Source organism: Artemia sp. Qi Xiang Cuo, chromosome 1, assembly GCF_049724085.1.
Source record: "Artemia sp. Qi Xiang Cuo chromosome 1, ASM4972408v1, whole genome shotgun sequence".
Classification (NCBI taxonomy): domain Eukaryota; kingdom Metazoa; phylum Arthropoda; class Branchiopoda; order Anostraca; family Artemiidae; genus Artemia; species Artemia sp. Qi Xiang Cuo.
Window position 1 is genome coordinate 2,202,528 of NC_142794.1, and position 72,089 is coordinate 2,274,616.

At 35.5% G+C, this 72,089-nt stretch overlaps 1 protein-coding gene across 1 annotated transcript; it reads right to left on the bottom strand.

Annotated features, from left to right (window-relative positions):
* Window positions 1-7,019: 7,019 nt before the first annotated feature.
* Window positions 7,020-44,258, bottom strand: LOC148955901 (uncharacterized). Its single transcript, XM_089093033.1, has 4 exons — window positions 44,144-44,258; window positions 28,830-29,078; window positions 19,301-19,419; window positions 7,020-7,174 (listed from the first exon to the last, which is right to left on the bottom strand). Exons 2-4 carry the CDS (start codon window positions 29,072-29,074, stop codon window positions 7,020-7,022), a joined length of 519 nt encoding a protein of 172 aa, XP_088949159.1. The 5' UTR covers window positions 29,075-29,078; window positions 44,144-44,258.
* Between the last annotated feature and the right edge of the window lie 27,831 nt (window positions 44,259-72,089).

Genomic DNA, 72,089 nt, shown 5'->3' on the forward strand with positions numbered 1-72,089 from the left:
ACTGGCATTTATCAAACAGTCAATGAATCAAATAATACCAAAGACGAAAAGCATATTGAGCCTGTTCATGAGACACCAGTAAAAATTGTGTATGATTCAAAATGAAATAATGATTATTCTACTGATTACGAACTAAGAGAAGACAATAACTCCATTATCAAGAGAGAACATGGTGAACTATTTTATGGAACAGATTCAAAATTTCCAAAGTTAATCATTGATTCTAATAATGTATCATAGTATATTTTTATATTAGTATTCTACATAGCATTATTTAATTAAAAATATTACATTTTTGTTTGTTAATTATTTTTTAGAGTAAGCTAGCATATCAAGCGTTTAGAATGTCCATTAAAATATCGGATATGTAAGAAAATGAATTTGCGTACATGTATTGTCAGACACACAATTCTTTTAAAATCTGAGCCATTAAGGGTTTTTGACCTTTAAATCTAGTTTTTTGTAAGAAAATTATGGAAAATAAAATTCTCTGGTTCAAATGTGTAACTTAAGTCTTTTTTTGGATTGAAAAATAAAACTATTTCCTTAAAATCTGAGCTAATAATGGTTTTTTGACCGTAAACTCTAGTTTCTTGTAAGAAAATTATGTAAAATACAATTCTATAGTTCAAATGTGAAACTTAAGTCCAGTTTTGGATACTCATAATGATGAGGACTGATTGTTCTAATTCAATTATTTTTTTTTCCCAGTAAAAACTATTTTCTTCTGATAAATTTGAAATTGTTCAACTTTATTTATTTTTATATTATTCTTTGGTATGCATATCAAAATGACAAAATATCATCTTTTTTTTAACCAATTTTATAACCACAACAGAAATTATAAAAACAAGAATGAAATTTAAAGACTTCATTTGCATGCAAGAGATACCGAGAGTTCTATGACTCCTCCCAACAATGAATTCTAAGGGTTTTATGACTCCTCCTCAAAATGAATTCATATGCTTTTAGGAGTCATCCCAGTTAGCCATAACTCCATTCGACCTTGAGCGAAAGTATAAAAGTTTGATGATGTATTTCTCTTCTTCTTAACAAGTACATTAATATCTTCCAAGATGATAGGACTCTATGACACAGAATTTATCGGTTTGAAAATATCATCTTGTGGTGTTATATTTGAATGTGCATTTTTATTATTGTCAATGGAACTTGAAGAAATTGACTGTTATCATTGGATAGTGAACTACAACATGTATGAGTATGATAAAAGCTTGTGGAGTACTATATTACATCGTATAAACAGACTGGGATTCTATGATAAAGTGATTACATCACTTAATAATAGTGGTCTGGAACTGAGAAATGTCCAGGAGGAAGTCAGGGAAATTTGCAGCTTTTTCGGGGTTGAAGTACTCTATGTAAAGGGTAATGTACCAACAGATAAAGTTTTAATTCAAAAGTGTGACCCTAGGACTCCACTTTTCAATCTAGAAGAATTTAAGTGTCCTAAATTTGAAGGGGTTTATCATCGTCCTGAAAGAAGAGGTCAGGTTCTTCGCGCACTGGATACCTAAGATCTTACCTGATCGTGATAAATGCATTAGATATGGTAAAAGCTATTCTATATCATGGGACCATCGTTTCTGGATGTTTAAGAGTGAACGTGTGTATGACTATGTGTCATAATATAATTTTTTATTAATATTCTACATAGCATTATTTCATTAAAAATATATTATGCCTTACATTGTTATATTTTCATTATTTTTATAGTAAGCTAGCATATTAACAGTTTAGAATGTATATTAAAATATCGGAGATTTGAGAAAAGGAATTTGCATACATCTATTGTCAGACACATGAGGTAACATTGACAAAATCTAGGTATCAGAATGAATTAATTCTTTATCAACATCCGTTGTTGGATATGTCATTATTTCATTATCAAAAAATTGTAAGTAGGTAAGTAAGTAAGTAACAAACTCTTTCTTGAATTCACCTCTTGGATACACAAAGAAGACATTTCATTCAAGAAAATATGAAAATATTTGTAAGTAAGTAACACACTCTTTCTTGAAGTCACCCCCTGGATACACAATATATATACTTTATTCAAGAAATTATGAAGAAATCGCAAGTAAGTAAAAAACTCGTTCTCGAATTCCCCATTTGGATGCACAATACAGAAATTTAATTCAAGAAACTATGAAAAAAAATTTACGTAAGTAAATAACAAACTCTATGCTTTTTATGCATCAATTGTCGGATATGTTGAATAAAATATGCAAAGTCGACAAAGCTCTATTTCATTTTTTAAGGTTAATTTAGACGAGGTTACGTGCGCGCACGTAACCTCGTCTAAATTAACCTTAAAAAATGAAATAAAGCTTTATTCATTAACTTTAGTGTTGCCAGTCAAAAGCTATGAGTTTGAGAAAATTGCCTGATTATCGAAAAATGAAGAAAAACCTTCCAAAAGTCAACAGGAATGGTATTGTCTTGAGGGGGGAATTTTCCATGGAGGAGGTGGAGGGTATTTTTACGTGAAAACAACTTCAACCATGCCCAGCCCCCCGCGATCAGAAATTAAATTATAAAAAAAGTTTTTTCAACTGAAAGTAAGGAGCAACATCAAAATTTAAAGAACGGACAGAAAATCGAGGCTGTTTCCAAAAGATTTAGGATTCATTAACATCAACACTAAAGTTTTGATGTTGCTCCTTACTTTCAGTTGAAGAAACGATATTCCAATTCTTGAATTTCACGAAAGAAATTCAAAATGCACTTTGAAAAACTAAGAGAATGTAACTGTGACAAAGTAAAGCACAACAAAACATTACTGAAATATTCCAACTCTTGCATTTCAATGAAAGAAATTCAAAATGAACTATGAAGCTCAACAGAATGTAACTGTGACAAGGTAAAGCACAACAAAACACTACTGAAATATTCCAACTCTTGCATTTCACGACAGCAATTCAAAATGAACTTCGAAAAATCAAGAGAATGTAACTGTGACAAGGTAGCACAACAAGTCACTACTGAAATATTCCAACTCTTGCATTTCAACGAAAGAAATCCGAAATGAACTTTGAAAAATCATGAGAATGTAGCTGTGACAAGGTAAACCACGACAAGGCACTACTGAATTATTCCAATTCTTGCATTTCAATAAATAAATTCAAAATAAACATTTAAAAATTAAGAGAATTTATCTGTGACAAGGTAAAGAACAACAAAACACTACTGAAATATTCCAACTCTTGCATTTCAATGAAAGAAATTCAAAATGAACTATGAAAATCAACAGAATGTAACTGTGATAAGGTAAAGCACAACATAACACTACTGAAATATTCCAACTCTTGCATTTCACGACAGAAATTCAAAATGAACTTCGAAAAATGAAGAGAATGTAACTGTGACAAGGTAAAGCACAACAAGTCATTACTGAAATATTCCAATTCTTGCATTTCAACAAAAGAAATCCAAAATGAACTTTGAAAAATCATGAGAATGTAGCTGTGACAAGTTAAACCACGACAAAACACTACTGAAATATTCCAACTCTTGCATTTCGCTAAATAAATTCAAAATTAACTTTTAAAAATTAAGAGAATGTAACTGTGACAAGGTAAAGCACAACAAAACACTACTGAAATATTCCAACTCTTGCATTTCAATGAAAGAAATTCAAAATGAACTATGAAAATCAACAGAATGTAACTGTGACAAGGTAAAGCACAAAAAACACTACTGAAATATTCCAACTCTTGCATTTCACGACAGAAATTCAAAATGAACTTATAAAAATTAAGAGAATGTAACTGTGATAAGGTAAAGCACAACAAGTCACTACTAAAATAGTCCAACTCTTGCATTTCAACGAAAGAAGTCTTAAATGAACTTTGAAAAATCATTAGAATTTAACTGTTAAAAGGTAAAGCACAACAAAAAACAACTGAAATATTCCAACTCTTTCATTTCAAGGAAAAAATCAAAAATGAACTTTGAAAAATAAAGAGAATGTAACTCTGACAAGGTAAAGCACAACAAAACACTACTGAAATATTCCAACTCTTGCATTTCAACGAAAGAAATCCAAAATGAACTTTGAGAAATCAAGAGAATGTAACTGTGACAAGGTAAACCACGACAAAACACTACTGAAATCCAAAATTGACCCCCCCTCCCCTGCCCTCAGAAATGGGGGAACGAAGGGCCTCTGAGCCTTCCCCTTGAGGCAGATCCCATTTATTTTCGATTCTGAGCATTTTTATTGTTCCCTCCAAAATTGACCCCCCCTCCCCTGCCCTCAGAAATAGAGGAAGGAGGGGCCTCTGAGCCTTGCCCTTGAGGCGGATCACGCTTTATTTTCGATTCTGAGCATTTTTGATTTCCCCTCCAAAATTGACCCCCCCCCTCCCCAGCCCGCAGAAATGGGGGAAGGAGGGGCCTCTGAGCCGTCCCCTTGAGGCCGCTCCCGGTTATTTTCGTTTCTGAGTATTTTTTGTTTTCTCTCCAAAATTGACCCCCCTCCCTTGCTCTCAGAAATGGGGGAACGAAGGGCCTCTGAGACTTCCCCTTGAGGCAGATCCCATTTATGTTCGATTCTGAGTATTTTTGATTTTCCCTCCAAAATTGACCCCCCCCTCCCTTGCCCTCAGAAATGGGGGAAGGAGGGGCCTCTGAGCCTTCCCCTTGAGGCAGATCTCTTTTATTTTCTAATCTGAGTATTTTCGGTTTTCTTACCACAATTGACCACCCCCCTCCCCTGCCCGCAGAAATGGTGGAACGAAGGGCCTCTGAGCCTTCCCCTTGACGCAGATCCCATTTATTTTGGATTCTGAGTATTTTTGGTTTTCCCTCCAAAATTGACCCCTACCCTGCTCTCAGAAATGGGGGAAGGAGGGGCAACTGAACCGTGACCGTGAGGCTGATCCCAAATATTTTCTATTTTTTGTATGTTTGGTTTTACCTATCAAATTGACCCCCCCCCTCCCCAGCTCACAGAAATTGGGGAAGGAGGGAACGTTAAACTATTTTAAATTTACAACACAGTCCAAAAATAACATGTGTATTATACAGTACACAATCACCCCATCTCCCCCAAAACACTTTTCAGCCATTTCTAGTTAAAAATTTTTATTTCTAAACTATTTTAAATTGACAACACATTGAAGTATTTGCAAATGCTAAACTCTTTTCTTTTTTTCTCCACCTTAATAGGATCAATTTCGGGAATCCTACACTCCAATTCGCAAATCTCATTACCTTTTTTTAAATGTACCAGTTTCTTAAGAATGTATACGTGAACTCATGACGTACATTCATTGTGCAATTGGCAACAAAAACAGAAACAAACCTGTTTGACCACATTATATCATTACGACCAAACTCTCAAAAGAAAAACTTGGAGTTGAAACAAACTTGTGTGGGGAATCCCCGTTTTAGCCCAGAAACCTGTCTGATTGGCCAAGAAACCTGCCTGGTTGGCCAATAAAGCTGTCTGGTAGGTTTTGTTTAATTCCATATTCAATTGACAACAATAGCAATAATCCGCCATGGAAAGGTGCCATGGAACGTAAAGGCCCAGAAACTTAGAGTTGGCCCAGAAACCTGTCTGATTGGCCCAGAAACCTGTCTGGTTGGCCAAGAAAGCTGTCAGGTAGGTTTTGTATAATTCGATATTCAATTGACAACAATAGCAATAATCAGTCTGGTAATCTGCCATGGAAAGGAGCCATGGAACGTAGAATAACATGGAGATTGCTATATGTCTACGCAAATCCAGACGAGGCACCCTACTTTTATACGTCCATAATATAGAGGGTTTGGTCGTTTCATGCAATCTCGTCCCTAATCTCGTCCTGGACTGTGTATATAGTTACTACTGGGGAGGTACCTAGGTTAGGTTAGGTTACATATTTAATATATGGTATGTTTAACCCCCCCCCCCTTATTTGCAAATATATAGCCCAAATGTGTTTGTAAACTATATATTCATCCTGTTTTATTTTATTTCATTACCATTAACCAAACTTGACTTGTTTAGCAGTATACAAACGAGTACGTTTAATACGCAAGTACCAATACCCCCCCCCCCCGGAAAATACCCCCCACGGAAAATACCCCCGCGGAAAATGATGATCGCTGATCAAAGTTTATGTTATTTGTGCCTTTCATTTATGTTATTTTACTGTGTACATGGCCGTAAATAGTGATCGCTGATCAAAGTTTATGTTATTTGTGCCTTTCATTTATATTATTTTACTGTGTTCTCGCCATATATTTGGCTTTAAAATACACTTATCTATCTATCTATCTAATACGCAGAGTAATTGTACCAAACACATTTTGCATGCAGACCCGCTATACCTCATCCCCTCCCCCCCTTAATGTGTAAATCTATAGCCGAAATTTATTTTTAAAGTAACGAAGAAACTAACGAAAAAACCGGTGTTTTCTTGAATTTTACACAGCGTAAACTTGAGTAAGTGACACATAATACAATTTTCATAGAGATTTCTTTATATAGAGGTAAATAATATGACATTGGGCTTCACAGTGTCTGCCAGCGGTGCTGATATCTGTTTCTTGGCCCTTCAGCCAGGAAGAGAGAGGGGGTACATGGGGGCCATTTTGTGCTTTCACACATCCTTCCTTTTTAACTTCCCCAGGATCTCCAGGTACCCATCTAGAGCTGGGTTGATTCTTGCTGATCTTAGAGTCACGCTACTGACCCCCGTTCCATACCAAATAACCAGCAACGCCAGGACTCGAACCGTTCAAAGGACTCGAACTCGAACTCAATAGTTCAAAGGACTCGAACTCGAACGCCAGGTCCTCGCTGACAGAGGATTCATGTCTATCGTGCCAACCTCTCGGCTAGGATGGCTAATATAAAGGCATTTCTTTTAAATATTTCTTTAGATAAAGGAAAATTATATGATATGAGGTAAAAAAAAAGAAGATAAGGTACTTTTCTATGGCAGATAGATAACAAGCGTGTCACATCTAACCGTTAGAAAAGCATAATTACGGCCAGTATTCAAAACTTAAACATTTTTATCCTTTATTTTTGATACCTTTTTAAAATCAATAAAAATTTCAGGCGACATCTTCTTTCTTAATGCTTTTTCAATAAGCTCTTCTCCATTGACCTGTATCCGTAAGTGAGGCTGAATAATGAAAATTCCGTAAAGTGATATTCCTGAAAAAAAAAATAGAGTGAACACAAAGATAAACATTGACTAATAAGCAAAGTTGTGACTCAAAAAACATTTCGTTCTTTTTACTCGCTTAGAATCAGAGGCAACGCTATAGCGTGGCCTATAGTAAAAGCCATACGTCTCCAATGTTTCATTATTATTGCTTTTTTTCCCAGAGGTACTTTATATGGAAGGAGTCATCATATAGACTTCAGAGAGGGCTCATTCGATTGTGTATCGGAAGTTCTAGTGCCTTTTTTAAGAGTCAAAAGTGGTCGGAGGGCACCTAGCCTCCCCTCCCCCCACACGCCTGTTTTTCCCCAAAAATTATTTTAAAAAACTTTTTCCACAAAATAAGTTTTTCAAAGAAAGGTAAAGTAAACTGAAAAAAATATACATGTTTTTACTTTTATAACTTTAATAAATCAAATAATATTAACATTCTGATTGCTAAATATCAATATATGTATAAATAAACTGACTATGCTCATTCATTTGTATTTTTGCAGTAAAGTGCAAATTATGTTCTGGCCTTGGGAAAGCATAGGGGTTATGAGCCCAACTTATGTTAATTTCTGCTCGTTTTGAGTTTGACTCGGTTATTTATTGTAATTTCTGTTGTTTCGGGTGCCATTTATTTATCGATGCTGATTTGTGGTAGTTTCACGCTTGGTAGATTATTTGATTTTATTTTTGCTCATTTTTTGTTTAATGGAGTTTGTTTTATATTGACATAGTCTTTTCAGGGAAAAGGGAAATAATACTTTAAATCTGTTCGTTTTCTTAAGAATTTATAGTTTGGCCTGCTATTTGTATACTGGACAAAAATTTTCAACAATTTTTAACAACAAACACCCTTTTAAAAATCTGGACTCAAATAATAGTGTTTAATTTATTTTCATAACTCCTCCAGTTGACCTGAAATGGAAAACTGGATACTATTCGCAAAAAAAAAGATCTCTTTACTATCCTTGATAGCTGGGATACACTTACGCGCTTTTGATTTGGTTAAATTTTAAGAGCAGAAATATCCCCTAAAGTTTGAACATAATACCCTCAGTCTTTCTTGGGATACTGCTGAGATGCCTAATTGGGAATTAGCATTAACACAGTGCATTTTGATTTAATCTTATGGCAACATTTAGTTTTTAAACATAAAGGCAAATGGGAGGGTGGGTGTGGGATTAGTTTTCCTCCAATCACTTTCGACAATTAAAAAGGGTATCAGCCCTTTCTATTTTCAATCGAATAAGCCCTTTTAAAAGTTCCTACGACAACTCCTTCGATACAAAGTGCCCTGGTCTAAACAACAACAACAACAAAATAATACATTATACCCACATCAATCTTTGCTATAAAAATGTCAAGCCTTCCAATCAATTTCGACCATTAAAAAGAGCACTAGGCCTTTCGGTTTCTAATCGAATGACCCCTTTTTGAGTTTCTACGACAACACTATCTATAAACGCCTTATATGCCCCCAGGGCATAAATTACGACCCTTGCCTTGAGGGCTCTGAGGGTAGTTGTCATCCTCTAAGACCTAATTTCCAGAACTTTCAACTACTTTAAACAAAATGGCTTTCTCAAAATTTTAATTGGATGTGTTTGGGGAAATTGTGGGTGCGAGAGAGGCGTTAGTCGCTCTCCAATCACTTTCAACTATTAAAAAAGTTACTAGCCCTTTCAATTTCCAATCAAATGAGCTCTTTTGAAGCTTCTAGGACAACGCTTTCAATAAAAACCTTATTTGCCTCAAGGGCACAACTTACAACCCATGCCCTGAGGGATAGGGGGGGGGGGGGTTGTCATCCTCAGAGACCTAATTTGCAGAACTTTCTGCAACGCTGATCAAAATGGCTATCTGCAAAATTTTATTGGATGTGTTTGGGGGAATGGTAGGTGTGAGAGGGGGGTTAGTCACGCTAAAATCACCTTCGACTATTATAAAGGGCGCTAGCCATCTCAATTTCGAATTCAATGAGCCCCTTTTGAAATTTTTACGACAACTCTATCTATAAAAACAACCTTTGCCCTGGGGGCTCTGGGGGAATTTCCTCCTCAAAAACATAATTTCTATTTGGAAATCAACTACGATGAACAAAATGACTATCTCAAAATTTTTATTGGAAGTGGAGGGGAAATGGTGGGCGTGGAAGGGGTGTTAGTTGCCTTCCAATCGCTTTCGACCACAGTTTATATAATTATCCAGTATGAGCTTTCCCTATCTCACCCATTATAAAAACCCGGACCAAGGTGCGAGTGCTCCAGAGAATGTTTTTGCGGATAGAAACATAAGTGGCATCAGATCTTTTGACGGGTAGACAAGTCAGACGCGAAACAATCGGAAACAAGTGGAAACCCGCCATTACGAATAATGCACTTTGTAACCCTCTTGGACGCGAAACTTACAGTTATAATAGAAATAATCGGAAACAAGTAACCCGCTAATGCAGAAAGAAGTGGGAGGAGCTTTTTGTTCGTACCGAGAATGAAGACCAGAAATGATCTGCGATAAACTTACTGTATAATTCAATAAACTGTGCTTTCGACTAATAAAAAGGGCACAGGCCACTCGAATTTCCAATTGAATGAGCCCTTTCCGAAGTGTCTGCGACAACTCCTTCGATACGAAGTGCCCTGGTTTAAAGGAAAAAACTAATATATAATACATTGTGCCAAAATCTTTCTTATATGCCCCCAGGGCATAACTTAAAACCCTTGCCCTGAGGGTTGTGGGGGAGTGACCTCCTCAAAAATATATTTTCTATCTGGAAATCAACTACACTAAACAAAATGGCTATCTCAAAATTTTAATTGGATGTGTTTGGGGAAAAGGTGGGCGTGAGAGGGGGGCTAGTTGCCCTCAAATCACTTTCGAGACTATTAAAAAGGGCACTAGCTACTAAAATTTCCAATCGAATGAGCCCTTTTCGAAGTTTCTACGCCAACTCCTTCGATGCGAAGTGCCCTGGTCTAAGACCAAGAACCAAAAAAGACAATACATTGTGCCAACATCGTTCTTTACTTAGGCAGCGCTATTGCGCTGTCTATGATACATCAGATAAAAATTTAAACATAGCAATTTTGTTAAGTTTAGTTCAAAGATCATATATCAAGAAATCCGTGGTCAACACAACCCCCAAGGGCCCGGGGACAGGCGTTGTAAATTATACCCTGGGGTAATATATGGTCCTTATATGGCTCGTATAAACTACAGAGAGGGCTCATTTGATTGGAAATTCAAAGTTCTAGTTCAGTTTTTAAGAGTCAAAAGTGATCAGAGGCCAACTAACCTCCCCCTCCCATGCCCTTTTTTACCAAACCCATCCACTAAAAATTTTGAGATAGGCATTTTGTTAAAAATAGATCACACATCTTTTAAAAAAAACTCCGGGGTTGACAAAACCCCCCAGGGCCCGGAGACAGGCGATGTAATTTATGCCCCGGGGGCATATAAGGCTCTTATAGAAGGGATGCTCGTATAATATTCAGAGAGAGCTCATTTGATAGGAAATTGAAAGTTCTACTTCACTTTTTAAGAGTCAGAAGAGATCAGAGGGCAACGGCCCCCCCCTCCTACACACATTTTCTCCGAATACATCCAATAAAAATTTTGAGATAGCCATTTTGTTAAAAATAGTTCAAACTTTATATAACAAAACTCCAGAGTTCAACACAACCCCCCAAGGCCTGGGGATATGTTTTGTAAGTTATGCCCTGGGGGCATATATGGTTCTTAAAGAAGGAATGCTCGTATAAACCTCAAAGAGGGCTCATTTGATTGGAAATTGAAAGTTTTAGTTCACTTTTAAGAGTCAAAAGAGATCAGATGTCAACTAGCCCCCCCCCCTAGAGCCCATCATTTGACTGTAATTCGGAATTTTTAGTGCCCACTTTAAGAGTCAAAAGTGACTGGAGGGCAACTAGCCCCCCACTCACGCCCACCTTTTCCCCAAACACATCCAATCAAAATTTTAAGATAGCTATTTTGTTCAACGAAAGGTATAATTTCCTGAACTTTAAACTGCACGGAACAAAAAGGCTATCTCAAAATTTTGATTGGACGAGTTTGGGGAAACGTGGGCGTGGAAGGCCCCCTTTTCCCTAAATGCATCTGATCAGAATTTTGAGACAGAAATTTTGTTCAAAATAGTTTAAATATCAAATAAAAAAAACTCAGGGGTCAACAAATCCCCCCAGAGCCTGGGGCAAGTGTTGTAAGTTATGCCCCAGGGGCAGATAAGGTTTTATGTAAGTCGTGGTCGTATAAACATCAGAGGTGACTCAGTCTATGGGAAATTGAAATTTCTACTTACCTTTTTATGCCTCATCAAAAGTAATCGGCGGGCATATACCACCCATCCTCTTTTCTCCAAATGCACCGATCAAAATCTTAAGATAGCATTTTTTTTTAAATTTACCAACGATCAGATGACAAAAATTCAAAGTCCACACACCCTCCCCCCCCCCCCACCAAAAATGGGGAAGGGTTGTAACTTATGCCCTGGGGGTATATAAAATTTTTACGTAAAAGGTGGTCGTATAAACTTCGGAGGGGACCCAAATGATTAGAAATTGAAAGTTTCTTGTTCCCTTTTTAAGTTCCCTTTAATGCGCGAGAACTGAAAAAGAGTTGATCCGTGCAGTCGAACATAATGTAAGTTTGATAGAAAAGTGGATTAGGTTGAATAAGATGAAAAAAATTTTAAGAAGTGTAATTTGGTGTTGTTTGCTCGTTCTAAAAAGTATTATCTTTGGGTAGATAAGTTGAGGCGCGGGAATTCATTTATTAATAGAGTACGCTCGACTAGGTATTTAGGGATTATTGTAGATGAGACGCTTAGTTTTTCAGATCATATAAATTGTAAACATCTAAAATTGCCCGTAGTGTTGGAATTATTAGTAAATTGAAGCCCATTTGTCCGAAAATTGTCCTTAGACTTTTGTATTTTTCACTTGTCCAAAGTTATCTTTTATATTGTTGTTCGGTATGGTCTTCAACTTTTCAATCCCATCTGAAACCCCTTAGAACTGTGCAAAATTCTGCCATCAGGATTTTAGAAAACTATGGACCAAGGGATTCCGTGAGAAATGTGTATTTAAAATTGAATATTCTTCCTCTAGCAGGTATATTCCTTTTTTATCGATCTATGTTAATGTTTGATATTATTAATAACCTTACCTCAAAATGTTTTAATGGCATGCTTATAACAGGTGTGGATTTTCACAATTGTAATAGAAGAAAATATGCAGATGAATTTCGGCGGCCGCAGTGTGAAACAACCCGGTCACAGTTCTCTCCTCGGCATGTTTTGCCGAGCTCCTGGAGTCATTTACCAATTGGGGTTGTGCGTGAGTCTGTGTTGCCACAGTCACAGGTTTCCTGTGAAACTTCACAGGTTTTTTTATGGTCACTGGTTCACAGGTTTTTGCCACTGAATGGTAGAAAGTCACAGGTTTTTGCGCTAAAGGCTCCTAATATCACCTAATATTCTGCTAAATGTTGAATTTTGTAGAGCTCACATTTTCAAATTATTTTTAGTGGTTTTGAGACGACATCTATGTATCATAAATCTAAAGCTTCATCACATTAATCACAAGTGACAACCATGGCCATTTTGAAAAAAACATTTTGAATTGAATTGAAAAAGACAATAGGTCGGAGTGAAAAGGCTTTTATATTATTGAATTCTTTCCCTGTATAAACCAATTTGCAGAAATTATCTGTCTGTTATTATATTGTAAAAAGTGTCTTTTAAGCTTCTTTTATAAGTCTTTTAAACCTTGCTATACTGGTTAGAGTCTTTTGTGCATGATACAATAAAGTACATTACCCATATTCCAAAGAGGATTGGAGAACTTCATGGCCACCAGAAGTTCGCTAAAATTGAAGTGAAACAGTTGCTATTGGTGGTTTCTACGAGATGGCTCAGCTTTGAAGCACCCATCAGACGGCTATTAGAAACCTGGAAGGCCTTGTTATTATTTTACGGCGGTCACGCGTTAGACGAGGGCACTGCAGACAAGGCGAGCAAGGAGAAGGCACTCAAAATATACAACGCTTTAAACCATCCTGTCACGAAGGCCTCTCTCTATTTTCTTGCCCACGTTCTTGGGATTACCAACTCCCTAAACACTAACTTTCAGAGTAGTGACACAAGAATCCGTAGGCTGGTGAGCAGCTTCATTGCGACGTATGCGATATTACTCCAAATGTTCATAAGAAAACGCCTGATACTGGTAGCAAAATCACCTTTCTCCATAGATCTGGTTCCCACGAACTATTTTGAACTGGATGACATGAAATTAGGCACCAATACCGAATGTTATCTGGAGGAACGTGGATCAAGGATTGCTGAGGACTCACTCAAAGCCTTATGGTCAACTGTCTGAGGTTCTGCAAGCAGATGAGACAAAGAATAAGCTGGGAAGATCCAATTTTGTCCGATCTTAAGATTTTGGATCCCTGCGTTGCACTCGGATCTGAAAAGGTGTTCATTATTCGCATTCTCGTGCCCTTTTCTACGCTTCTGGGAAGCGATGCAACGATTGTAGAACGCAAGAGAGAAAGCATTGGCCGTCAGCTGCAAGAGCTCAGGTTGAGCCGAGCTGATCTTGGTCAAGATCTTGTGGACCAACCATCTGGTTTCTCGAAGAGTATTTTGCATCTAAAGAACAGTATTGGCGAAAAAAAGTTTGCTGATCTGTCGACCTTTATGTTGCACCTCTGTTGTCTTCCCAATACAAGCACTGCTGCAAAGCGACTGTTCTCTATCCTGTCGCATATGAAAACGAGACTGCGTAACAAGCTGAACACCGGGACAGTTAGTGCGTTGATGATGACCAAACAGTTAGTTGGTAAAGCCGCTTCCTGGACTATTCCAAGCAATCTACTTGATAAGGCTATCAAATTGGGAGAGGCAGTTTGTAATAAGGAAGATCCTCGTTGTGCTGAGCCTGACAGCTCACACTCCGACACTGAATAGACTACTGACTTTGATGGGGTGAGTATTTCGTTGCTTCTATGCATTCCAGCTCCAATGAAATGGTTCAGCTCAAAATTATTCCTCGTACCAACGATAATTCATCCTTTTTTCCTTTCGAAGAGAACAATTGTCTTTTCTCATTAAATCGTAAAGACATGAGAGGGAATGGTTACTGATTGATAAAAATAAATCAATGACTTATCTTACGGTAGATACTCGGCCAAAACGATGGAATGAGCTTCAAAAACAGATTAAATAAAGATAATTTGATCACAAGTGAGGTTTGAAGATGTACTTTAAGGAGTTAAAGGATTCCAATAAGCTTTTCTTTAAAGCGCGAGAGGATTTCGAGTTGTTTTTTTTCAATTCGATCTTATAAGGTTGATAGAATTTTCAATATTACGAAAGAAAAAACTTAATATTTATTCAAGAAGAATCAGATTGTAAACAGATTATTAAAAAATTATTAGATTATTAAGATTTCAGAAAGTTTCCCGTTTATTTTCTAAAATGGGTCTTTTTCTTAATGTTGAGAATTGTGAGTTTCTAGCTTTTAATGGTTCAACTTCCTCTAATGTTCCCTTAGTTCGTCGTGGTTTTTCTATACCCTCTGTTCCTGTTTTTCGACGGTTGGGTATCACTGTTACTAAATCAATTTCTAGCCTTCGCCAGTACACTGTTCGTGATGTTAAAAAGGAAATTCAAATTAGTTTTTCTAAGATTGCTGCCGATCGAGGGAAGTATAACCGACGAGAACTCGGTAGGCTACATTCTACTTTTTGTGATCATTCTATCCTTTATCTTTTTGGTATTTCCCCTTTTAAAGAAGAAAGACGTTAAACATATCCGGTCTTTTTATTTCAGATATTGCAAATTCTACTTTATCTCCCCCCCCCCCTTGGCATAGTAGTGGTAAAATAATTTGTAAGTTTGAAGTTCTCAATATAACAGGAAAGTTGGCTGTGCTGCAAGGAAGGCATTCGGATTCATCTTTTTGTCGTTTTTCGCCTTATCATCCTTTGGTCCGTCTGTTCGGTTAATTTCATTGTAGTGTTTCTTACTTCATTTTTTCTCTTTTTTTTCCTTGTCTTACTTACAACTATGTTTATGACATGGGTTATAAGGTCATTATTATTAATATTAGGGATATAACTGAGAAAAACCATGTAACTAGAACAGATCTACACAATACAGCGTAAGTTGATTTAATTGTTTTGGTCCAGAATCAGCATTGCCTGAGGACATGTTTTAGGTTTTCAAACTTCTTGCTGTAGGATTTGCTATAGTATTTAGATAAAAAAATCTCTTTACATTCGAACAAATTTCTCTCCAGCCTCTAAATATTTTCTTTCAACCTTCAAGGAAAATTTTATACATCTGAACCTAGCATTAGGTAACTGTTGATAGTATCTGTCTCTTTTGCAGGGTTTGAGCTACAGGTGGAATTTATAATACCATGACTCGGATCAGTTGTGACTTATCAGCCAATAGCATTATATCAACCAATGAAATCAACCAATTATGACTCGGATCAGTTGTGACTTATCAATCAATATCATTATATCAACCAATCAAATTTTTGTGTTTTTGTGCCAATCTTGTTTTCCAAGACCCGAAGAACCTTAGTAGTGACAATTGTTTTTTTTTCATTCGAAAACGTCGCAACATTTACTTGAGAATCATAAGCAAGCGGTCTAGTTTAAACCTTGTGTGCAAGACGAACGTGGCTGGCTAATTTTCAGTACCTATTGCTTTAGAGTAGATTCCAAGTAATCTACTGGATAAGGCTATCAAATTGGGAGAGGCAGTTTGTAATAAGGAAGATCCTCGTTGTGCTGAGCCGGACAGCTCACACTCCGACACTGAATAGACTACTGACTTTGATGGGGTGAGTATTTCGTTGCTTCTATGCATTCCAGCTCCAATGAAATGGTTCAGCTCGTAATTTTTCCTCGTACCAACGATAATTCATCCTTTTTTCCTTTCGAAGAGAACAATTGTCTTTTCTCATTAAATCGTAAAGACATGAGAGGGAATTGTTACTGATTGATAAAAATAAATCAATGACTTATCTTACGGTAGATACTAGGCCAAAACGTTGGAATGAGCTTCAAAAACAGATTAAATAAAGACAGTTTTAATCAGAAGTGAGGTTTGAAGATGTACTTTAAGGAGTTAAAGGATTCCAATAAGCTTTTCTTTAAAGCGCGAGAGGATTTCGAGTTGTTTTTTTCAACTCGATAAATAATTTCTTAGACCACACTGTTTTTCCATTTACAAAAAATTAAACAAGAAAAACGGGTTTTAATTTATATAAAGCATTGAATACAAACACTTAATTAAACAAAAATACTCCAAATATTTCCGCCCAACATCCAGGAGCCTTTCTCAACGGAAAAAAAATGAAACAAAAAAAAGTTTTTTTTTTAAAAACCTTAACTTACATCAGCATAAAAAAATACTAAACAAACAAAAGAAAAATTATAAATAAATAGGAAAACAAAACTCACATTAAATAAACACTTCCATTCACTGGAGTAAAAACAAAATCAAATGTTTATATTGATTGGAACACGCCTTCTCACAGTATATAAATGGAAATCTATCAAAAAATGAAAATATATTTATACTTAATATTTATACCAGAATACATAGCAATGAACTAATTTTTATTAAGGATATTCTAGTAGGTAATGGCTATCCGGAAAATATTATTTCTCAAATAATTGAAAAAAGGAAAAAAAGTCGACGGAAACAAAAATATTATAAGAAGATGGGTCAAATCAAGAAACAAATTACATAACTTTGCCTTTTATCCTAATTTTGCCAAAAAAATTAAGAAGAGAATTAAAAAAACACAATATAAATACGGCATTTAAATCAGGACAAACTTTAAGCTCTTTGTTAAATAAAGGGAAAGACAAGGTACCGAGAAATTTGCAAAAGGGAGTATACAAAATTCCATGCTCTTGTGGTAAATTTTATGTGGGAAGAACACAACAGATTTTAGAAAATAGGCTACAGCAACACAAGAATGCCATAGATTGCTCTCTAAAAGAAAACAAAACACCAGAAAAGTTTGAGTCAGCTGTTGCAGAACATCTTTATAATTTTCCTCATCACATTATTTTATTTGATCAAACAAAAATAGTAGATACGTCTGTAGGACTTTTACAAAGCTTCAGGGAAATTATAGAAATAAAAAAGATAAACTATGGGGGTATTAGTAACAATAGAGATAAAGGGGATTTTAGGATCAATTCGATTTATAATAGTTTAATTAAAAAGCAGGTAAGATTTTCAACCAGTACTGATTTTAATGATAGTTCTGATACGAAAGATGACCTTGCGGACAAAGGTCAGACTGGGTTAAATGCTGGGAAAGGTAAACGAACTGCAGCTAAGCTTGCAAGCAAAAGAATCCGTTCAATTTATAATTCAAACAATGGGTGATAAACTTGTGAGATCTAATTAGGGGTTATGGGCCGGGGGTTAGCTGAACTTTATTGTTTTAGTTTAAGTATAAATATATTTTCATTTTTTGATAGATTTCCATTTATATACTGTAAGAAGGCCTGTTCCAATCAATATAAACATTCAATTTTGTTTATACGCCAGTGAATGGAAGTGTTTATTTAATATGTGAGTTTTGTTTTCCTATTTATTTATATTTTTTCTTTTGTTTGTTTAGTATGTTTTTATGTTGATGTAAGTTAAGGTTTTTTAAAAAAGAACTTTATTTTTGTTTCATTTTTTTTCCGTTGAGAAAGGCTCCCGGATGTGGGGCCGGAATATTCGGACTATTTTTGTTTAATTAAGTGTTTGTATTCACTGCTTTATAGAAATTATAACCTGTTTTTCTTGTTTAATTTTTTCAACTCGATCTTATAAGGTTGATAGAATTTTCAATATACGAAAGAAAAAACTTAATATTTCTTCAAGAAAAATCAGATTGTAAACAGATTATTAAAAAATTATTAGATTATTAAGATTTCAGAAAGTTTCCCGTTTATTTTCTAAAATTGGTCTTTTTCTTAATGTTTAGAATTGTAAGTTTCTAGTTTTAAATGCTTCAACTTCCTCTAGTTTTACCTTAGTTCTTCTTAGTTTCTCTATATCCTCTACTCCTGTTTTCCAATGGTTGGGTATCACCTTTACAAAATCAATTTCCAGCCTGCACCAGTACACTGTTCGTGATGTTAAAAAGGAAATTCAAATTTTTTTTTCTAAGATTGCTAGCCGATCGAGGAACACATCACCGACGAGAAGTGGGTAGGCTACATTCTACCTTTTGTAATAATACTATCCTTTACCTTTTTGGTCTTTCCCCTTTTAAAGAAGAAAGACGTTAAATATATCCGGTCTTTTTATTTCAGATATTGCAAATTCTACTTTATCTCCCCCTCCCCCTTGGCATAGTAGTGGTAAAATAATTTGTAAGTTTGAAGTTCTCAATATAACAGCAAAGTTGGCTATGCTGCAAGGAAGGCATTCGGATTCATCTTTTTGTCGTTTTTCGCCTTATCATCCTTCGGTCGGTCTGTTCGGTTAATTTCATTGTAGTGTATTTTACTTCATTTTTTCTCTTTTTTTTCCTTGTCTTTTATTAGCACTATTCATTTTGCATCAGACCAGTCATTGAATATTCATCTTCTCGTTTTGCTTGTGCTCCAATTGGCCAAATAGCTCGTTTTCAACGTGTCCAAAACAGAACAGTTTGTGCAGAACTTTCTAGCAATTCTGATGTCAAACCCCTGCAGTTACTCCAAGATGGTTTCAAAATCGTGTCCATGTCAGTGTTCTACAAATACATGCATTTCCTTCCATCTTATGAGGCATTGAAACTTGTTCCGGACAGAGCAAAGCCTTTGCGATCAACCCGCCAACTTGACAGGACTACCTTGTGCAGGGTACAGCCTTGCAGGAAAACAAGTTTAGACCGACGATCCACCACCACGTGGAATTGCCTCGTTGCAGAGTTAATGCCAGAAAAGCCTTCTCTTGAGGCGTTCAAGAGAAGGTATAATAAATACCTAAAAAATTAAAACGATGTACCTGGGACTTGCGGCATATCATCACGTGCTATGGATTCGTAAAGCCTGTAATAAAAAAGACTGGGATGTACAAAAAGACAGCTTACCATTTACAATTGCCGGGAACAAAATATGAAAAGAAAAACTTGTTGTCCTCCAAAATAAGGCCTCTGAAAGCCAATATAAGGTTTTCACTACTATTGAAAGTGCTGTCATTATAGTCAAGCTGAAAAGTAAAAGCAATAGAGTCGAGTATTAAATAATCACTAACTTTTCCATGGTCAACATACACGGAAAGACGTTAAGCACCACCATTATCAGATATCAAACTGTTCGCGGTATCAAACTGTAAGTAAGGTGGGACCTGGCTCAATAGTAACCGAAAGTCTAAAAACGGAATTTTGATACCAATAGATACATCAAGAGAATTGTATTTTTATGCTGATTTTAAATATAGAAGTTTCATCAAGTTTAGTCTTACCCATCAAAAGTTACGAGCATGATTTTCGAAAAAGGTAACACACCCTAAAATTCTATCGAAAAACACACCATCAGATTCAGAGTATCAGATAACCCTACTGAAGAGGTTTCAAGCTCCTATTTGCAAAAATGTGGAATTTTGTAATTTTTTGCCAGAAGAAAGATCATAGATGTTTTTTTTTATTTTTTATTATTATTATTTTTTTTTCTTCTGGGGGGGGGGGTGATTGTATCGACCCAATGGTCCTAGAATTTTGCGAGAGGGCTTATTCAATCGGAAATACAAAGTTCTAGTGTCTTTTTCAAGTGACCAAAAAATTGGAGGGCAACTAGGCCCCCTCCCACGCTCATTTTTCATCAAAGTCACCGTATAAAAATTTTGAGACAGCCATTTAGTTCAGCATAGTCGAAAAATCTAATAACTATATCTTTGAGGACGACTTAATCCCCTACAGTCCCCGGGGGAAGGGCTGCAAGTTATGAACTTTGCCCATAGTTACATATAGTATTTGTTATGGGGAAGTATATAGACGTTTTCAGAGGGGAGTTCTGGTGGGGGTCAGAAGGAGGGGATTACGTGGTAGGATCTTTCCTTGGAGAAATTCTTCATGGGGAAGAGAATTTCCATGTAGAATTTCCATGTTTTAAATAATGCTGGATTTCCCAGCATTATTTAAAAAACAATCAGAAATTAAATAAAAAATAAGTTTTTCAACTGAAAGTAAGGAGCAACATTAAAATTTAAAACGAACAGAAAATATTCCGCATATAAGGGGGCTGCCTCTCCTCAATAGCTCGCTCTTACGCTAAAGTTTTTTTTAATTTTAAAATAGGTTATTATTCTAATTAAATGAGCTTTTGTCATTCAGGAGTCATTCTTAAATAACTGGAAGAAAAAAATAATCAAACTTAGGTTATCATAAGGTTGTTATTAGTTAAAAAAAGTAAAATTAATATGCAAGTTTCGTTTTTATTATTCATGAATGGTGAGCCAAATTCAAAACCTGCATTAATTCAAAAACGTTCAGAAATTAAATTAAAATTTTTTTTTTTTTAACTGAAAGTAAGGAGCGACAATAAAACTTAAAACGAACAGAAACTATTCCGTATATGAAAGGGGCTGTCCCCTCCTCAACGCCTCGCTCTTTACGCTAAAGTTTGACTTTTTCTCAGAACTCTACTTTTTAAAACAAAAAAAAACTTTAGCGTTAAGAGCGAGGCGTTGAGGAGGGGACATCCCCTTTCATATACGGAATAATTTCTGTTCGTTTTAAGGTTAAATGTCATTCCTTACTTTTAGTTAAAAAAAAGTTTTTTTATTTAAATAATTAAGCATCGCATTCTAAAAGCTTTGGTTTGGAATATTTTGGTCAGTAAAGAATGTAGATGTCACTAAGATCGTTTTTTTTACTTTTTTTTGAGGCTCTAAAACTGATAGTTTTCTTAACATGTGTTATCGGTCGCTAATACCACCTTGGCATTGTCAGGTGAAACAAAAGAAAAATTCACCCCTAATATCTGTCCTCGGAAATCGTCTATCAAAAGTCAATTGCTGGCTGTCTACATTCTCAATTGTCTCAAAACTGTTCACTAGCCATTTAAACTATTGGATAAAAGTATCATCTGATAGGGTTGTATCGGGGACACTAAACAATCCCCTTGGCTTAGACGGAGTGTACTTTTGTGTAGCTCTCATTTACATTTATATGAATCTGTCAAGCAAAAAACATTCTTGGGACGCTGCATGGCAAATTTTGCTCTGTGATACATATTTTATTAAAAATAAGTTTTCGTTTTATGGAAACACGGTAAATTTTACTTTTACTGATACCTGATTTTGATATATGTATGATAAATAATAAAATCATTAAGAATAAACAAATATAGGTTCGACTTACGATTTTTTTTTCATTAAAACTAAACGGATAATGTTCGACACCATACAGATTAATAACTATGCGAAAGAATTATGCGTCATCTTATGCAAAAGCAGAGCAAATAATTGCTTACTATAACTCATGCAGATTTCGGATTTATGTGCAGCAAATCAGAGGCAACGCTATAGCGTTGCCTATAGTAAAGGCCATACGGCTCCAGTGTTTTATTATTACTATTTATTATTTTTTTTTCCCCAGAGGCAGTTCATATGAAAGGGGTCGTTGTAGAAACTTCAATGGGGGCTCATTCAAATGGAAATCGAGAGTTCTAGTGCCCTTTTTAAGGGTCAAAAGTGATTGGAGGGCAACAAGCCCCCCACGCGCCCATCATTCCCCCAAATACATCCAATCAAAATTTTGAGATAGCCATTTTGTTCAGCGTAGGTGATTTCCAGATAGAAAATATGTTTTTGAGGAGGACGCTCCCCCATAACCCTCAGGGCAAGGGTTTTAAATTATGCCCAGGGGCCATATAAGAACGATGTTGGCACAATGTATTATTTATTATTTTTTTCCTTTAGAGCAGGGCACTTCGTTTCCAAGAAGTTTATTATGTTTTTCGAAGAAGAAAGAAGAAACTAGAAATTATGAAGAAATTAGAAATTACGAAGAAGAAGCAATTATGTTGCTGAGGAGGACACTCCACCACAGCCTTCAGAGCAAGGGTGGCAAGTTCTGCCCTGGGGGCTTATGAGGTTTTTATAGAAGGCGTTGTCGTAGAAACTAAAAAAAAGGCTGATTTGATTGGAAATTCAAAGAGCTAGTGCCTTTTTTAATTGTTGGAAGTGATTGGAGGGCAACTAACCCCCCTCTCGCGCCCACCTTTCCCCCAAACACGTCCAAGCAAAATTTTGATATAACCATTTTATTCAACGTAGTTTTAAGTTCTGGAAATTAGGTCTTTGAGGATGAAAACCCCCTCCCCCCACAGCCCTTAGGGCAAGGGTTGTAATTTATGCCCTGAAGGCATATAAGGTTTCGTACAGACAGCATTGTCGTAGAAACTTCAGAAAGGGCTCATTACATTGGAAATTTAAATGGCTATTTCCCTTTTTATTAGTCGAAAGTGATTCTAAGGCAACTGACACCCTTTCCACGCCCACTATTTCCCCAAACTCATCCAATCAAAATTTTGATATAGCCATTTTGCTCAACGTAGTTGAAAGTTCTGAAAATTATACGTTTGAGCAGGACACTCCCCCGCAGTCTTTAGGGGCAAGGGTTATAAGTAATGCCTTGGGGACATATATGGTTCTTATGGAAGAAATGCCCATATAAACTTCAGAGAGGGCTCATTTGATTGGAAATTGAAAGTTCCAGTTCGCTTTTTAAGCGTAAAAAGTTATTGGAGGGTAGCCAGCTTCCCCCCCCCCCAAACCTCTTTTTCCCAAATGCATCCAATAAAAATTTTAAGATAATCATTTTGTTAAAAATAGTTCAAATATTATATAACAAAAATTACGGTGTCAACACAACCCCCCAGGGCCTGGGGGCAGGCGTTGTAAGTTATGCCCTTGGGCATATATGGGTCTTATGGAAGGGATACTCGTATAAACTTCAAAGAGGGCTCATTTGATTGGAAATTGAAAGTTCTAGTTCACTTTTTAAGTGTGAAAAGTAATTGTAGGGGAACTAGTCCCCCCCCCCGCCCCGCCCCTCCACGCCCTTGTTTCCTCAAACCCATCCGATAAGAACTTTAAGATATTTTTCTGTTTAAATAGTTCAAAGACCATATAACGAAAACTCCGGGGTCGACGCAGCCTCCCAGGGCCCGAGGGCAGGTGTTGTAAGTTATGCCCGGGGTTAATATATGATTCTTATTGAAGGGACATTCGTAAAAACTTCAGAGATCGCTCAATGATTGAGATGAAATTGAAAGTTCTAGTTCAGTTTTTTAGAGTCAAAAGAGATTGGAAGGCAACTAGTCCTCCCTCCCCGCCCACGTCCCTTTTTCCCCAAATGCATCCAATAAAATTTTGAGATAGCCATTAAGTTAAAAATTGCTCAAAAGTCAGATAGCAAAAGCTCAGATGTCGTTACAACCCCCAGGGCCCGGGGCAGGCGTTGTAAATGCTCTGGGGCATATATGAATCGTATGAAAGGGATGATCGTATTAACTTCAGGGCTCATTTGATTGTAAATTGAAAGTTCGAGCTCACATTTTAATAATCAAAAGAGATCTGAGGGCAGCTAGCCCCCCCCCCCCATGCCTTCTTTTTCCAAGCCCGTCTAAATGAAAATTTTGAGATAGAACTTTTCTTAAAAATAGTTCAAAGGTCGTATAAGAAACGATTCCGGTGTCAATACAACCCCCCAGAGAAGGGGTTCTAAGTTATGCCCTAAGGGCATGTATGGTTCTTATGAAAGGGATGCTCGTATAAAATTAATAGAGGGCTCATTTGATTGGAGATTGAAAGTTCTATTTCACTTTTCGAGAATCAAAAGATTTAAAGGAAACACCCCTCCGCCCACACCGTTTTTTCCCCAAACCTATTAACTACCAATTTTGAGATAGTCAGTTTTTTGAAAATTTTTCAAAAATTAGAAAAAAAAATCTCCACCCAGGGCCCTAGAGAAAGGCTTTGTAAGTTTTGTCCTGGGGGCGTATATGGTTCTTATGAAAGGGATGCTCGTATAAACTTCAAAGGGGGCTCATTTGATTTGGAAATTGAAAGTTCTAGTTCAATTTTTAAGAGTCAAAAGATATCCGAGAGCAACTAGTCCCCCCAACACACACCCTTTTTTCCTCAAGCCCATCTGATAGAATTTTTATTGTAGCCATTTCATTAAAAATAGTTAAAAAGTCAGATAAAAAAATTCCTGTGTCAACGGAACTCGCCAGGGCCCAGAGGCAGGCGTTATGAGTAATGCTCTAGAGGTATATATAGTTCTTATGAAAGGGATGCTCGTATAACTTCGGAGAGGGCTCATTTGATTGGAAATTGAATGTTCTTGTTCACTTTTTAAGAGTCAAAAGAGATCAGAGGGCAACTAGCCCCCCCAACCTCCACACCCTAAATGCATCAGATAAAAATTTTGAGATAGACAATTTGTTAAAAATAGTTAAAAGTTCTGATAACAAAAAACTCCGGTGTCGACACAACCCTCCAGGGCCCGGGGGTAGGAGTTGTAAGTTATGCCCTGGGGGCATATATGGTTGTAATGGAAGGGATGCTCGTATAAACTTCCTAGAGGGCTCATTTGATTGGAAATTGAAAGTCGTAATTCACTTTTTTAAGAGTCAAAAGTGGTTGGAGGGCAGCTAGCCTCCCTCCACATTCCATTTATTTTTTTCCCAGGGGCACTTCATATACAAGGGTTCGTCGTATAAACTTCGAAGGGGGCTCATTCGATTGGAAATTGAGAGTTCTAGTGCCCTTTTTACGAGTCAAAAGTGATCGGAGGACAACTGGCCTCCCAAGCCCTTTTCTCCAAATACATCTGATAAAAAATTTGAGGTAGCCATTTTGTTAATAATAGTTCAAAGATCATATAACAAAAACTCCTTTGCGTATGGTGATTTCGTTAAAAATAGTACAAAGGTCAGATAAGAAAAACTTCTGTGTCGACACAACCCCACCAGGGCCCGGGGAAGACGTTTTAAGTATTGCTCGGTGGGCATATATGGTTCTTATGGAAGGTATGCTCGTATAAAGTTTGGAAGGCTCATATGATTGGAAATTGAAAGTTCTCGTTCGTTTTTTAAGAGTCAAAAGAGATCGGAGGGCAACTAGCCCCCTCTCCAGGCCCTTATTTTCCTCAAACACATCCGATAACAACTTTGAGAGAGCCATGTTTCAAAATAGTTCAAAGGCGAGATAACAAAAACTCCGGTGTCAACACATCCCCCAGGGCCCGGGGAGAAGGCATTGTAAGCTATGTCCTGGGGTCGTATGTGGTTCTTATGAAAGGGATACTCGTATAAACCTCAGAGAGGGTTCATTTGAATGGAAATTAAAAGTTGTAGTTCATTTTCTCAGAGTGAAAAAAGATCGGAGGGCAACTAGCCCCTCCCGCCCTTTACGCCTTTCGGTTTATCGGATGGATAAATCCATCCAATAAAATATGAGGTGACCATTTTTTAAACATAGTTCAACCATCAGATATTAAAACTCCAGGGTCGACCCAATCCCCCCAGGGACAGGCGTTGTAAGTTATACTCTGGGGATATATATGGTTCTTCTAGAAGGGATACTCGTATAAACTTCAGAGAGGGCACATTTGATTGAAAATAGAAAGTTCTAGTTCACTTTTAAAGAGTCAAAAGAGACCGAAGCTCAATTAGTCCCCACATGCCCTTTTACCCAAAACCCATCCGATAAAAATTTTGAGATTGCAATTTTGTTAAAAATAGTTCAAACATCAGATAATAAAAACTTCAAGGTTGACACAAGCCCATTTTTTCACTTTGATATTGTTACTTTGATACCAGTTTTGATACTTTGATGAATATTTGATTTTTTTTTAAGTTTTCAATAAGGAATTTTTAAAAACTTTCCGAAAAATAAGTGTCTCAAAGAAAAGTAAAGGCAATTTTAAACTTAAACTCAGCAGATACAAATACCGTTTAAAATTCAGACTCAAAACGACAAGAAATAACTACTAAAGAATAAACGAAACCCAAAACGAACAGAAATTAAATAGACAATCATAGCAAAAACTTACAGCAAGTAATAATATAAATGAATAAATAGATCTTAAAGCTACTAAAGCGTAGAGTTAATAGGAAAGTCAAGTTTGAAACGAAAGAAAATATTTTCCTTTAGAAGTATAGGTTAAAGAACACTTAAAACAAACTGAAATTAAATATACATTAAATACGAAAATACACACAATAGATATTAATGTAAATTAATAAATAAATCTTAAAACGAGTGAAACTTAAATTGAATATTTAAATCAAGCTTGAAACAAAAAGAATCACTACAAACAAGAGTTTGGGTATGACCTCCTTCTCTCGCTGTAAAAGTCTAAAACCTACTGCGTCATTGGCGCTTTACTGGAAACTATATGCGTCTTTAACAGTCTTGGCAAGTATAAACAACATCAAATTGAATATTTGATGCATAATGATATTAATTGTTGAAAGATCCATCACTTCAAGAATTTATTTCAATGTAACTTTATTTTTATTTTCAATGCTGTAAGAACTGGAAAAGAAAATATATAAGAGCTATAAATTATACTAAATATTTGATGTATAATGATATTAATTGCTGAAAGCTCATCAGTTCAAAATGTTACGATAATTTTAATGTTTATTTTCAATATTAAGCACAAAAGAAAATATTTGTCATAAAATTGGTTTTTTGGGTTGTTCGTTTTGGGTTTCATTAATTCTTTAGTAGTAATTTCTGGTCGTTTTGAGTTTGAATTTTAAAATGGCCTGTGCTTTTCTTTGAAAAACTTATTTTTCGGAAAGTTTTTTTTTGATGAATAGCCAGAAAAACTATAATCACGCTTAATACTTTCAATACACTAATACTAAATATTTTCACGACTAGGCCCATTGTGCCTGAAAAATATCACTGCTGCTGCCACAAGTAACACACTCCCGCACTAAAGCGCCTTAGACCAACTAAGCTGTACATGCTTTCCTTTCACCGTGATGAATTTAGAGCTTCACTCTTTTTTCCCTTCAATGTAGTTCTAACCTCCTTTAAATCCTCCCTTATAACCACTTCCTACCATTCCATTCGGAGACGACCTGCATTTTGGAGACTAACTCTTCTCCGAATGGAGAACTTCGGAGACATGAATTTCGGAGACTACCTCTTCCGTCTCCATTCGGAAACAACCTGTATTTCAGAGACTACCCCTTCCGTCTCCATTTGGAGACAACCTGCATTTCGAAGACTACCTCTTTCGTCTCCATTCGGAGACGACCTACATTTCGGAGACTAACTCTTCCGTCTCCATTCGGAGACGACCTGCATTTCGGAGACTACCCCTTCCGTCTCCATTCGGAGACAACCTGTATTTTGGAGACTACCTCTTCTGTCTCCATTCGGAGACGACCTGCATTTCGGAGACTACCTCTTCCGTCTCCATTCAGAGACAGCCTGCATTCCGGGGGCTACTACTTCCGTCTCTTTTTGGAGGCAACCTGTATTTCGGAGACTACCTCTTCCGTCTCCGTTCGGAGACGACCTGCATTTCGTTTTGCCTTAGACTGATGGCCAAAAAGCATAGTCTTTGGCAATCTGACAATCTGGACCAGGAAAATACAGAGAAGAAACGTTAAAAAGCTGAAAAAAATAGGTCCTTTCAGTCTTTGGTAAAAGGAAATAGCATGGTTTCACACATCGAGTATGGTAATATAGAAGACTTCAATTTTAGAAAAACGAACTGCTTCAACCTGTTGTCCCATGTCATATTTGGTAATCCATTTTTAAACCATACTTTTACGTTGCCAGGGGTACCAACGTGGGGGGGGGTGAATTTTTCTTGCTAGATTTTGGAAAATACCAATTTAGGTATTTTCGCAGACAAAAAAATTAAAAGAGCCACAAACCCCACCCCCCTCCTCTTTGATTTTAAAATATTTAATTTTTGTAGCATCGTTAGAAGGAAATCGGACCTCTCACATTTTTGTGAATTGTCACCACCGAATGCTTCCTTTTGTCATTATAGAGGTAATTCAAACTGAAGCTTAGTGTAGTAAAATCTTGTTTGACCTTTCTCTCATGGTGAAAAAGCCTTTTTTCTAGAAGCAGGTACTTGTTAATGACAGCCAAAAAACTTGAAGCAATTGCCCTTCTTCGCTCTCCTTCAACAATGTACCCACGCTAACTACAAACAACATAAACGCTTTAGAGTTGCTGTAGCAGATCTAACTATGACTCATCTAACTGACTATGACTCATTCATGCATTTTCATCGGAGATCATTAGATGAACAAAATTTCAGCTCAGTAGTACTTTCAAAAAGTGGGTGAAACATAAAGATTAAAGCTTAAAAATAATCAAACGAAGTCTGGGAGGTCTTGTACCAGTTGATTCAATAATTACTACTTACCAGATTTACCATTGATAGCACAGCCCTAACAGCGTGAACACGTCGAAAACAAAAGTTGACGGAAAAAAATGTACCGACTGTGCAAATAATAATTAAAATACGCTTTAAGAAAATACCCTAATTTCAATAGCCAAATACGCAATCACGCCCAAAAGGCGCCTAAATTGCTCTTTATGTCCCGTTGGTTAGTAGTACTACTTACGGGAAAGAATGAATCGCAAAAGTACAAGCAGCCATGGTCAATCCCGTGTGAATATGCAAGCAGGAAACAGCTCTTGCTGTTGTCAGTGGCACGTTAGAATTCTTCAGCTCTGTTCCAAAAAACGTTGTAAGATCCACATAGCTTCTCAGGGCTATTGCGAAGTCCACAAATGCCGCAAAGGCAAGCCATCCTCTTAAGATATATGTTCTTCTCTCAGATTCTGACATAGTGTTACAGGAAACCATTCTTCTGAAAAATTAATCAAGCATTATCTCCAATTCGATTCGAACTCGAGCTCCAAACTATCAAATTCGGTCAAACTCTGATTATTTAATAATCATTACAAAGATTATGGGTTCAGCAGAGTGGAAAACGGCGTTAACGTCAAAAAAAGATCACCTATACCACCTAGCATTTGGTATTTCTTGACATTTTTCAAGCTTCGCAATTGTATTTTTTCTTAGAAAATAAGAATTACTGCACTAGTTTTGGCAAATACAGTGTAATTACACTAATTTTACCTTGTAATTACTCTGGAAAAATGATAAACGTTACACGACATTGGCGGCTTTTGTTGACAATAGCATCAGTTGCCGCTCTTCTAATTTACCCACGGTTTTTGGATCGTTATTCGATTATCATTAATGTTCTTAGTTTAGGTTCTCGTTAGGGTAACTGTATAACTAGCAATGCTGAAACAGGAAAAAAAAAATCAAAACACTTTTTCAGCTGATAAAAAAGAAACACGACTCTTTGGTTTGAATTTTAAAGCAGAATTAGGCATTAGCTGAAAAAGGGAATTTTTGACTAATTTTATTTTAATCCTAACATAAATGCTACTGTTGGTAATTTTATTGAATACTATTCTGAAACTAAGGTTGATTAGTGCTCAACTTAACCCAGTTATATTCGTCAAGCAGTTGCATCTGAAGTGTTTACCCCTTTCTGTGGGGATTTTTAGATTTATGGGGTTTTTTTTATAAGGCCTAAATTCGGAAAAGAAAAACTAGCGAATACAAAAATTAAAAAAATTATGAGAAAAATCATAAAATGCTTGAACCCCCCTCCAGCCTACATGCCTGCTTGAAATACTGTCAAATATTTGTATTTGTATATCCGGAAGACATACTGACTAAGAATTCTTCTCTAAGTCTAAGCAGCGCAAATTAACAAGAAACAAATTGAGATGCCCAAACTGGCAAATATTTTAGCAGCTATGGCTAAGCATTCTTCTCGAAGACCAAGCAGAGGATTTAATAAGAAAAAGCTAACGACAGTTCTAATTTCTCAATTAATTATTAAGTAGAAAAAATATATATAACGCCCTATTAATAATCGATTTGCTGATTAAAATTAGAGACCCTGAATACAATACATCTTATACAATAAAAAATATTAAGCAGGCAAGAACTACTCAGGGGTTTGGGTTGTCATTACTCATGAACATGACCCTTTTGGGAACTTGTATACCCTCATTCCCACGGCCAAGACGGTCGTAATGTTTTTGTAACGTTCAAATTTCAAATTCAATTATTTTGAGTTATTTTTATCTAGAGCCAAACTGGCCTACAATGACAAAACAAAGAATGAAATTTCGAGAAAAAAAAACAGGTCCATGGCCATAGACCCGTTTTATAGGAAGAAAAGACAAGACTCGCGACAAAAATTTTGTCTGTATGAAACTAGGTGTCATCAGCGTTAAGGCCAGAAATAATCTATAACACAACCATTTTAAAGAAAAAAGGGGTAAAATCTAAAACAACTAAAATAAAAATATCAAGCCAATATATGTACAAATACTAGCATTGTAAGTACTAACAAGTGTTTGCATTTATTTTTGTCTAGTAGGAACACCTTCCCATTGGCCATACACCCGTTGTTTCTTGTAGCTTAAATCTTTCTCATCAGATTACATCTTTATCAGCATAATTTCTAAAAGGGTATGCTCAAGGTTATACGGAACATGCTCATGCACAGGGACATGCGCAGGGGATGGGGCCTCGGGACCGGCCCCAACAAAAATTTAATTTTTTTTAATTTCTGGGCTTTCTTATTTAACTTTCTTAACTTATCTTAACTTTCAAATAAAATTTGGCTTATTATCTGGATCCCCCTCCTCCTCCTCCCCCACAAAAAAGCACTGCGTATGTTCTAAGTATTCAGTTTAGTTTATTAATACTGATAACTTGTGTGCTATGTTTCCCAAAATGTTTAAGATAGTTTATTTTTCCGGACATCTAAAGAGAGGAAGGCCTGATTACTGACCACCCCTGAATAACTTAAAGAACTATAATATAAATGACCATTCACGTTATACGGACTCGCAAGTAAATTTTATATTTGGTAATTCCCTTTCTACTTCTAAGACTATAAATGAAATTCAGAACCTTACGAAAACCTTATGTAAAAACTTATATATGAAATGGTATGAGTTATTTTGCCAAGCTGTTATAGCCCTGGACCCTTCAGTTTTTTACTGATCATACTGACCTTCTTCAAGTCACAAAAATTACTCCTAATTATAAACTGATACAAAATTTAACTGGTAACTGTAAATCAAATCCATTTTGATGTAGGTTAATAAAAGTAATTGTTCTAATTGTGATTGTGGTGACGAGGAGACTTTATATCATTATCTTTTTGAGTGTAAATTTTTTGAAAATGAAAGAACTGAAATGCAATTTAGATTACAAGGGTTTTCCTACACTAATACTTTTAATATTAATGTTATCTGGCTCATTAAAGAGGTTCGGTATGCCGTTTTGGAATACTTGAACCGAACAAAGAGACTAGATATTATATATTTTTTTTTTATTCTTCTTCCTTTTCCCCTTCATTTACTTACTATTAAGTGCTAATAAATGTTGTCAACTCATTGTTTTTCCTTTTTTCCTTGTTTCTTTGTGGTGTTTAGTATTATGATTGTGTTTTTCAGTTTTTGATATTTTATGGTGTATTTTGTATACTAGATAGTGAAATATTCTGTACGGGTTTAATCACTGAATAAAATCATTCATTCATAGTGTATTTTTATAAAATAAAAAAAGTTTTCTTGGTTCCAATGTAGTGGCTTGCCCTCCTGAACGAAAAACTGAAATCCGCAAAAATAATAAGTTTAAAGTACATTCTTATATAATTTCTAAGAGCAGGTGAATTTACTTTACCCCCCCCCCCCCCTAACGTTTAAACAAATGGTTTAAACTATATACTCTCCACGAATTTCAGACATAGTAGATAATAAGGAATCCAATGGTACTATTTTATTTGTATATCATGTTCAGAAAAGGCATGAATATATATAATTCGGGCTATCATTAGGTAGGGGATAAATTAAGTCAAGAGGTTTTAGGAATTATAGGCGTAAGAATCTGTTTTAGAATTTTTATGGTAGTCTTCAGAATTTTATTGTATTTCCTTCTGGGATGAACAAATAATAGACTAGAACTGTTTTCTGAAATGAAAATAAAGAGCGACATTAAAAATTGAAAGTAACATAAATGACTCCTGGTAAATTTGGGACAGTTTTTATTACTGACCCACGAATAAGGCAAACATACCACTCGCATTACGGACCCTCAAAGATGATACCTTTTTCTCTTTATTTTTTCAATATAAAAGGGTTAAAACAACAATTCTTACTTATTTGTATGCAAAATAGTTGTAGCTAACACATTTCATCTGCAGCTCCACAATACTTTACCCACCCACCTCCTCCTCTCTCATGCACAATTATATAGCCCAGATTATATATTTCCTATGTTTACAGGTTCTCGCTTTCGTCACAGTTGATTCAATTTACCCGTAAACCGGTTGAAATGAGTGATGCTAACAGGAGTATATAACTGGTATCTAAAATATGAGAAAAAATTATCATCTTTGAAGGTCCTTAAGCCTTAAAGGTCTTAAAATTGAATTTTTGAATAAAGCGATTATTATACTAGGAGAGAGCATAAGAAACGGCATCGAGTGGTATGTTCACCTCATTCGTAGGTCAGTGATATAAACTGCCCCATAATGTATACTAAACTGTCAGTTTATTTTCTTTAGTTTAATCCAGTCATCTCAGTTGTTATACAGAGTTTATTTTCTTATTATGGTTAGTTTACTCCCAATACCTCGGTTAGAGTTGCTTGAAAAAAATTCGCTCTTAGTTGATGATGTTTTATCACAACATAAAGTTCTAAATTTGCAATATAGAGTTGATGAATGCCCCAAGCCACTCCGTCTTAGCCGCTACGTTCGTTTTGAAGAGTTTGGTCAAATTAAAAAAGAGTTGTATAGTTTGTGTGTTGCTCAATGGAATTGCCACATAACGTCGGCTTTTGAAGAAATTGTTCAGTTTTTAAGTAATATTAATAGTGTGATTGATGTTTTGGGAATTTGTGAATCATTCTTGAGTTTGTATAGTCTTCTCTCTTCCTACGCTTTTCCAGGTTACCAACTGATATCGAAGTCGCGGCATTCAATGGGGCGCGGGGGGCTTGCATTTTTGGTGAGAGAGGGATTGAATTTTGAGGAAAGGGAGGACCTTTATTTATGGAATGAAGGAAAGATTGAAATTTTTTCTATTGAGATTGAAATAAATAATGGTAAAAAGTGAATTGTTTGCCTGGTTTATAGACCCCTTGGTGCTCATCCGGAGGAATTTTTTTAGGAGTTTGATATGTTTTTAAGCAGGGCCCAGTCTAATCGATCAAAGTGTGTTATTCTGGGTGATTTTACTTTTGATTTATTGAATTTAAATAGTGTTAATTTAGAATTTTTAAATCTTGCATTATCTCATGATTTGTACCCAGTGAATCTGATTCCTTCCGTATCACTGCTCAGTCGGCAACATTAATTGATAACATATTTCTTTCTTCAAATCTATTGAGGCAAGCATTCTGTGATGTTCTCCTTCAACCTGCTTCTGACCACCTCCTGATTGTTTGTATGATAAATAGTATAAAAACTTCGACTAAAAACCTAAGTAAAAGAGTTTATAGAGATATGAGAAATAATAACTTGAGAAAGCTGAAAGAGCAAGTTAGTACTATAGCATGGGATGAAGTTAGCGAAGAGCAGAATGCAACTACAGCATTTGACAGGTTTATGAATATTCTCTTACCGGTGTATGAGGCGTCTTGTCCTCTGAGGAAAATGAGGAAAAAGAAAAATGAGCCAAGAAAGCCATGGGTGACCACAGAATTGCTTGAAATGATGGAAATGCGAAACCAGCTTTTTGAAAAACATTTACAGAGCCCAGAAAATGCGAGTTTATTTGAAGAATTTAAGCGAGTCAGAAACAAAGTTAACCATAAGCGTCGCAGTGACAAAAAAGCATATCATGCTTCTGCTTCTAATAGTAAAAGTAGTGAAGCAAAAGGAACCTGGTGACTAATAAATGAGGTATTAAAAGGGAGACTAATGATAATGATTGAGTAAAGAATCTGATGGTGAATGGAAGTGAAATCACTGATAAACAGGAAATGGCTGATGAATTCGCAAAATATTTCACGAACATAGGCGCGAGTATTAAGGAAGACGTAGCTAAAAAGTCTAGAAGACATCTGCTGAAGTCCTTTATTGATAATCGAGGCATAGGGTGCATTTTTTCGTTCGAGAAGTGCACAACAAAGGAGATCGAGAGCACAGTGAAAGGACTGAAGTCCAACTCGGCCGGAATAGATGGATTTAATCTTAGAGCTATAAATGCTATCCTAGCTTATATATTACCTTGTCTAACTGACTTCATAAATCTATCACTCCAGACCGGCGAATTCCCTAGTGGTCTTAAACTGGCAAAGGTAATACCATTGTATAAAGGGGGGGAAGAAACAAGAGCTACCGAATTGGCGACCGATTTCGTTATTACCTATTTTTTCTAAAATCTATGAAAAGATAATTCACAGGAGACTTTATGAATATTTGGATAAACTAGGAATATTGTGTGACAGCCAATTTGGATTCCGCAGTAAACATTCTACTAGCCATGCTGTTCATCATCTTCTGGATGTAATCAATGGAGATCTAGAAAAAGGTCTTATTCCTTTAACGATCTTTGTTGACTTCAAAAAAGCTTTCGACACTGTGGATTTTGAGTTGCTGCTGTGTCGCCTATCTAGTCTGGGGATAAAAGATGTATGCTTGGATTGGTTTAAATCATACTTGTATGGAAGGTCAACTAAAGTAATGATAGATGACATAGTTAGCGGAGTCTATCCTGTAAAATGTGGAGTTCCTCAGGGCTCAGTCCTTGGTCCATTACTCTTTCTCGTATACATAGATACTCTGAGGTTTTACATGCCTGAAGCAACTGTTAAAGCATTTGCAGATGATACTACTTTAACGATTTCCACACAGTCACTAGAAGAACTAGTGGATAAACCAAACCGAATACTGGAAAACCTTTTGGGGTTTACCTCCTTGAGTTACCTTGCTGTTAATACTTCTAAGACACATTGTATGATTTTTAGTCGGGTAGCAAAAATTGTAAATAGTGCTTCCGTAGTATTTGAAAATTTTTCGCTTTCACAGGTTTTTGAAAATAAATATTTAGAATTTTATGTTGATAATAATTTGAGTTGGAAGAAACACATAAATATGATTTTTTCTAAACTTGCACGAGGTCTTTGAGTGATGCGGCGTTTGAAATACGTGTGACCCTTCAGTGTTTTAAGAAATATATATCATACTGTTTTTCATCCTTTTATTGTTTATGGTTGCTGTATTTATGCATCTAATTTTACTTCAAATATTAAAAGACTGCAGATTCTTCAGAATAACGCACTTCGAGTACTGGGTGAGTTTGTTCAGTATGAGCATATGCGTGAATCTTTTATTAGTTTTAGAATTTTAAATATTCATCAGATCAGGGACCATCAGGCGGGAGTGTTTACTTACCAGGTGCTTAATAGATTATCTCCAGAATATTTTAGAGATTTAAGTTTAATTCTGATTATCATCATCATAGGACTAGAGGTCGTGGAAGCTTAGTCTCAGAAGTAAGGAGTACGAGTCGATCTAGTTTTGCAATTAGAAATTATGCAGTTAATTTGTGGAATGGTTTCCCGGAGAGCATTAGGGAGTCAGAAAACCAGTTTCAGTTTAAAATTAGATTAAAAAAGTTTTTGTTGGGTGGGAATTAAATTTTTTTTATTTATTTATTACAAAAAAATTTAAATTGTAATTAAGTTGTAAAACAAAAAGTTAAAAAAAAAGTTAAATTGAGTTAATTTGTATTGAATGGTATGAAAAGAGTAGAGAGAGTGAATGAGTTTTGGTTTATGATAAAAGATTCTGTGACGCTGCTCAAGTCACAATAGTGGCTTAATAAAACGTCATACGTTCTTACCATTTCTGCGTTTGTTGATAATGTTATTCAAAAAATGTGTTGTAAGTGCCAGTTAAGTATGATGTATTATTAGTTGAAATAAAGTCAAGTCAAGTCAAAGTCAACTTTTAGTTGCAGTATCCTAACTCCTATGTTTAGTGATTTCAGTTCGTTTTTACCTTGACTCAAAAATTGGTTTCAATACAATTTGATGGGTACGTTAAATGTATACAGAAAAGACAAGATTCATGGCATAATTATAGCAACCGCTCAGTCTTGGATCCTAAAAAATGGGGGAGGGAGCCTTTCTCTTTTATTTGTGCATAAATTTCATTTCATCTTTATTTCAGGTTCGTGTGTCACTTTTTTTCCAGATGTGAATGTATTTCTGACCCCGATCTCCTCTGTCGGGCTGCTGTTTACGCCGTTGAACTGCTGATTTCTACAAGTAAAGTACAGGCGTCAAGAGGTGTCATACTATCTGGGAGAAATTTTTTGACGTAATTTTCTGTTTTTGTAAAATAAATGAGTAATTATTTGATATTTATTGATGCTTCTGAAACTAGAAGGGGAATCATGAAAACTAGATGTAAAACTTTTGGCTTAGGAGATTGAGTAATTCTAGCGATGAAAATCCAATGAAGAACTGGAAATCCAACAAAAAAAATGATTGATTAATCAAAACTAGGAGGAAAAGCCGAATAATAAAACCTAGAAATTAAATTGTAGGCCTAATAAATTGAACAACGCTAGTAATGGAAATCCAATTAAAGAACAGGAAATTGAACAAGACAAGATGGAAATCCAATAAGGATCTTAAAATCCAACATGTGTTTGAAATTCCACTTCGGGTATGGAAATCCAACACTTTTGTTTCTCAACAATTTGGATATTCAATAATGATCATGGAATTCCACAATGGTCTCTAATATTCAAATTCAGCTGTTGAAATTTCAATTTTGTTGTTGATAAATACAAACAATTTTTGTTGAATCTTTAACAATTTTTTTCTTACAATTTACCACCGTGTGACATTACTTTTTTTTGCAACTGGGAAACCTAAAATATAGTCATTGATACTTTTAAATCAATTAGATTCTCAGGATTTTAAATTGATTGTAGATTCGTCCTCTTCAGGGTAAAGTCGTAGTTTGGTGCCCTAAACCGCCTAAACTGTCACCCAACCCTCACTGCTATTTTGGCATCTGCTCCCCTGGAAAATTTTCAGCCGGCGCCCTTGCTTCAGTGCAAGAAGAACAGAGGAATGAACTTTTTTTATTCAATCTATGTTATTGTATAAATGACGAGAAAGAATAGAGGTTTGGTGACATTCTAGACGAGTGGCTTTTGCTGTCTTAAAAAATCCTTGCATTGGGAGATTGGAACTTTCAGGAGTGAAATTAGAGCATTCATTCCCGCAAGGGTTATTTCTAGCTCTTGTCTCTACTCCTTCCCTATTTGCAGGAATTCCTTAAAAATTTGCATAGAAGACATGTCTGTATACCTGTCATAATTCAGGAAACAATTTTGTTTTCAGTCTGCTTTTCTTAGACTCTAGGGGCAGAGAACACAACATGAATGATTTGTCTAAGAATTTTAGTCTCCTTAGGATTTGTTTCAAATATATAAGCTTATTGAGGTGAATTTTTTGCAAATTTTTTTGCCGTTTTGCTTTTATATATTTTTGCGTTCAGTAAAGCACTAGTCAATTTTACGGCGGTATAAGTGGAGGGGTGGTCATTTTTTCTTTCACATCGCTCTTATTTTACTTTTGACCTACACTTTACACTTATGGGTAGGTTATCTGATATGCTGATTGTAATTTTTCCTCGTTTTACTCATAATAGCGCTATAATAAGGCATAATAAGGTTTTAATAGCGTTCGCTATTTTGGGTTAGTTTGGGCTAGTGATTGCGTCGGTCTGGGCTATGTTCTGTCAAAAACCTGGCAATAATCAGTTTTGCCACTGGACTCGTAAGTTTTTTTTTACAAAATTTTACTAACTCTCCTAAAATAACTAAATTTCTAGTTACCAGATTTTTTTGGATTTCTTCTGTCATAGTATGATTGAAAATTCCGGAAACCTATAAAATTCAAAAATCCCTTGTTTCGGATTACGTGGATGTACTATTGAATAGGATTTATATTGCAAATGATGTGTATGCAAGACGTTAAACAATAATCTGGAAGTCTGGAGTTTGGAAATCCTGGTGGTAAAGCCTGGCTTTAAATTTATCAATAGTCTTCAGGTCATAAAATTCAGATATATTGAGAAAGTAAAAAACAATCAACAAAAAAAAAATTACAACTCATATTCACAAAGTAATTCAGGCGAGGGAGTGCTAAGAATCTGAGTTGTGTCTGAAGGTAACGGCTTCTGAAATTTGTCCCCCAGTTTCTATTTTTAGGTTTGAAATCTATACCCTTCAATTTTGCGTTTTTAAGTGGGAATTCGATGTCAGTTTTGAAACGCTAAAAGGGCTTGTCTTTAAATTCAGGATAAACTGCCTAGAAAGATTTCTGGTGATTCTTAAAGCAATTAATTTAAAAAAAATTTTTAACTGATTTTTCCCACATTCTCTCTCATTCAGTTTTCAAGGGAATCAAAAGCCAATACAATCTATGTCACTTCAAAACGGAAATGGCGTAGTCAGCTACCGGTTTAGTTGTCAATTAAAAAGTGCACCTCAAATTGGACTAGGGCTACCAAGAAAAATTCAACTTATATAACATACAATAATTAGTTTTAAAAATACCATATTGTGTCAATAGTCTTCAGGTCAGGTAAATCATACAAGTTGAAACGTAAGAATAAAAGTACGTAGTGACGATTAAAAAAATCACACTTAAAAGACTTTAGTCGTCCGAATCGGACTAATCCGAATCTAAAGTTTCCACTAGTGTTGAATCCTGACTGAAGGGACCTACTTTTTTTCATCTCTTGGTAGCCCGAGGCAAATCGCAGGGGATCCCCCAGTCATATGCTCCACTTGACGACCTGAGAACAAGTTTTTAGTAAGGAGCCACATTAAAACGAACAGAAATTATTACGTAAATGAGGGGGTTCGCCCCCTAGTCAATACCTCGCTCTTTACGCTAAATTTTTTTCAGTACTTTCAAAAGAGCTATCTATTCTAACTAAATGGCCTTTGTGATTCAAGGGTCATTCTAAAAAATTGGACCAAAATTCGAACTTTAGCCTAAAGAGCGAGGTACTGACTAGGGGGCGAATCCCTTATATACGTAATAATTTCTGTTCGTTTTAATGCAGGGTTGCCAACTAGACATATTTTATGTCCAAAGGACATATTCCTATGTGCCAGGACACAATGACATAATAGGGCAAAAAAGGTCACATATTTTAGAAATTTGGGACATAAAAGGGACATTTTGTAAATTTATGACATACAATAGAATATTTCCCAGTTGGATACATATTTATGTAATAAAAATGTCACTTTTCACCAAATTAGTGCTAAAAATAAGTAGAAGAAGGACTGCCAGTCCAGGGGGGGGTACCATATATGAGCATTGACCTACTTTCCGGGGTGACACAATACGCTCAGTGAATACAACCCGGACAAGATCATTGACCTCCAATGAGTTAAAATACTGCCAGTACACGATTACAGCCAATCAACGGTTAGAATACTGGACTAACAAGGTGAAATCACCAGACTTCTGAGAATTTCAACATTGGATTTACGTAACCGTTATATCACAATTCCACCTTGAGACTATTTGTCATATCACAATTCCACCGGGAGACTGCTTATATTGGTCACGCGAATACTGGGCTAACAAGGTGACATCATCAGACTTCTGAAATTTTAGCAGTTAATTTACGTAACTGTTATATCACAATTCCACCTTGAGACTTTATTTATATTGTTCGCGCTTCGAGGCAAGGATAACAGTTTACTTTTCGGCTGTGGTTGATATAATAGACACGTGCACAATGTGGGATGCGGACAATATAACTTTACTTCTCGACTGTGTTCTGTATAATACACAAGTACCATTTAAGCAGCGTTGTCAATCTAAAATATGCTTTAATATTCTAGTATACTAAAATGTTGATACTAATAAAGAAATTCAGAATAATCCTTAGAAATCCTTAGAAATCAACTAGTGAGACGATTATGGATTTGAACCATAAAGGACCGCAAGCACCAATGACCTCAACCTCCAAGGGTCCCTCTCCCCCCAACATCCTAGGGGCCCCCTCCCTTACAACTTTGTTTTTGAGGACACCCCCCATCTTTCAATATAGAGGCTCCATTAATTAGTTATGAATGTGTAAGAAAAAAAGTTATCATAACGTTGTTTCAGACTCCATCTTTTAGAACTTAGCCAAGTGAATGATTTGAAGACCCAATTCAAAAACTTTTTTGCGTAGCAGTATGAAATATGACAATTTAGAATGATATCTTTCTAAAAGTCCCCCCGTGGCTTAAAATGTTTCCTCATTAGGACTTTTCTATTTACTAACCTTAGGTACTTCAGCTATTCATGCAAACACCCAGCAATAAAATCGCAATTAAAAGAAGTTATCGTCACTATAAAAATTAGGACACATCAAAACATATATTTTCAAAGCACATTTTCTGATCGACTAATTTAAAGGCGGATAGTTATAGTTTGAAAATCGTTTATAAAACGTTGAATTGTTCTTTGTTCCCTAATGTCTCTAATAAAATTTAGTCCATCTGTGATGTAAGAATCAGAGCAAATGTTTAGGTAATGATCGACAAAAGATGTAACAACACCTCCTTTAACCTGTGGCGGGGGGTAATTGGATTTAAAATATAGATATCAATTATTTTGTGCGGGTTTTCTGTAAATTTTAAAATCCAGTTTATCAATGCTACGAATAATTAATTCATCCAGAAACGGTAATTTATTTGCATTTTCAATTTTTTATGTATATTTATAATTTTTGGGAATAAAACATATGTGGGAATGATGTACATAACCACTTTCCAATTATTGGAAGCATGGGGTTTTCATTCATGCTACGATTGACCCTTAGCCAATACCTTGCTTATGTAGTCCCGGTAGGCCGTAAAAATTTGAGCAAAAGCTACCTCAGGGTGCCTTTTAGGTCACTCTCCATCCTCCAACTTTTTCTCAAATGACATGAAATATGATTGCGGCTGGGCTCGTTCACTTTAAGCCTTTTTTTCATATTTTTTTTATTATTTTTATGAGTCGAGTTCAGAAGGACATTTGAGGTGAAGTTTAATTTTTATGATGAGTTTGAAAAAAAATAGAGTTATTAATTGAAATGAAGGCAGATAGTTTGTCACGTTGTCAAAGAAGAAAGTTTATCGGAAGAGGAAATCAGCAAAGGAATATTAAAAAATGGGGTGTCACCTGGGGGTTGAGTTGGAGTAAGATCCTCCTACACCGACTTTTTGTTTACTGCTAAAGCACTGAGGACAGTGAAAATAAAATCAGTAGTTCGAATGGGTTAATGCAATATTAGAATTGAGTATGCTAAGGGGTTATTCAATTAGCTTTTAGCTATCCTTGGAAAAGTAACATTGCCTTTTAGGTTACCCCCTCCAAATTTTTCTCAAAATGACATGAAATATGCTTGCGACTGTACCAATTATGTTGGGTTTTAATTTTCAGAAATAAGAACATCCATTTTTAAAACACATCTGATTTTATTAATAATATTTGATTTCTTTTAATAATTGAGTACATTTTGCATATTTTTTCAATAAAGTTGGGCTTTAGCTTTCAGAAATATGAATATCTCAGTTTAAAATACATCTGATTTTATTAATAACATTTTTTTAGCTAGGTTTCTTAGCCGTTCGTAGGTGTATGTCTGGTTTAATTAATAATATTTGATTTTCTAATACAGTTGGGTTTTAATTTTCAGGAATAAAAATATTTTATAATAAAGTTGGGTTTTAGTTTTCAGAAATATGAACACCCCAGTTTAAAATACATCTGATTTTATTAATAAAATTTTCTTAGCTAGGTTTCTTAACCTTTCGTAGATGCGTGTTGCATAATACTTGTGATTTGGGATATATAATTTGCTATTTTGGATTTTTCTGAGATAGATTTCCTAACCTTTCGTACGTGTATGTTTGGTTTTAGTAACAATATTTGATTTTCTAATCAAGTTGGGTTTTAATTTTCTGAAATAACAACATCCATGTTTAAAATACATCTGATTTTATTGATAATATTTGATTCTCTTTAATAACTGGGTACATTTTTGCATTTTTTTAAAATAAATTTGGGTTTTAGTTTTCAGAAATATGAACATCCCAGTTTAAAATACATTTGATTTTATTAATAACATTTTCTTAGCTAGGTTTCTTAACCTTTCGTAGATGTGTGTTGCATGAAACTCATTATTTAGGATGTCTAGTTTGCTATTTTGGACTTTTCTGAGCTAGATTTCATAACCTTTCGTAGGTGTATGTCTGGTTTTATTAATAATATTTGATTTCCTAATCAAGTTGGGTTTTAATTTTCAGAAATAAGAACATCCATGTTTAAAATACATTTGATTTTATTAATAATATTTCATTTATTTTAAAAATTGGGTACATTTTTGCATATTTTTTAATAAAGTTTGGTTTTAGTTTCAGAAATATGAACATCCCATTTTAAAATACATCTGATTTCATTAATAACATTTTCTCAGCTAGGTTTATTAACCTTTCGTGGATATGTTTTACATGAAACTCATGATTTGGGAATGTCTAGTTTGCTATTTTGGACTTGTCTGAGCTAGATTTCCTAACCCTTCGTAGGTGTATGTCTGGTTTTATTAATAATATTTGATATTCTAATAAAGTTGGGTTTTAATTTTGAGAAATAAGAACATCCAAACTTAAAATACATCTGATTTGGTTAATAATATTTAATTTCTTTAATAATTGGGTACATTTTCGCATATTTTTTAAAAATAAAGTTGGGTTTTAGTTTTCAGAAATATGGACATCCCAGTTTAAAATACATCAGATTTTATTAATAACATTTTTTTAGCTAGGTTTCTTTTTTTAGCTAAACTTTTGTAGTTGTGTGTTGCATGAAAATAATGATTTGGGATGTCTAGTTTGCTATTTTGGACTTTTCTGAGCTAGATTTCTTAACCTTTCGTATGTGTATGTCTGTTTTTATTAATAATGTTTGATTTTCTAATCAAGTTGGGTTTTAATTTTCAGAAATAGGAACAGAACTCCTACCCACAATGAATTCTATGGGTTTTATGACTCCTCCACACAGTGAGTTCAGATGGTTTTAGGACTGTTCTCCCTAGTCATAAGTATTTCTAACCTTGAGCAAAGATATAAAAGTTTAATGAAGTACGTCTCTGCTCAAACATTACATTAATAGCCTCCAGAATGGTTAGACTATATAACAAAGAATTAGTAGGTTTGAAAAAATCATCTTGTAATGATATATTTGAAGGTTCATTTTTATTATTGTCAATGGAACTCGAAAAAATTGACTGTTATCATTGGATGGTGAACTATAATATGTTTGATTATGATAAAAGCTTATGTAGTACTACATTATGCCGTATAAACAGACTAGGATTCTACGATCGAGTGATTATACCATATAATAAAAGTGGTCATGAACTGAGAAATATTCAGGAAGAAGTCAGTGAAATTTGCAGCTTTTTCGGGGTTGAAGCACTATATGTAAAGGGTAATGTACATACAGATAAATTTTTAATTCGAAACTGTGACCCTAGGATTCTACTTTAAATTTAGAAGAATTTAAGTGTCCTAAATTTGAAGGGGCTTATTCCCGTCCTGAAGAGGAGGTTAGGTTCTTCGCGCAGTGGTTACCTAGGGACATACCTGATGTGATAAGTGCATAAGACACGGTAAAAAGTGTTCTATATCATGGGATCCTCGTTTGTGGATGTTTAACAGTGAACTTTAAGTATTATTCCTATGTAAATATGTGTTTTTTCAAAATCTTTTAATATTTTTAAGCAATAAATATCTTAAGACTTACCCGTCTTTATTCTTTAGAATAGTTCATCTCCATGAAAACTATACTTTCAGATTCAGCATGTCAGGGAACACACTTTCAGGTTCAGCATCTCTGGGAACCCTAAATGGTCATCCCTAAAAGGGTAAGTTAAACCTAAAAGGTTAAAGAATCTCTATGCAATTACACTTTCAGATTCAACATGTCGGAGAACTCCAACATAACTTTTCGACTTTATGTATATACCAACACCAAATTTTCTCAATGAAAAAGAAATAAGTTACTGATCAATTCTAATTTCTTCCATAGAAAATGAAAAGGTTCCACTTCAATTCTGATTTTTCTCAAAGAGATGAAAAATTTTAATTTCTGTTCCAAATTTTTCATGGAAGATAGAAAAAATTATACTTTTGATTGTGAATATTCGCCATGAAGATAAAGAGTTCCACTTTAATTCTGACTTTTCTCAAAGAAATGCAAAAATGTTCAAGTTCTCCTCTGAAGATAGAAACTTACACTTTAATTCTGACTTTTCTCAATAAATTGAAGAAAAGTTCATGTTCTCTTCTGAATTTTTACAAAGAAAAAAATAAGTTACAGATCGATTCTAATTTTTTTTCAAGAGAAAATAAAAAGGTTAAAAAAATCAAATATTATTAATAAAATCGTATGTATTTTAAACGTGGGTGTTCTTATTTCTGAAAACTAAAACCCAACTTTATTATGAAAATCAAATATTATTAATAAAATCACATCAGATGTTTACAATTTTCCATAATTTCATGAATGAAATTTCCATTCTGCGCATAAAAGAGGCGGATTCAAGAAAGAGTTTGTTGCTTACTTACAATTTTCTCATAATTTCCTGGATGAAATTTCCCTGTTGTGTGTCCAAGAGGCAAATTCAAGAAAGAGTTTGTTACTTACTTACAATTTTCTCATAATTTTTTACTGAAATTTCTGTATTGTGTATGCAAGAGGCGAATTCAAGAAAGAGTTTGTTAAGTTTGTTATGACTTTATTAAAAACACATACTATTAATAAAATCAGATGTATTTTAAACGTGAATGTTCAAGTTTCTGAAAACTAAAAACTCTCTCTGTCTGTGCGTCTGGACGGGTGTTTGCCTGTCGGTGGAGATTTTCAAGTTAGAAAATTCAGCTCATCTCTCTCTCTCTCTTAGACTTTGGTAAAAGTCCTTTTAACATATCTCATTTTCTAATATATACTGTTATGAGCCTGTTAGTAGTAGTAGTAGTATCTATATATCTGAAATTCCTTTTCATACATCTCCAACTGTTTTAATAGATATTCTAAACATTTGACGTTCTACAAACCCTAAAAAATAATGGGGATGTGTCAAAGTAATGCATAAAATATTTTTATTGAAATAATGACATGTAGAATATTAACATAAAAAAATATGTTGCATACATTATTATACATTATTAATGTTATTGAACAACTTTGTACATTTGGGATCCTTTCCATAAAATACTTAATTATGTTCTCTCTTGATGGTGTAGCTATTGTCTTCTCTTAGTTCGTAATCAGTAGAATAATCATTATTCCATTTTGTGTCATACACAAAATTTTCACCTAAATGGGGTGTCACCTAAATGTTCAATATACATTTCGTCTTTGCTATTTTTAGGTTCATTGTCTATATGATCAATAGTAGTAATAACGTTTGGTGGCACTTTGTTTTTCATCGATTCATCTTTATATTCCTTAGTGATTAATACTGCCAATCCCCTTTTATTTTTCCAGTAATTTCACTGTCTATTACCACATTATTTTTACACAGGTGACAGTTCCTGCACGTAGATAAGATATGTTTTATGATATTAGTAGGCATACTCTTCCCCGTTATCAGCATATAAGATCTATTTGGAAGGGTGGGTTTAATAAGCTTTGGAGGGGGTTCACTGAATTGACAATCATGAATTCTAGTGCTGTTTTTAAGAGTCAGAAGTGGCCAGAGGCAAACCAGTCACCCCTTCCATCTATATTTTCTTTTTCCTAGATGCATACAGTAGAAATTTTTAGATGGTCATTTTGTTAGAAATAGTCCAAAGAATATATAATAATTCCATTAGCGATGACACAAACCCTAAGAACCCTGGTACAAGGATTGTAAGTTACGTCCCTGGGGTATATAAGGTTTTATGGCATGGGTATTCGTATAACCTTCAGATGGGGCTCATTTGATAAAAGTTTAATGCCTTACATAAGAGTCAAAAGTGATTTGAGGACAAGTTCCCCCTCCCCCTCCCGTGCCTATAATTTCCGAAAACCAGCATCCAATCAAAATCCGTAGACATCTGTTTTGTTCAGCGTTGTTGAAAGGTCCAGTAAATGTTCCTTTGGGGATGTTACCCACCTGATTGAAGGGCAACCCAGCTTACCTGGTGCTCTGCAACGTCACTTGACTCCTGCATTTTTGGCTGCCTGCCAATAGATTTTGACCCTTATTAAGGAAAATATAAGTTCTCATTTGTGACTGAGTGACCCCTTTATAGTTTTCCAGAAACAATTTTCTACATTATTTGATTGGAGCAAAAAAAATCAAATTCTTCATACCCTTCATAGTAATGAATGGTAAGTAAATAACTTGTTAAAAACTAAAGTATAGGGGCCTAACTGCTAATAATATTCAACCAAAGAACCAGGATTTTATGGTGACCTTAAGTTTACATTTTTTTAATTTGCAATTGGTGCAGTCACTATTGAACAGTAAAGTTTGTATAATTATAGAAAACAACTTAATAAGGGCTTTTTCGGTAAAAAAAAAAAAAATATGCCGTCAAGCTTTGCTTGCATTGCAAGAGTACCCATGAGCTGATATAATAATCAAAAATTTATCGAATATCAGAAATAATCAGAAATGTAAACGGACTGCTGGGAATTTCTGTATCTTTCCCCTGAACAGAAAAGTTTTTTGTGTTTTATTATCATTTTTTTTCAGGAGTGATTGTATTTATCTAGTTGTCATTTTGAAAAATATTAAATTTTTTACAGTTATGAAGCATAAAGGTGTCAAATATATTAGGTTTTGGCATTCAAAATTGAATTAAAAATATTGAATATTTGATTTTCTTCATCTTAGTTTTACATTAAACAGAATATTTTGATAATGCGTTACTTTTTATAAATACTGAGTAGTCGAAAGGGATTAAATATTTAGGTGTTTGATAGCCAAGTTCAACACTTTCTATATTCTTGAAAAATATCCGTCCAACAGAACTTAGCACTGTTCAACAGAACTAAGGAGCTGATCCATTAAAATGTAGTTTGAGAGTTTGTCTATAAAATATACTTTTTTATGCATCTTGTAGGAAGATGCATAAAAAAGTACTTTTTTACGTATATCATTTCGTAGGAAGATGAGCCTTAAGCTCCCACAAGTAGTTTTTTACTGTTTACATGTTTTTATGACTTTTGTGCTTTCAAACAAGTTCATTCTGTATGAATGTACTAAATGAATCTTTTTCGATTTCATTATATTCGATTTTAACTGACCACTTTGAAAGAGGTTTTCCAGTCTAAGAAATAGTTTCTGAAATTTCAAGATGTACATATTATGGACATAATTTGGCTGAAAAGGACACATTTTTGGATGCTCAAGGGACATATACATTGACCAAAAAGTTTGCAACTCTGTTTTAGTCTGTTTTAATGTTGCTCCATACTTCCAGTTGAAAAAAATTGTTCTTTTTATTACGTATTTGAGTGGGTTCGCTCCCTAGTAAATACCTCGCTCTTTACGCTAAATTTCGAATTTTGTTCCAATTCTTATAGAATGACCCCTGAATCACAAAGACCTCTAAGCAGCGTTGCTAACGCTTTGAGATAAATTGTACCAGTTTTCCGACCAAAGTTGTACCACCAAAGCGACGGCCAGCGTCGCTTTGGGACGCTTGCCGGTAGTTATGTCTAATTGATTTCGCTGAAAACTGAGACAAGGTTTTAGGGTAAGAGCAGGAAAAAAGGCAGTAGAAGCCTCATAGCTTGAAATATGAAGAATGCTTCTATAGACTTTCTCAGATTAACAAAATAGCAGACCCAAACCACTAAAAGCATTTTAGATGAAGACTTCAGTAAAATCTTCCGAAAGCGGTCCCAAGGGTTATCGTCGGGGTTATTCCTTCCTTTCAAAATTTTGAGCATTAAGGCTAATTATGGATAAGGTAAGAAGCCCAATAACGTAGTGTCAACAACTTATAATCCACCTATAGGATGATTAATGATCACCAGACGCTACAAACAAAACATATCAGGAATCACGTCATGAAAATGACTAACCCCATAGATTTCCATGGGTCCACGGACTATGCTTGTGATGCAGAACCGTTTTCAAGGATGGTTTTCAATTCTTTCAGACGATCCTTTTTCTACTGAGAAGCCCGTTCAAGGTGATGAAACCGAGACGATTTCTAATGCTGGTTTTGTTCTGATTGACAGCTGAGAGAGTTCACTCAGCAGCAGAGGAATCGTGTGGGAGAACAAATAGGCTTAAAGTGAAACGCCCGAACAGAGGAAACCACTTTGACCCGTAAATATCTTTTTGCCGGCTGGATCTGAGTCAATCAAAGTACCAAGCTCAGAGCAAAAGGGTAATCTCTTCCACTCTTGGAAAATATCATCCAGATCATTGTCAATCAGTAAATTCAGAAACTGAGCCAGAAGCGGTGCCAGGTTTGGCTGATTTTACTCTATTCCCATAGCATAGCCTGTATGAATCCTATCGAAGTTTCTTACTGATGAATACCTGAAGTTGAAAAAAAAGTTTTCTCATCTCATCACAGAGCACAATCAAAAATTTCCTACACTCTTTTTAAACTCAACTGCAGCAGATAGAGATACCTTTGGTTTGGCAAAATCACTTCCACTCGGTCCCCATATTCCACCGTCCTTGACATCGGCGTAGTAGTTGGTGTCATGTGGGTTTATGAGGCGGGAAGAACTTTCTTTGGTAATCACTTTCTAGGCAACAAAAAGAGGGATGCTATTGTCTTGTACACTTCAGAAAGACGATTATAGACAAGGTGAATCTAGGTGTCTTCTGAATAAAATTGCTTGTTTAGGTCTTCGATACACTTCAAAACACAGACCAGGAAGCCAAAGTAAGCCTTGAAAACCACTGACAGCAGTTTTTTAGCATGGCCAGTGGCCTTCCCCGGCTTGTTGGCCTCTTTAAGACTTTCCACACGGAAGAATAAAGTCAAGCAATCCCACTGCTCCAAATATCGAGCTACGACGGCTTGTCTAGAGAACCATCGAGTTGCTATATGTCTCAAAGTTCGATGCTCTTCCAATCCTATTTACTTTTGCAATTCTAAAATCTGACTGGTCCATTTTGGGCTGCGACAAACATTGTCGTATACATCCTGACAAAAATCTTCAATTTCTTTTGGCAATTGTTTGCGGCAGCACTAGCACATATGTGAATGGAATGGCATGAAAAACCAAGTACAAATAAACTTGAGTAGTCTTCTGACAGCTTCGCCTAGACACCACCTTGCTCCCCCATCATAACCGATGTATTGTCTGCGGCAAATCCTATTATGTTTGCCTTTGGAGCTCCAATTTCTTAAAGATATAGCACAGTTATGGCCCGGTAAATATTTTAGGCTGTACATTGCTGAACTTCCATAAGTCATAAGAAGGAGTCTCTTGCAGAAAAACTGTCTTCTTGATCAGAAGCATTCAGATCAAGATGGCGAACAACTATAACCAGGTTCTTTTTGTTAGTCAAGTCTTTGATTTCATCAAATATTATCGAGAATTTCTGCTTCTTGATAAATTTGGACAGATCTTCGAAACCAACTTCGCCAACAACGTCGTTCACGAAGTGTGAACGACGTTAAAATTTGGATTGTACCGAAAATTTTTTAAATGTACCGTATTTTGCCTGGACCTCAAAATTGAACCAAAAACGGAACATTTTTACCGCGTTGGCAACGCTGAAATTTACTAGATCCTCTAAATTTACTAGATCTAGTAAAATCAGGGTTGCCACCAGACCAAAAAGTTTCGTAACGTCCAACTTTTAAAAACGTAACTTGTTCGTAACTTTTGCTAGGAAAGTCTCTTTTCAAGGCAGGGTGCCTTAATTTCGCTAATAAGAGCGGTACTTAAAGGGGGGGAGGGGACATTTGTTGCCTGTATAAATTGAAATATATATTTTTACATAATCTCATTAGAAGTCCTCCCTCCAACTTTTAGAAGGTGCCTAAAAAGTATAAAATAATAACAATTCTTCTAATAAAACAATTCTAACAATTCTAACAATTCTACAATAAAAACATGCTTCTTTACCTTCAGGAAATTCCTATTTATTCAGCTATAAGTGCTGCTTCCAGTTTACCGGCACAACAGAAAGACACCCCCCTCCCCCGATGTGTGTATAAAACCTCAGGCTACTATTTTGCTTATCTTGTTGTTGTTATTTTTAATTGCCATTTTTGGTGTTTTAAACCAAAAGTTGATTAGTAATACGTACAAAATAAGAGGCAACTCAATAAACACAGGATACTTTAAAGTTTTGTAGAAAAGAAGAAAGCCAACTAGATTTCTGTTTTATTTATTGTTAAATTTCAATAAAAACGATCTTAATAAATCCAGCTTCTTAAATAGACCCCCGAAAAAATTTTAATCGCTCCCTTCCCGTCTAATATTTTAGATTGGCTCGGTCTCAGTCTCATCTCCTCTAGCTTCAAATTTGCATCGCTCCAACATGATGATTTAAGCAATTCCGAGTTATAGAGTTTTTGTTTTGTTTTTATTTTATCGAACAAAAAATATTTCAATCGTTGTCTTCAGTTCCTATACGAAACAACAGTTATTTTGCATAATACGCATTTTTCCGTTTTTAATTTGAATCGTAACTCCCAACCAAAAGAAAGTAAGATATAAAAGAAGGGTTTACACAATTCAATCCCAAGAATGTTACCCTAAAGATGTTTTGATGGATATCACAAGTCCAGGCACGTACAAAGAATTTTTGGGGGAGGATTTAAAAAAATAAAAAAAAAATTAAACTCATTTTCAAAATGAACCAAAAAGTAGAGAATTTTTTTTTCTCAATAATATATGAATATAAGCAAACATGAGGGGCACAAAAGCACTGGGTTTTACATAACAAAAACACCAAATTTATCTAGGTTTAAAATACATAAACGGAAAAAGTCGATGAGTTGAGGAAAACAAATAAAAAAGATCAAATTATGTAAAAAGGAATCGATTTTTTGCCCCGTATTTTCACTTATATTTAATATTTTCAATTTTTTAGTTTTCGAATTTAAAAGAAATATAATGTCTCATCCAAGATTACAACCTAAGTTAACACAGCCTTGGGATATGGTCTTACAGTTGTGCTATATTGATAAATGTGGAAAAAAACTGAACATTCGGAAGTGGTTGAAAAATAGTTCACAAATTAAAAAAAAAATTGTGTGACAAAGAAATAAAAGGAAGATGGAACAAAAAGATCAGTGAGTTAATAAAAATGAACTGGGAATGATCTAATTAAAAAAATTAAGGGTGATAATAAAAAACCTAAAATTTAATAAATAAATGCCGAGAAATTTACGTTTTCAGGGGGTTGGGGCCCCAGTCCAGCCTGTGTGGTCTCTATGAATGAGTCTTTAAGTAAACTGTAAGCCTACTCTTTACAGATACAAGACTGTTTGTCTTCTTCATAGAAATGGGCATTAGTCAAGTTGTCATTTTCTAAAGCCAAATATTTAGTGATTGTCCTTTTCTAAAGAAAACATGCTAAACACACAAGCAGTAGGCCTACCATTAAATTATTTATTTTATACTATTTCCAAATAGCATGGCTCCTTTTCTGAAAATACACCCATCCCCCTGATGGTCCGGAATATAGCCCTAGGAATATATTAAAAAAAAAATCAACCAATAAAATTCTTACTTTACAATATGAAAGAACACGAAAGAATGTAACAAGAAAAAATGTCATCACAAGATTCGAAACAACGATGAAATGTGTTTATACAGTTATATATGGGACTTCAGAATGGGAGGGGGTATAATGTCAAAAAAGTGACCATGATATTTGGAAAAAGTTTAGCATAAAATCGAAAATTCCGGCTCAACGAGCCCACCCCCTCCTCAATGTTGTTCATAATCCCATATAAAAAGAGCAACTTTTGTATATAACCTAATATTACGTCAAACCAATCAGAAGGGGGGGGGATGAGGTTGTTACGGAAAGAATAATAAATATATAATCGGTACTTGTCAATTAGCTGATACACACGCAAGATAGATGCTAAAGGAAACTAGTCAAACGGGTATCAGTCAGTAGAGAATTGGATCACAAAGCGTGGTTTGTCATTGCGTTTAATATATTTAAACTCTTATTTTTTGGGGTTAAGGGGGGAAAAGTACCTAGATTACGTTACGTCTTTAATATATATTAGGCTTTACCCCCACCCCACCCCCTAATGTGCAAACATATAGCCCAAAGTTGGTTCTAAACTTTTATATTTTCATTATATTTTTTTTTATTTAATTAGCATTAAATAATGAATCTAGCTCCTTCTCGATATAATTTTAGTATGACTGTTGACGGAACAAGATTCAAAGTCAACTGATGAAACTGTAAGTTGGTGAGGTGACTACCTGACTATTGTCACTTGTCACTAAACAAATGATAATCTTATGCTCATGTGAGAGAATGTTATCTTAACTTACTATACGAGTAAGGGAAGTGGGTATTTTCTCATCCTAATAACTGAGTGATTGTTTGATAAGATAAAATGACCGCGAGGTGAAAAAATGCCGATGTTCATGTCAGTGTAATTAAAAAGGGAACAGTGGATTTTTTCACGGGGGAAAAAATAGATTACTAAGAAAATATGGAACTTACTCACTGTTCAATAGCGTAACATAAATTCAAAAACGTTACAAAAATGTAACGTTTTTAGGACCTTAACGTAAAACGTACCGTCTTATTTAAAACAAACCAAAAATGGTACGAACAGTGTTGCCAGGTTGGGCTATTTCCCGCCAATCGCGCTATAAAATTTTCAGCTTCGCGGGACAAGTTTCTAAAAATCCGCGAGGCGGGTTTTTGGGCTATAATGTTTTAAATCTCGCTACTTTTGGGCTAGAAATTGAATTCGCTTGAAAACCAAAAAATCATGTTTGAAAATTTTACCTATTTGGTCATTTACCTTCTTTGTAGATTTGAACCACAATATAAATATAATGTGTCTTTACTTTGGTTATCTCCTTCTAATTTTTGGGTACCCCACCCCATATCTTCATCACCATTCCTTAAAAATAAAAGTATGTAAAACGTATACTCTGCTGTCAAAGCCCAATAAACATAATATATATGCATAATTCCCTGGCCCCTCTTTTCTGAGCATCTGCTTCCGGCTTCTGAATGGTAGACGCAAGAAATCAGAGTAAAAAGTTATCGAATGTAATGAAACTTCGCATTCTGAATTTTTCGGAATCACTGCGAAATTAGCCAAGCAGACAGCGTGAATTTAGTTAGTTTGAAAATTTCAGTCACGGAGGAGGATCTTGGAGTCAGACAGAAACTAGAACAGGTAATTTAGCTTAATTGTAACCAAAGTAAAATCATCTACTGAACAAGTACTGACAAAACTCTCCAAAAGTGTCCCCGCGTACCTCAGCGCCTCCAGACGCCAAATGTTGTACTACTTAATTGCTTCGAGCCAATAAATTAAATAATAAATGCTAGAGCGTGATCAAAGTATAATCACCTACGGAACAAGTATAATCAGCTACGAAACTTGTGATTTAGTCGCCAGGTTCACATAGGTATAGTATCGTCTCCGGAGACGCGGACAAAGGGTCACTTTTTTGTGTGGAGAGGATAGGTTTTGTCAGTACTTGTTCCGTAGGTGATTATACTTTGATTGTAACTGTACACAGAGCTGTTCATAGGGTTGGTGGTGTCTGGGGAAAATTAAATATGTTTAAAGTAAAGATAAAAGAAAATTAAGAAGAAATATATACAGTCAGAATACTTCCATCAGCAACAATTACAACGAGTCAAAAACAAAAGTAAAGAACAAAGAAACATACGGTTCGAAGATAAGCGGCAGGACGAATTAAAACTAGTCTAAAAAAAAAGTGAAGAACAAAGAAATATGCAGCTGAAAGATATGCCACAATGAGAACAAGGGAGTATGCGGTTAAAGGGAGTATGCGGTGCATATGGAATTATACAAAACCTACCAGACAGCTTTCTTGGCCAACCAGACAGCTTTCTTGGCCAACCAGACAGGTTTCTGGACTAAAACGGGGATTCTCCACACAAATTTGTTTCAACTCCAAGTTTTTTTCTTTTTGTTGATAAGAATTTCATAAGAATGTAGGTCGGGACACTACAATCAGAATTGTTTGATTGACAGTTAAAAAGGGGTAATGAGATTTGCGAATTGGAGTGTAGGATTTGCGAATTTGATCCTATTAAGATTGACTTGAAATAAAAATTTTTAAACAAGAAATGACTGAAAAGTGTTTAGGAGGAGATGGGGTGATTGTGTACTGTATAATACACAAGTGATGTTTTGGACAGTGTTGTCAATTTAAAATAGTTTAGAAATAAAAAAATTTAACAAGAAATGGCTGAAAAGTGTTTTGGGGGAGATGAGATGATTGTGTACTGTATAATACACATGTGATGTTTGGACAGTGTTGCAAATTTAAAATAGTTTAACGGTCCCTCCTTCCCCCATTTCTGAGGGCAGGGGAGGGGGGTCAATTTTGAAGGGAAAACCAAAAATACAATTTTGTCAATTTTGGAGTCAATTTTGTCAATTTTGTCAATTTTGGAGGGGAAACAAAAATGCTCAGAATCGAAAATAATTTCCATTCGTCTTAGTTTTTTTTAACAATGCTCCTTATTTCTAGTTGAATATGCTTGTTTTTTAATTTAATTGGCAATAAAAAGTAAAAGTCTAACATAAAGAACAAGGTATTTTGGAGGGTGTAGCTCATTCCATATCCAGGATAATTTCCATTCGTCTTAGGTTTTAACGATACTCCTTATTTCTAGTTGAAAATACTTATTTTTTAATTTAATTGGGAATGAAAAGCCAAAGTTTAACATAAAGAACAAGATATTTCGGAGGAGGTAGCTAACTTCATATACGAGGATAATATCCATTCGTCTTAGTTTTTAACGATGCTCCTTATTTCTAGTTGAAAATGCTTATTTTTTAATTCAATTGGGAATGAAAAGTCAAAGTCTAACATAAAGAACAAGATATTTCGGAGGGGGTAGCTCACTTCATATACAGGGATAATTTCCATTCGTCTTAGTTTTTAACGATGCTCCTTATTTCTAGTTGAAAATGCTTATTTATTTAATTTAATTGGGAATGAAAAGTAAAATTCTAACATAAAGAACAAGGTATTTCGGAGGGGGGGGGGGTAGCTCACCTCATATACGGGATAATTTCCATTCGTCTTAGTTTTTAACGATGCTCCTTATTTCTAGTTGAAAATGCTTATTTTTTAATTTAATTGGGAATGAAGTCAAAGTCTAACATAAAGAACAAGGTATTTCGGAGGGGGTAGCTAACTTCATATACGGAATAATTTCCATTCGTCTTAGTTTTTTAACGATGCTCCTTATTTCTAGTTGAAAATGCTTATTTTTTAATTTAATTGGGAATGAAAAGTCAAAAGTCTAACATAAAGAACAAGGTATTTCGGAGGGGGGCTCGTTACTGATATGGATATTAGTGCGTAAAAACTACAAACTGACAAAAATATCCAGAACTTTTTTTCTTATAGTCTTGACTTTGAAGACATTTCTTCATCTTAATTGGCTTTAGAAATATCATGCAAAATAAACTAGCCTAACAGTCAATGCTTTGTCGAATTTTAAGCAAAACAAAAGGATTATAACACCTGATTGACCCGTTTTCCAACTTTTACCTTGAGAGTCGAGGTTGTTAGCAGAAATTCAAAAAGATCATTTATTAAGGCTGGCGGCTATGATTTAATAAAAATGCGTAATTTTTAAACTTAATTGGGGTTTAAATTACAAGTCTAAAAAAAAGAAAAATGTATTTCGGGGGGGGGGGGGCAGCTCACTTCATATACGGGGTAATTTCCATTCGTCTTAGTTTTTTAAACGATGCTCCTTATTTCTATTTAAAAATGCTTATTTTCAATTTAATTGTGATGAAAAGTCAAAGTCTAACATAAAGAACAAGGTATTTCGGAGGGGGGATCGTTACTGATATTGATATTAGTGCGTAAACTACAAACTGACAAAAATATCCAGAACTTTTTTTCTTATAGCCTTGACTTTGAAGACATTTCTTCATCTTAATTGGCTCTAGAAATATCATGCAAAATAAACTAGCCTAACAGTCATTGCTTTGTCGAATTTTGAGCAAACAAAATGATCGTAACACCTGATTGGCCCGTTTTCCAACATTTACCTTGAGAATCGATGTTGTTAGAAGAATTTCAAAAGGATCGTTTATGAGTGCTGGCGTATCTGATGAAATAATTTAGGTCGTATGATAATTTTTTTTTTTTTAACGAGTAGTTTTGTAGTAATGACACTCGAGACAACACGCACACAGAGAGAACACACACAGATACGAAACACACATAGAGACGACACATGCATAGAGACAACACACACACAGAGACGAAACCCACACAGAGACGACACATGCATAGAGACAACACACACACAGAGACGACACCCACATAGAGACGACACACACACACACACACAGATGACACACACACACACACACAGAGACGACATACTCAAAGTTACTACTTACACAGAGAGACAACACACACACACACACACACAGAGAGAGAGACGACAAAAACACTCAGACGAGACACATAGAGAGACGACACGCACACACACACAGATGAAACATACACAGAGATAAAACGCACAAGCACAAAGAGACGACACACACACACACACATACAAACATACACAAACACACACACACACACACACACAGATACGAAACACACAAAGAGACGGCACACACACAGACACGACACACACAAATACACACAAACACACACACACACACACACACACACATAGAGACAACACAGACACAGAGACGACAAACATACAGAGAAGACACAAAAACAGAGACGACACACTCACACACACAAAGACAAAAAACACAGAGACAACACACGCACAGAGACGACACACGCACAGAGACGACACACACACACAAAGAAAACAAGCACAGACACAACACGCACACAGAGACAACACACACAGACACAGACAAGACACACACATAGCGACGACACACTCACAGAGACCACACACACACACACACACACAGAGACGACAACACACAGAGACTTAGAGTAGCGCGCCACTCTAAGTGAACCTAGATCAACCCAACGTTTTGGATATCTCTCTCACTATGACTCTGTTCGTGTGTCGTGTCTGTGCGTTTGTCGTCTCTATGTGTGTGTCATCTCTGTGAATGTGTCGTCTCTGTTTTTGTTCTGAACTCTGTGTGTCTGTGTGTTTCGTCTCTGTGCGTGTGTCGTCTCTTTGTGTGTTTCGTATCTGTGTGTTTTCTCTTTGTGTATGTCGTCTCTGTGTGTTTGTGGTATCTGTGTGTGTGTGTGTGTGTGTCGTCTCTCTCTGTGTATAGTATGTTTGTGTGTTTAGTCTCTCTGCGTATTTCGTCTCTATGTGTAAGTAATAACTTTGAGTGTGTAGTCTCTGTGAGTTTTTCGTCTCTGTCTGTGTGTTGTCTCTCTGTGTATGTTGTCTCTGTGTGTGTGTGTTGTATCTATGCGTGTGTCGTCTCTATGTGTGTTTCGTATCTGTGTGTGTGTGTGTCGTCTCTATGTGTGTTTGTCATTTCATGTCTATGTGTCTCGTCTCTCTGTGTGTGTGTTGACTCTGTGTGTGTATCGTCTCTGTGCGTGTGTCGTCTCTATGGCTGTTTCGTCTCTGTATGTGTGTATCATCTCTCTGTGTGTGTGTGCCGTCTCTGTGTGTGTCGTCTCTGTGCGTGTGTCTTCTCTGTGTGTGTGTGTCGTCGCTATGTGTGTGTGTCGTCGTCTCTGTGTGTGTGTGGTCTCTGTGTGTGTATCGTCCCTGTGCATGTGTCGTCTCTATGTGTGTGTTTCGTCTCTAAGTGCGTGTGTCATCTATGTGTGTGTTTCGTCTCTGTGTGTGTGTGTGTGTGTGTGTGTGTGTTGTCTCTGTGCGTGTGTCTTCTCTCTGTGTGCGTGTCGTCTCTGTGCGTGTGTCTTCTCTCTGTGTGTTGTCGTCTGTGTGTGTGTGTGTCGTCTCTGTGCGTGTTTCGTCTCTGTGTCTGTTGTCTCTGTGTGCGTGTTGTCTCTGTGCTTGTTGTCTTTGTGTGTGTGTGTGTGTCGTCTCTGTGCGTGTGTCGTGTGTGTGTGTGTGTAGATGTGGGTCTGTGTGTGTGTGTGTGTGTGTGTGTGTGTGTGTGTGTGTGTGTGTGTGTGTGTGTGTGTGTGTGTGTGTGTGTGTGTGTGTGTGTGTGTGTTTGTGTGTGTGTGTGTGTTTCAGAGGTATGTTGGGGTGGGGTGTGTGTGTGTGGGGGGGTATGGTTGTATGTATATATGTGTGTGTGTGTCGTCTCTTTGTGTGTGTGTGTGTGTGTGTTATCTCTGTGTGTTTGTCATCTCTCTGTGTGTGTGTGTCGTCTCTCTATGTGTCTCGTCTCTGTGTGTTTGTCGTCTCTGTGTGTGTGTGTTGTCTCTATGTGTAAGTCGTCACTTTGAGCATGTCGTCTCTGTGTGTGTGTGTCATCTCTGTGTGTGTGTGTGTGTCGTCTCTGTGTGGGTTTGGTCTCCCCGTGTGTGTGTTGTCTCTATGAATCTGTCGTCTCTATGTGTGTTTTGTATCTGTGTGTGTGTTCTCTCTGTGTGCGTGTTGTCTCGAGTGTCCTTACTAAAAAAACTACAACATTAAAAAAAAAAATATCATACGACCTAAATTATTTCATCAGATACGCCAGCACTCATAAACGATCCTTTTGAAATTCTTCTAACAACATCGATTCTCAAGGTAAATGTTGGCCAATCAGGTGTTACAATCCTTTTGTTTGCTCAAAATTCGACAAAGCAATGACTGTTAGGCTATTTTATTTTGCATGATATTTCTAGAGCCAATTAAGATGAAGAAATGTCTTCAAAGTCAAGGCTATAGGATAAAAAAGTTCTGGGTATTTTTGTCAGTTTGTAATTTACGCACTGATATGAATATCAGTAACGAGCCCCCCTCCGAAATACCTTGTTCTTTATGTTAGACTTTTGACTTTTCATCACAATTAAATTAAAAAATAAGCATTTTCAACTAGAAATAAGGAGTATCGTTAAAAAACTAAGACGAATGGAAATTACCCCGTATATGAAGTGAGCTGCCCTCTCCCCCGAAATACCTTGTTTTTTATGTTAGACTTTGACTTTTCACCCCAATTAAATTAAAAAATAAGCATTTTTATTTAATCAGATACGCCAGCATTCATAAACGATCCTTTTGAAATTCTGCTAACAGCATCGACTCTCAAGGTAAAAGTTGGAAAACAGGCCAATCAGGTGTTACAATCCTTTTGTTTTGCTCAAAAATCGACAAAGCAATGACTGTTAGGCTAGTTTTTACGCACTAATATCAATATCAGTAACGAGCCCCCCTCCGAAATACCTTGTTCTTTATGTTAGACTTTGACTTTTCATTCCCAATTAAATTAAAAAATAAGCATTTTCAACTAGAAATAAGTAGCATCGTTAAAAACTAAGACGAATGGAAATTACCCCGTATATGAAGTGATCTACCCCCCCCTCCGAAATACCTTGTTTTTTATGTTAGACTGACTTTTCATTCCCAATTAAATTAAAAATAAGCATTTTCAACTAGAAATAAGGAGCATCGTTAAAAACTAAGACGAATGGAAATTATCCCGTATATGAAGTTAGCTACCCCCTCCGAAATACCTTGTTCTTTATGTTAAACTTTGACTTTTCATTCCCAATTAATTTAAAAAATAAGCATTTTCAACTAGAAATAAGGAGCAGCGTTAAAAACTAAGACGAATGGAAATTATCCTGTATATGAAGTTAGCTACCCCCTCCGAAATACCTTGTTCTTTATGTTAGACTTTGACTTTACATTCCCAATTAAATTTAAAAATAAGCATTTCAACTAGAAATAAGGAGCATCGTTAAAAACTAAGACGAATGGAAATTATCCCGTATATGAAGTTAGCTACCCCCTCCAAAATACCTTGTTCTTTAAGTTAGAGTTTGACTTTTCATTCCCAATTAAATTAAAAAATAAGCATTTTAAACTAGAAATAAGGAGCATCGTTAAAAAAACTAAGATGAATGGAAATTATCTTCGATTCCGAGCGTTTTTGTTTCCCCTCCAAAATTGACCCCCCCCTCGCCTGCCCACAGAAATGGGGGAATGAGGGGCCTCTGAGCCGTGTCCATGAGGCCGATCCCGTTTATTTTCGATTCTGAGTATTTTTAGTTTTCCCTCCAAAATTGACCCCCCCCCCTGCCCTCAGAACCGGGGGAACGAAGGGCCTCTGCGCCTTCCCCTTGAGGCAGAACCCAATTATTGTCTATTTTCATTATTTTTTGTTTTCCCTCCAAAATTGACCCCTCCCCTGCCCTCAGATATGGGGGAACGAAGGGCGTCAGAGCCTTGCCCTTGAGGGAGATCCCAGTTCTTTTCGATTCTGAGTATTTTTCGTTTTCCCTCCACAATTGACTCCCCCCCTCCCCTTCTATCAGAAATGGGGGTACGAAGGGCCTCTGAGCCTTCCCCGTGAGGCAGATCCCGTTTATTTTCGATTCTGAGTATTTTTGGTTTTCCCTCCAAAATTGACCCCCCTCCCCTGCCCTCAGAAATGAGGGAAGGATGGAACGTTAAACTATTTTAAATTGGCAACACTGTCCAAACATCACATGTGTATTATACAGTACACAATCATCCCATCTCCCCCAAAACACTTTTCAGCCATTTGTTTAAAAATTTTTATTTCAAGTCAATCCTTAATAGGATCAAATTCGCAAATCCTACACTCCAATTCGCAAATCTCATTACCCCTTTTTAACTGTCAATCAAACAATTCTGATTGTAGTGTCCCGACCTACATTCTTATGAAATTCTTATCAACAAAAAAAAAAACTTGGAGTTGAAACAAATTTGTGTGGGGAATCCCCGTTTTAGCCCAGAAACCTGTCTGGTTGGCCAAGAAAGCTGTCTGGTAGGTTTTGTATAATTCCATATGCAATTGACAACAATAGCAATAATCAGTCTGGTAATCATAGCATGGGAATTGCTATACCCCCGAGCAAAGTATACGTTAACATACTACTTTCGTTTTAAGTTTTAATGTCGCTCCTTACTTTCAGTTAAAAAAAAAATCGTTCTTTATTTTAATTTCCGAACGTTTTTGAACTAGTGCAACTTTGATCTTCGGTCACCGTACATTAATAATTAAAATAAAATTTGCAGATTAATTTTATTTTTTTTGGCTGAATGGCTTTCTCGAAATTTTGTTCAGACCTAATTTATGAATTAACTTACGCAACGAACTTCTATATTTGTATGTTTTTATTACGTATATTAGGCAGTTCGCCCCCTCTTCAATACCTCGCTCTTTACTCTAAAGTTCAAATTTTGTTCGAATCACTAAGCCTGAATCACAAAGGCTGGTTAATTAGAATAGATAGCTCTATTGAAAGTACAAAAAAAAACTTTAACGTAAAGAGCGAGGTACTGACGAGGGGGCGAACCCTCTCATATAATTAATAATTTTTGTTCGTTTTAAGTTTAAATGTTGCTCCTTACTTTCAGTTGAAAAAACTTGTTTTTTTTATTTAATTTTTGTTCGTTTTTTAAATATTACTGGGAAATCCGGCGCCCCTTCATTGAAATGTTCCTTCCCCAAAGAAATATCCTCCCCCGTAGCCTTCTTCTCTGCCCCCCCCCCACCAGAAAGAATTCCTCTTGAAAACGTCTGTATACTTCCCAATAACCAATGTTATATGCAAACAATGGGCAAATTTCATTACTTGCAGCCCTTCCCCCGGGAACTGTGGAAGATTAAGTCATCCTTAAAAACATATTTATTAGATTTTCGAATCTGCTGAACAAAATGGCTATCTCAAAATTTTGATTGGGTAACTTCGGGAAAAAGTGAGCGTGGGAGGGGGCCAAGTTGCCCTCCAATTTATTGGGTCACTTAAAAAGGGAACTACAACTTTTAATTTCCGTTGGAATGAGCTCTCTCAGGATACTCTAGGACTACTGAATCGATACGATCACAACAGGGCAAAATAACAAACAAACAAAGAGGTATCAGTGATCTTTCTTCTGGTAAACAATACAAAATTCGATATTTTTGCAGATAGAAGAGAAACTTCTATAGTAGGGTTCTTTGATACACCAAATCTGATGGTTTGATTTTTATTAAAGTTCAATGACTTTTAGGGGTTGTTTTCCCCCTTTTTTCGAAAATACGTAAAATTTTCGCAGGCGTACAAATGTGAAGCTAACTTTTGATGGGCAAGACTAAACTTGATGAAACTTATATATTTGGAATTAAAATGAAAATCTGATTCTTTTGATATACCTATTGGTATCAAAATTCCGTTTTTTAGAGTTTCGGTTACTATTAAGCCGGGTTGCTCCTTACTTATAGTTTGTTACCACGAACTGTTTTATTGTGGTATGCATGCAATAAACCGAGTGTGTAAAGAACAATTTGCCTTTTTGGTTTTAAATATTTTTTTGTTTTCAGTGAAGCACTTGTCAATTTTAGTACGGCATACGTGGAGGGTTTGCTATTTTTGTTCTTTCACAGAGCTCCTTTTGTTTTTGACCTATACTTATGTGTAGGTTATCTGATATACCGAATGTATTTCTTCCTCGTTTTACCCTTAACAGCGCTATAATGGGGTTATAATCGCGTTCGCTATTTTTGGACTAGTGATTACTCCTGTTTGGGCTATACGCAAGGCTTCCACTATCCCCCAATTTTCGAGGATTTCCCCGAAAATCTATGTGTCTCCCCGAAAAAAAATTTGGTTCCCCGAATCCCCGAAAATTACCCAACCACGGTGCCACCATTAGCGACTACCCCTAGCAAACATTACTTTACATACCATAATTTTTCACTACTCTCTTCTCCGCTAATTTTTGTCTCCTGTGTTGCTTTGCATAAAAACCAGACCGATACAATTTAAGTATAGACGGTTCTTCATTTGTTCATAAAAATATCATTTTCTTGAATTTAGATTAACCCATTTCGAATGCAGTATTCCAAATACTATAAGATTCTTGCATTTACACCATTCGTGGTCAAGAAAATCTTGACAAAATTAGCCAAGAATTATATTTGAGGTTGTTTAACGGAACGCTCGGGCTTTGAAATTGAACTTCTAAAGAAGTAGAATTATTTTGAAAGCCAAATCATAAATTTAAATTTAGCTTTCTTTTGTTATTTTTGGTTTGGGACATACTGTATTAATATTTAAAACTTAATGATTGAACTTATAATATATTGAAGGATTTGATCTTTTTGCCAGGAATTCTTACTATTTAAATTTTTGTTTCATTCGTTGTGTAAAATTTAAGTTCTTTTTTTTATCTGATAATTGTATTTGTTATACCACCTTTTATCCTCAAACGTATTTACCCAGCACTCCCCTCACAATTATTATTCTGGTCCCTTCACCCGTCTAATGATTTCAGTGGGTGTAATATTTTAAACTGCAGTTTTAGGATCTTTTTACGGTTTTGCAAAGTTGTTAGTCAGGCGAAAATTTTTTTACGGAAAATATATTCTGCCTAAATTCGGGATAGCCAAATAAATTTGTTTAAATATCTAGGCCTATCCTTACAACTTCTAATGCTTGAAAAATTAGTAACCCTGAATGAAGGCTAATTCTGAGATAGAAGCAATATAATTTAAAGAAAATGAGGTATAATTCATTTCTTCTTAAGAGCAAAACCCTAAATTCATTCTTCTTACTACAAAAAATACACAACCCCCTCCCCCTCCTAATTATAAAAAATTGGCTATAGACTATGTACAAGGTCGGGGAGAAAGGGATTTAAACGGAAGTGACCCCAAAAATATTATGCATTAGAAAATTTACATTACAGCTGAAAGTAAAAATTTGGTTATTAGGCTCATATTGTTTTCTTGTCAACTTTTACATTACTTTCGGACTAATTTATCACGAACTGTTGGTTAATAATGTCAAATAATGTTAATGTGAAGAAAAAGAATATGTGATTTTTGTACAATTTTAACCTATGGATATCATGTCCAGGCATTGGAAGGGCTGATACAAAAATGAGATTGCAATAAGTATTATATTGGGAACATAGATGGCCGCAGGGTTGATGGGAGGGTTGGGGGTTAATCGATGACTATATAGTGATTATGAGGTAACCAAAATAAAGGAGAGCATAGTATAAACAGCCAATGAAAAAAATGTATGTTCCGAGGGGAAATTTTCCGTAGGGGGGGGGCTGGCTATTTTCTGAGGGTATTTTTTGCTCAGGCTATATAAAGTATTATTTACCAGGAATTATATAAAAAAATCCAGTTGAATCACGATATTGAATTTTTTATTCCCCAGTTCGAAACGATACTTATGAAATATAATAATATGCTGTATCATAGTCATGGTTCTATAAAGCATTGGCCGAACAATTGATAAGAACTATTCGAATTTTAATTTCAGGTGTTACACATTGAAAAATTCACAAGGGCGTAGTAGAGATCTAGAAATAATTATGTTGACTTATAGACAACAACTCCATAAATCATTGTTCCACCTAATACCGCCAAAGGCTTACCAGTCAGATCAAAATATAATTGATAAATTTCTAGAAGAATAATCTAATGAAGCATTTATGAATAAAAATTCAATGTTGGTGATACTGTTTAAATTAATAGAACAACTAATTTTTTTGAAAAGGGTAATTACTTGTGGTCCACTGAACTCTTTAAAGTGGCAAAAATCCTAGACTCCAAACCCATAACTTATCGTCTACGAGACACCCAAGATGAAGAGATTCTCGGCGGCTTTTATGACTATGAACTATAAAAATTAAAAATAATAGTGACATTAAAGACTCGTGCTCGCAGGGGTAAGAAACAGTTACTTGTTTGGTTGCTAGGATACAACTCTGATTTTGATTCTTGGATTGGTGTCGAAGACATTAACAATTCCCAATGATTTTTATGTAATATTTATTGCCAACGTCTCCGATCCTCTCTGCAATGATTTGAATAAAACAAGTGATTTTTGGACGAAACTCTTCCCCGCCATCAAATCCGGCGGTGCGTTTGAAGTGGCTCTTGTCGACTGTATTCTCAAAAATACATATGATATTCCGAAAAAAGATTGCAAATATGATATAAAAATTAGACCTCATGATTGGCCACGACCCGTTAGTGAACAACATAAAATTCAAAAGATCAATTGGTTGGATTATCCATATGTTGAATTACCATACGAGGAACTCACTTGTATAAATGATTTGTCGTTCTATCAATAAACGAGTTTCCGCTGGTAAAAAATGAGCCTTTCATTTCGACTATTCCAATAAAGAGGGGATGATATACATTAGTTCGACCATTGGGAATGAAAAGGTCATTGTCAACGATAATCTACAATATGTTCTTGGATTTTTAGTCAATGAAATCCACGGAAAAATTACCGGAATTACCAATATTGTTTTCGCTGAGTACTCACCAGCCTTCTCCTTGGAAACTTGTATATTTTTCTATACCTCATTTGTTGAAACATCCAAAGTTGGCAATAGCAATGTCTCTCTTCTACGAGTTCTTGAACGAAAAACAAAGCAAGATCATATTCATCATTGTAATATAAAGCACCTTCACTATATCCCCTCAAACACTTCATATTTGGAACTCTGTCAGTTAACACTAAGAACTGAATTAGGTGATCCTCTAGCAATATCAAAAGGTTTGGCTGTGATTATATGTCATTTTCAACCCACCGTCACTGCCTAAGATGAACAATAGAAGAATTCCATTTGTCTGTCCTGATATTGACTGCTATGTTAGTACTCTGAATCCTCGTCAAATAGGTCATGGATTGGACTATTACAAGGGGCGTACTACAATGTTTGGCTATGGTTTTGTTAGCAGGTTTGCTAGGCTATTTTGTTCTGCACTAACCCTTGCCCGGAAATCTATTGTGCCTGCTGCATCAAATTTTGCTGGCTCAACACTACAGGACTAGGGGTCAGGTAAAAATTTCAACGAGAGTGTTAAAGAAAATATTAGATCTTCAGCAAGAGCCGTTGGTGAGCAATTAAAATTTCAGCAAAATGGGAAGGGGTTAAAAAGGGTGCGTGGTCATCATTCTCTTATCAGTCTCTACCCAGGCGGGAAGCGAAGGACATCCACAACGACTTTGAGGAATAAAACGAAGAAGACCAATAAGAAGAAGAAAAAGATTGTTAGATCTAAGAAGGATTTCTTCTCTTAAGATGACCTATCTCCCCCACAAAGAATCGAATTCATCAATCAGTTCCTCATTGAATCTATTCAATGCTAAAAATGTTAATGTAAGCGTCAAGTACGGCTACTATGAACAATTTCATCCTCAACAACCCCTCTATGAAAATATACACTTTCAGATATTTTCCAATTAAGACTATTTAATTGATTTATCATCAATATTTATTGATTTAAATGTTGCGGTGAAGAAAAAGCCAGACAATACAACTTCTTCTGCTGCTGATGGCCTATTCTATGAAAACTGTATCCTACACAACTTGTTCAAACAAATTAATGTATTCATTAATGGAACATTGATGAGCACTAGCAATAATTTATCAAACTATGCGAGCTACATACAATTTATGATGACGACACCAAAGGCGTATAAGGAGTTGAGAGGACAGTCATTCGGCTATGAAAATAGATCAGGTGTTAATGCCGACGGTGAGTTAACTGCCACAGTGACCCAGGAGTATCATCTAGTTTGAAAATTAAATCAAGAGATATTCAATACATCCCAATGGTTACCCCCCAATGTCAAGATTGACATTAAGTTACAACTAGCTCCATCGAATTTAATTTTATGAAATACACTTGCTGCAGCACCTGCTGCAAATGTCATTATCACCTCAGCAGTTCTTCATGTTTGAAAACAACAGCTCTGTTGTTATGAGCTCTGTTGCATTGGCAGTGGAAAAGCTAAGAGCCAATGGTGACAACATTAAACTTCTTGTCCCCCATAAGATCACCAATCCACGTCACATTGCCACTGGCTCTTGCATTTATACCGATTCATCATTTATCAATGGAGAATTCCCAAAAAACTCGCTTTGGCCTTTGTGAAGAGTGCCAGTGACGTTCGATCCTGGAATGCATCCCCCCGTGATTTCAATTTTTTAGGTCTATCTAGTCTTGTGTTCAAAGTGAATGGAATTCCACTGTACACTCTATCATTTGATAAGAAATCCTATAGAACTCTGTACGAGTTGATCTTGAAATCCCTAGATCATGACTCTCAACTATTAGAAAATGAAATAACTGATTCAATGTTGTCAAAAGATCATGGTGTAATTGTTTTGGACTTGTCTGGCACTCAAGATATGAGTATAGTACGAACGGGGAATATATGTTTAGAGTGCACATTTGCCAATACTTTGACTGAGAGTATCACGCTAATACCACTGAGTCAATTTGAAACCTGTTGGGAAATCACACCCCACGACAGTGTTCTACTAGACCTTGCACCATGAAGACAAACCAAATAATCAGCGTATTTAATAAGGATTTATACATGTCCCAATATAACTCCTATTGCATACCATCTGACGTCATTGAAAAAATTCCAAGTGTTAACAATACACTAATCATTGTTAATAGCAGTCCATCAAGTTTGAAGATAGGTCATTAGCTAAACATCTTTCAAACAGCGAAGAATATCCAATTTCCTGATCCTCTTGGCCTATCATATAAATTGTACACTCAACACATCAACAACTTTATTGAGCGCAGTGGGAAAACTATTATTCAAAATCTGAGGAGAGTGCAGGATTTAACGACTAGGACATATGGCTTTCATGCACTACTCTTTTTCATGTTCAGATGTCGTGGCTATACCTACAAGCAGTTTCTCAGCATTTACGTTGACTTTCCTCGATTGAATGACTTTCTAGTGGAAAATATACTTTCAAGTGTGTTTAATATTGATTTTAGTGCCCTACGAATAGAATGTTCTAAAAATGTATGTAAAATTGTTTATTAATAAAAATAATGTATATACATGATAAAAAACGACTTTACGACTCTTTAGATTCCTCCTTCTAGTACGTATAGGTATTTGTCGAGAACCTCTAATGTAGGAAGATCATCTGAATTCACTGTATACTGATCCTGATGTGCTGCAATGTCAGGGTCACATTTTCTATAGTATAATCTAACTTCAGTCTTATCATATCTCTTTGTATAGTCAATGATACTATTTTCATTCATTTTATAGAATTCATGTATTTCAATTTGCTTAGTTGAAGCAATGTCACATACAGTGTCCTCAAGTGGTGAATCAAATTCTGTAACAGCCAAATTAAAATCAGTAGGCTTATAATCATAGTAGCCATTGTCTTCAAAACGATGACGTAGAAACCAAATTCTTTTGTTGTTCCAACAGTTGAATCGTAGACCTAGCTTCTCCTCCCAAAACAATCTAAAGCCACGACGATACCAAGCTCTTAGCAATAAACTAATATCACGTTTAGGACTCTTCCCAATCATACTAGGATATGTATTCTCCCACTGATTACATTTATCATAGTGGCAATTAGAGTATAGGTGTCCTCTAGGATGAGAGTCACACAACCCTTCAAAACATAAATTACAACCATTAATTTGTACGGCATATCCTCTATACAATTTACACGGGTTTCATAATTTGCACTTTTCATCATACTCATCAATCATTTTACAATTCTCACATGATGACCAGCTGCCCAGTGTATACATGCATAGCGGACACGTTTGGAACATTTGTTCATGCGTTGACACTCTCACCGTCAAAATCAAACTGAGCTACGGTCAACAAATTGAGTGGGAGAGAGAGAGAGGAGTAAATCCTCTTTGAAAAACATCTTTCTCGTGAAAAAGTCATAGTCTTAAATTTCTAAGTTAGTGTGTGTGTGTTTAAAAGCAAATCCACTATATCATTTTGTCTTTTCGTGATTAATATGTCAATAAATTTTGTAAATGCCTTTGGACCACGATGTAAAAGCTTCATGCAATATTCTAATGACGGAGAATCGGTTTTCACTATATTAAAAAGCATTCCCTGAGAAAATATCTTCCTTTGAATGGATAACTCCAGAAAATAATCATCTAGAATCAAACGTTCTTCCATAAGCACAAGATTCCCCATGATTTTCTCTTTCTCGAATCTATCCATTTTTTAGAGTCCTAACAATTCTTTTTCTATTTTAAAAATATATGCTAACCTACTATAGAAAAAATATCTTCGATTTAGAAACAATTTTATTGAATATAATTACAACAATAATAATCATTGATTGAATTTATTTTCCTCTATATATTTCACTAGTGTATCTAATGCAGCTTGAAGTCTATTTATATGCACAATGTTCAGTTTCGCTACAAAGCATAATTGCTCCTCCAATTTAAATTTGCCCAATGATATCAAATATCTTGCATACATATAATCCCATTCAAGGCTTAGTTTACATCCTCGTATAATTTCCACTGCCACGTTTGGTACTCTCGCTTTTGTATCATTGCTGCTACCTGCACCAGCATTAAGCTTCAATAGTGTGAACAAAAGTAAAAGAAGAGGTAATACCGCAACGAGTACAAGATCATTGACCTACTAACGGTATGAACAACGGTACGAACAAGATGACAGCCAATCATTGACCTCCAATGAGTTAGAAATACTAACGGGAAGTGACATCAGAGCAGACTTCTGGAAAATTCATCAGCATGGATTTACGTAATTTCTCTTACATCACAATTCCGCCTAGAGACTTTGCTTATATTGTTCACGTTTCGAGCCTAGAGTAACAGTACGCTACAACGCACTATGGAGCAAGCATCAAATACAATGGATTTAGAACTTATTGCAGCAGAAATTTATAACTTGAGTTTCCAAATATAATTATTTTTTGTCAGAAATTAATTTTAGTCCCCCCCCCCCAAATATATTCAAATTCAGGGTATATATTTACACATTACAGGGGGGTGGTGTTGCATGAAGTCTATTTTAAGTGTAAATTGGCTAGCATTTTTCATCTGATCGCATTTTTTCTACTAAGCTAGCTTTTGAATCTGTCTTTTGGCATAAATTTTAGGCCTACATGATGTGTGTATGTTAACGATCTTTTTTCCATCTAATTTTAAGCCTATATGCTGGAATTGTCTTATCAAGTCTATATATCTAAATACCCCCTGTTTCTTGAGCTTATAACATTTCGAAAGTTATGGTATGAGTTTGTAGAGTACGTAACTATCTAAATTTGACAATTTACCCCCCCCCCCAATATATTTAAATTCAGGGTATATATATTTGTACATTAGAGGGTGATGAGGTTGCATGAAGTCTATATTAAGTGTAAATTGGCTAGCATTTTTTATCTGATCGCATTTTTTCTACTAGGCCTACATGATGTGTGTCTGTTAACGATCTTTTTCCATCTAATTTTAAGCCTATATGCTGGAACTGTGTTATCAAGTCTATATATCTAAATACCACCTGTTTTCTGAGCTTATAACATTTCGAAAGTTATGCTATGGGTTTGTAGCCTACGTAACTATCTAAATTTGACAATTTACCCTCCCCCCATAATTCCGGGTTTTAGCCTTCTCCGGTTTTTCATTAGCCCTGGTGTTTAGAAGCACAATTTCTAAGATATTTACAGGATTCTATGCAATATTATGGGTTTTTTTGTCCATTTCCGTTGTATATGCCTTTTCTGAAGGAAACACGATACTATGCATTACATGACACACGAAAGAAGACAAGTCCGGCTAATATGAAGTAATATAGGATGAAAATATAATAGTTTAGAAACAAATTTGGGCTATATATATTTGCAAATTGGGAGGATGGGTGGAAAAGCATAGCATATGCTTACATAGCCTAACCTATAAATGCATAACCTAACCTAGGTACCTTTCCACCACTAATTTATATTTCGTTTTCATTAGCGTAGAAAAAACAATGAATAAAGAAAGTGAAAACTGATTTTCTTACATCAATATAGAAGAGGGGGGAAGAGTGGAGGGGGTGAGTTTGTTTTTTTCACTATGCCTTTCACTCTACATATGAAAAACAGTCTATAATTAATTTTTTTTTATGACAATTTTGAAGAATGTATCCCTCCCGCCGAAAAGAAGACACGAATTGAGGATGCAAACCATTTACGAAGTTCAAGTTCAAGTTCAAGTTCATTTAATTTCTCAATAAATCACTACAAGTCAAAATAACACTTTTACAATATGAATCAATGGAAAACAAAACATTTACAGAGGGTGCATAAACAGTGAGTTATACTCGAAAACAAGCTCTCTAAAAAATAAAAGAAATAATAATAATAATAAAAAACGATGAGAAGATATGATAGTACACTAGATGTACTGGGAAGAAAGTGCGTCACCACACTGAACCCACAGTCCACACCTCAAATCAATAAAATACCACATAATTAAATATTTTTGAACAATAGCACCGGCCAACATGACTTCAAATAAATGAATAGTTATCTATAATTGCTTATTAGATATAGTTTGAATTTAGCTTTAGAAACTGGAATAGAAAAACGCGAATCTATATTACTTTCATAAATATTCCAGAACTTTATTATTGAATTTTTAGGAGAAAATCTGGATCTTTCAGTTCGGATTCTAGGGCA

Coding starts and splice junctions, on each gene's coding strand:
- LOC148955901 (XM_089093033.1), bottom strand. CDS start 29,074: ATGGTTTCCTGTAACACTATGTCAGAATCTGAGAGAAGAACATATATC. Junction 19,420..28,829: donor TTTGCGATTCATTCTTTCCC/GTAAGTAGTACT, acceptor TTTACTTTTCAG/CTTGACTATAATGACAGCAC. Junction 7,175..19,300: donor GTTCCCGGCAATTGTAAATG/GTAAGCTGTCTT, acceptor TTTTTTTTTCAG/GAATATCACTTTACGGAATT.